At 45.0% G+C, this 70,301-nt stretch overlaps 2 protein-coding genes across 3 annotated transcripts; both read left to right on the forward strand.

Annotated features, from left to right (window-relative positions):
• Positions 1-14,995: 14,995 nt before the first annotated feature.
• Positions 14,996-35,497, forward strand: Akirin1 (akirin 1). The gene is made up of 5 exons (XM_042677907.1): positions 14,996-15,390; positions 22,705-22,845; positions 28,786-28,920; positions 33,106-33,177; positions 33,967-35,497. Exons 1-5 carry the CDS (start codon positions 15,174-15,176, stop codon positions 33,975-33,977), a joined length of 576 nt encoding a protein of 191 aa, XP_042533841.1. The 5' UTR covers positions 14,996-15,173; the 3' UTR covers positions 33,978-35,497.
• A 9,940-nt stretch (positions 35,498-45,437) lies between these two features.
• On the forward strand, positions 45,438-56,200 carry Ndufs5 (NADH:ubiquinone oxidoreductase subunit S5). Of its 2 annotated transcripts, none has more exons than XM_042678771.1 (3): positions 45,438-45,544; positions 50,376-50,593; positions 56,013-56,200. In XM_042678771.1, the coding sequence occupies exons 2-3, from the start codon at positions 50,378-50,380 to the stop codon at positions 56,115-56,117; spliced, it is 321 nt and encodes a 106-aa protein (XP_042534705.1). In that variant the 5' UTR covers positions 45,438-45,544; positions 50,376-50,377; the 3' UTR covers positions 56,118-56,200. The 2 variants fall into 2 exon arrangements, with proteins under 2 accessions (XP_042534705.1, XP_042534706.1); XM_042678772.1 differs by having other exon boundaries at positions 45,502-45,549.
• The last annotated feature ends 14,101 nt before the right edge of the window (positions 56,201-70,301 follow it).

Raw genomic sequence — 70,301 nt, forward strand, 5'->3', positions numbered from 1 at the left:
CCTCAGCACCACATAAGCAGAAAAAAGCTGGAAGTGGTGTTGTGGCTCAAGTGGTAGAGTGCTAGCCTTGAGCTGAAGAGCTGAGGGACAGCACCCAGGCCCAGGGTTCAACCCCCATGACCGACAAAAACAAAAACAAAAAACTGGCTTCTGGGTCTCATGATTGAATTCCCATATAACAGTTCCTCTGGGAGCTAGGAAGGTGGCTCAGTGGTAGAGCGCTTGCCTTGCAGGCATGAGGCCCGGGGTTCGATTCCTCAGCACCACATAAGCAGAAAAAGCTGGAAGTGGTGCTGTGGCTCAAGTGGTAGAGCACTAGCCTTGACCTGAAGAGCTGAGAGACAGCACCCAGGCTCAGAGTTCAGGTCCCATAACAGACAAAACAAAAAAAAAAAAACAAAAAAAACAGTTTTCTCTGAGTGTCCTGCTTGCCCCTTTTACTCCCACAAAGGTTCTATATAGATGAGTTGTTGTATCAGCCCTCCAGCTTCTAATTCAACATTGATTAAGATGATCATATCTTAACTGGTGGCATATGCCTGTAATCTTGTCTACTCAGGAACTGAAATCTGAGGATTGTAGTTCAAAGCCCAAGGAAGGAAAGCCCATGAGACTCTTATCCCCAATAAACCACTAGAAAACTGGATGTGGTGCTGTGGTTCAAGAGGTAGAGCACTTGCCTTGAACTTAAGAGCTCAGGGACAATGCCCAAGCCCCAGACTTCAAGCCTCATGACCAACCAACCAAAAAAAAAAAAAAAAAGATCATGTCTTTCTGGTCACCCAGTACTCTTGAGATTCTTGTTGCTATTTATTTTGCTAGTACCAGGGTTTGAATTCAGAGCCTTGTGTTTGCTCAGCTAGTGATCTCTTTTTAAAAACCTAACACTTATCACTAGAACCACACCTCTAGCCCAAATTTTTGTTGGTTATTTTGGAGGCAGAATCTGAATCTCAGTACTCTGAATCTCAGCCTCTAGAGTATCTAGGATTACTTGTATAAGCCACTCCAGTGGCCTTTGTAATGTTTTAAATTAGTTGCCATAGGGCTGGGAAGGTGGCTTGGTGGTAGAGTGTTTGCCTTGCATGCATGAGGCCCTATTTTCAATTCCTCAGCACATAAGCAGAAAAGGCTGAAGTGGCGCTGTGGCTCAAGTGGTAGAACACTAGCCTTGAGCTGAAGAGCTGAGGGACAGCGCCCAGGCCCAGAGTTCAGGCCCCACAATGGCAAAAAAAAAAAAAAAAAAAGAAAGAAAGAAAGAAAGAGAGAGAGAAAGAAAGAGAGAGAGAAAGAAAGAGAGAGAAGGAAAGAAAGAAAGAAAAAAGAAGGAAGGAAGGAAGGAAGAAAGGAAGGAAGGAAAGAGAAATGAAAAGTTAACCCAATAGCACATTAAAATTAAAAAGTATGCATAGCTTTTAGTTTACTCAGGAGGTTGAGATCTGAGGATTGTGGTTGAAGCCAGCCCAGGCAAGAAAGTTCTGGAGACTCTTACTACCAATGAACAATACCAAAAAGCCAGAAGTAGAGCTGTAGCTCAATTGATAGAGCAGTAGCTTTGAGCAAAAAAGCTCAAGAACTTCACCCAGTGCCTAGAGTTAAGACCTAAAAAAAAGTAAAATCAACTGGGGGTGGAGTGGGGAGAAAAGCTAATGGTGGTGGGGGGAGGGAAAGAATGTCAAGTTTTTCTGGGAAAGAGTGGGAATTTTCCAGGAATTCACATTCCACCTATTTTTGTTTCTTTAATTGATCTTTCAAATTGGCACCACCACAATTGTCAACTGTCTGACACTGAAGCGCGTGTCATTTAGCATGCCTGAGGCACTATAAAATAAGGTTTGGCTAGCTGTCTAACAGCCTTCCTAGATCCAACTCATTTTGGCCAGCCCATCTGAAGAAGTGCTTCTACCCTCAAAGATAAACAGGATTCAGGTAGGTAGAAATTCAGGCAGATCACTTAGGCAGTACTTTTTTTTTTTTTTTGCCAGTCCTAGGGCTGGAACTCAGGGCCTGGGCGCTGTCCCTGAGCTTCTTTTGCTCAAGGCTAGCACTCACTGTACCATTTGAGCCAAAGCGCCCCTTCCAGCTTTTTCTGTTTATGTGGTACTGAGGAATCAAACCCAGGGCTTCATGCATGCCAGGCAAGCACTCAACCACTAGGCACATTCCCAGCCCCTTAGGCAGTACTTTTGCCCATGTATGGCAGAACTTGGCTGTGAACCCAAGTATTCAGACACCAGATTTCAGCCTTTCCTTGGCAAGTGTTGGTCTAGGTTTTCGAGATTTTTTTTTTTTAGAAAGGTCTTTTTTGTTTTATTTGTTTTGTTCTTTGTTTTTGTTGGTCATGGGCCTGAACTCTGGGCCTGGGCACTGTCCCTCAGCTCTTCAGCTCAAGTCTAGCACTCTACTACTTGAGCCACAGCGCTACTTCCAGCTTTTTCTGCTTATGTGGTGCTGAGGAATCGAACCCAGGGCCTCATGCATGCAAGGCAAGCACTCTACCACTGAGCCACCTTCCCAGCCCTCCAATGCTTCTTATTTAAAACATCTGGAGGGCTGGGAAGGTGGCTCAGTGGTAGAATACTTGCCTCGCATGCATGAAGCCCTAGGTTCGATTCCTCAGTACCAGATAAACAGAAAGGGCAGGAAGTGACACTGTGGCTCAAGTGGTAGAGAGCTAGCCTTGAGCAAAAGAGGCTCAGGGACAGTGCTCAGGCTCTGAGTTCAAGCCCCAGGACTGGAAAAAAGAAAAGAAAACATGATTATTCTACTTCCATGCTTGAGTAGCTGAGATTACAGACATATAATATCACAGTTGAGCTACTAAATTCTATTTCACACACATACAGTCACACTTTTTTTTTTTTTTTGCCAGTCCTGGGACTAGAACTCAGGGCTTATGCACTGTCCCTGAGCTTCTTTTTGCTCAAGGCTAGGGCTCTACCACTTGAGCCATAACACCACTTCCAGCTTTTTCGTGTTTGTGGTACTGAGGAATGGACTTCATGCATGCAAGGAAAGCACTCTACCTACTGAGCCACATTCCCAGTATATCAGTCACACTTTTTATTGAATATATTACAAAGAGGTTTAGTCAAAAAGACAAAAGCCATCAGGCCCCAGTGGCTTATGCCTATGATCCTAGCTACTCCTGAGATCTGATAATCACACTTGGCACTTGGCTTTTTCACTCAAGTCTGGCTCTCTACCACTTGAGCCATATTTCCACTTCTGATTCTTTGCTGGTCAATTGAAAATAAGAGTCTCTTGGACTTGTCTGTATAGGCTAGCCTCAAACCAGGATCCTCAGATCTCAACCTTCTGAATAGTTAGGATTATAGGCATGAGTCACTGGCACCTGAACCAATTTAGAATACTAGAAGCCAGGCACAGTTGACTCACACCTATAATCCTAGCTACTCAAGAGGCTGAGATCTGAGGATCACGGTTCAAAGCCAGCCTGGGCAGGAAGTCTGTGAGACTCTTATCTCCAATAAACCATTAGAAGGCCAGAAGTGGTGCTGTGGCTTAGGAGGTAGAGTACTAACCTCGGGCTGAAGAGCTGAGGGACAGTACCCAGGCCCAGAGTCAAGACCCATGACCAATGAAAATAAATAAATAAAGTTAGAGAACATAGTGCAGTTGGATAATAAAGAGAAATCAGTCTTCGGTTTCAGAAAACCTTTTTATTTTTCTTTTGTTGTTTAAATAGTACAAACATATTGAAAATAACATATGAAATCCTACCTCAAATCCATTTCTCAAGTGTAACTATGGCTGGACACCAGAAGCTTCTACCTATAATCCTAGGTACTCATGTGGTTGAGACCTTGAAGCCTAGTAGAAAAATCTAGGATGCCTGCTCTTATTCCATAGGCTGGAGGTACTTCTAGAAGATCTGCATTTGAGATCTCTCTCACTCTATTTGTGTCTGGCTTCTTCTTTTTTTTTTTGGTCCGTTGTGGGGCTTGAACTCTGGGCCTGGGCGCTGTCTCTCAGCTCTTCAGCTTAAGGCTAGCACTCTACCACTTGAGCCACAGCCACCACTTCCAGTTTTCTGAGTGGTATATTGGAGATAAGAGTGTCAAGTCCTGGGCTGGGAAGGTGGCTCAGTGGTAGAGTGCTTGCCTTGCATGCCTGATGCCCTGGGTTCAATTCCTCAGCACCACATAAGCAAAAAGAAAAAAGCCGGAAGTGGCGCTGTGGCTCAAGTGGTAGAGCGCTAGCCTTGAGCTGAAGAGCTGAGGGACAGTGCCCAGGCCCAGAGTCCAGGCCCCACAACCGGACCCCCCCCCCCAAAAAAAAAGAGTGTCAAGTCCTTTCCTGCCCGGGCTGGCTTTGAACCACAGTCCTCAGATCTCAGCCTCTTGAGTAGCTAGGATTATAGGCATGAACCACCACACCCAGCTTGTCTCTGGCTCTTATTTAACTGGTCTTGTGTCCTTCATAATAAGATTAACTGTAAGCACATCATTTTACTTACTTTTGTTAGTTATTCTAGTGAATTACCAACCTGAGGAAGTTTTGGAACCCCCAAATTGATAACTAATAGATGGCCCCGGGATGCCTGAGTGTGACTGGAACCTGAGTAAGAACAATCTAGTTGGAACCAGGCCCTATAATTTGTGGACTTTGTGTTAACTTTGTGTTAACCAGGAGGCTGGTGCTAGAATTTTTATTACAGTATACCAGTTGGTGTCAGGATCAAAAGATGTAATTAAATTAAGGATGGGTTTCTTTGGGGGAGGAGTGTGTGTGTGTGGGCACGCATGCACTTGCATACACACACACACACACACACACACACACACACACACACACACACACACACACACACACACACACACACACACACACACCAGTCTTGAGGCTTTAACTCAGAGGCTAGGCACCATCCTTGAGCTTTTTTTTCTCAAGGCTAGCACTCTATCTTGGGGACATAGCTCCACTTTTGGCTTTTTTTGCTGGTTAATTAAACCTGTATCTCTCATACTTTTCTGCCAGCAATGGTGTCAAAATGGGATCCTCAGGTTTCAGCCTCCTGAGTGGCTAGGATTATAGGCATGAGCCACTGACATCTGACTGTTCTTGTTTTGTACCACTTCTGGTTTTCTAGTGGTTTTATTGGAGATAAGAGTCTCTCAGATTTTCCTGCCTGGGCTGGCTTTGAATTGTGATCCTCAGATCTTAGCCTCCTGAGTAGCTAGGATTACAGGCGTGAGCCACCAGCGCCCGGCTTGTTCTTGTGTTTTTGAGACAGAGTCTCAACTATGTGGCCAAGACTAGTCTGAAACTCAAAATCATCCTGCCTCAGCCTCCTGAGTACTGCAATTACTAGTATGTATACCACACCTGGCTGTAAGTTAAAGATGTTGAGATGAGATATTTACTCTTTTCTACTCAGGTGAGAGCTAAATATAATAACATGTGGGTTTTTATTTTTTGTTGGTGGTATAGCTAAGATTTTAGGTGTGAGCCACAAGTACCCAGTTACATATAGCATATTTTAATCTTCTTCATCCTTCAGTATCCTTTCCTGATTCCCCTAGGCAGTCTCTTCTTTTGTTGTTGTTGGTCGTGAGGCCTGAACTCTGGGTCTGGGTGCTGTCTGTCCCTTAGCTCTTCAGTTCAAGGCTAGCGCTCTACCACTTGAGCCACAGCACCACTTCTGGTTTTGTGATGGTTAATCAAGGATAAGAGTGTCATAGAGTTTCCTGCTGGGGCAGGCTTTGAACTGCAATCCTCAGATCTCAATCTCCCAAGTAGCTAGGATTACAGGTATGAGCCACCAATGCCTGGCATTAGACAGTCTCGTTTTAAATTTATTTCCCAGCATTATCATCACCATCATCATTTTAGGTCCAGATTTTTTTTTTTTTTGAGTCAAGTTGTGGGGCCTGAACTCTGGGCCTGGGCGCTGTCCTTCAGCTCTTCAGTTCAAGGCTAGCACTCTACCACTTGAGCCACAGCGCCACTTCTGACTTTTTTCTTTTTGCTTATGTGGTGCTGAGGAATTGAACCCATGGCCTCATGCATGCAAGGCAAGCGCTCTACCACTGAGCCACCTTCCCAGCCTCTAGGTCTAGATTTTATATATGATCAAAATTATTCCAGATTTGGTCTTTTGACTGACTTACCTCAGTCAACATGATGATCTCTATTTCCATCCATTTTCTTGCAAATGACAGAATTTCTTCTCCGTGGCTTCTCCATTGAGTAGATAGATAGATAGATAGATAGATAGATAGATAGATAGATAGATAGATAGATAGATAGATAGATATAGATATAGATCACATTTTCTTTATCCATTCATTAGTTGCTTAGCATCAGGTTAACCCATAGCTTGGGTGTTGAAAACACTACAGCAATAAAAATGGGTATGCAGGAACAAACTTTCCTTCCTTCCTTCCTTCCTTCCTTCCTTCCTTCCTTCCTTCCTTTCCTCGCTCCCTCCCTCCTTCCCTTTCTCCCTCCCTCTCTCGTTTCTTTCTTTCCTTTCTTCCTCCCTCCCTCCCTCTCTCTCTTTCTCTCTTTCTTTTTCTTTCTTTCCTTCCTTCCTTCCTTCCTCCCTTCCTTCCTTCCTTCCTTCCTTCCTTCCTTCCTTCCTTCCTTCCTTTCTTTCCTTCTTTCTTTCTTCCTTCCTTTCCTTCTTTCTTTCTTCCTTCCTTTCCTTCTTTCTTTCTTTCTTTCTTTCCCTGCCAATCCTGGGGATAGCCTAGGCGCTATCCTTGAGCTTCTTTTGCTTAAGGCTAGCACTCTACCACATAGCCACAGCTCTACTTTTGGCTTTTTGGTGGTTAAAGGAGACTTTACTGCCAGGGCTGGCTTCAAACTGTGATCTGCAAATCTCAGCCTTCTCAGTAGCTAGAATTACAGGCATGAGCCACCAGTGTCCAACTATAGGAACCTATCTGCAATAGGATCATAAAGTAGATCAGTTTTTAGGTTTTCCTTTTTTCTTTCTTTTTTTCCCCACCTTCCTGGGGCTTGAAGTCAGGGCCTAAGTTCTGCCCCTGCACCTCTCTGTGCTCTAGGCTAGTGCTTTACCACTCAAGCTACAGTGTTACTTCTGTTTTTTTCTGTTTATGTGGTACTGAAGAATCAAACCCAGGGCTTCCATGTATGTTAGGCAAACACTCTACCACTAAGCGACATTCCCAGCCCCTGTTTTTAGTTTTTTGAGGAACCTCCATACTTATTTCCTTAGGAGTTGCACTAGTTTCCATTCCTACCAACAGTATATGAGAATTCTTTTTGTTTTTTATTGTAAAAATACTGTACAGAGGGTTTACAATTACATGAATAGGTTAATGAGTACATTTCCTATAGAGCATTGTTATATCCTCCTTTGTTTTTCCCCTACCATCCCTTCCCTTACCACCTCCCCAACCCCTCCCTCCCCACTGTATGAGAATTCTTTAGCCTCCCACATCCTTGCCAGCATTTGTTGTTTTCTTGGTAATTGCCATTCTGACTGGGGCATGATGGAATCTCAGTATAGTGTAGATTCAATGTTTGCTAAGGATGTTGAACATTTCTTCATGCATTAATTAGATATTTTTGTTGTTGTTGTTGGTCATGGGGCTTGAGCTCTGGGCCTGGGTGCTGTCCCTGAACTCTTCAGCTCAAGGCCAGTGCTCTACCACTTGAGCCACTGTGCCACTTCCAGTTTTCTGTGGTTAATTGGAGGTGAGAGTCTCACGGACTTTCCTGCCTGTGCCAGCTTTGGACGGCGATCCTCAGATCTCAGCGTCCTGAGTAGCTAGGATTATCGGTGTAAGCCACTGGTGCCTGGCTCATTTATTAGATATTTGTAATTCTGGGAGTTTTCTGTTTATTTTTCCTTTAGTAACTGGATTTTTTTTTTTTTTTGGTCCGGTCGTGGGGCCTGAACTCTGGGCTTGGGTGCTGTCCTTTAGCTCTTCAGCTCTGGTTTTTTTCTTTTTTGCTTATGTGGTGCTGAGGAATCGAACCCAGGGCCTCATGCATGCAAGGCAAGCGCTCTTACCACTGAGCCACCTTCCCAGCCCTAGTAATTGGATTGTTTGTTCTTTTGCAGTTTATTTTCTTTTTTTCTATTTTTTTTTTTTTTGGTCAGTCAGGCAACTTGAATTCTGGACCTGGGTGCTGTCCCTCAGCTCTTTAGCTCAAGGCAAGTGTTCTATCACTTAAGCCACAGCACCACTTCCGGTTTTCTGGTGGTTAATTGGAGAGAAGAGTCGCCTGGACTTTCCTGCCTGGGCTGGCTTTGAACCATGATCCTCAGATCTCAGCCTCCTGAGTAGCTAGGATTAGAGGCATGAGCCACCAGTACCTGCCTTTGCAGTTTAATTTTTTTTTCTCCAGTCCTGGGGCCTGAACTCAGGGCTTGGGCACTGAGCCTCTCTGTGCTCAAGGCTAGCGCTCTACCACTTGAGCCACAGAGCCCCTTCTGGCTTTTTGTGTTATATGGTGCTGAGGAATCGAACCCAAGGCCTCATGCATGCAAGATAAAAACTCTACCACTGAGCCACCTTCCCAGCCCCGCAGTTTAATTTTTAAAATTCCTTCTACATCGTAGATATTAATCTTTTACCCATTGAATAGCTAGCAAAGATTTTCCTCTCAATCTGTCATCTCCTTTGTATGAAGAAGCTTTTTGATGAATATTAAAAAATAGTTGCATTAAATGTAACACAGAGGCTGGGAAAGTGGCTCAATGGCAGAGTGCTTGCCTTGCATGCACGAGGCCCTGAGTTCGATTCCTCAGCGCCACATAAGCAAAAAGAAAAAAGCCAGAAGTGGCACTGTGGCTCAAGTGGTAGAGCGCTAGCCTTGAGCTGAAGAGCTGAGGGACAGTACTCAGGCCCAGAGTTCAGGCCCCACGACCAGATCTCCCCCCCCAAAAAAAAAAAAAAATCTAACACAGGGCTGGGAAGGTGGCTCAGTGGTAGAGCACTTGCCTTGCATGCATGAGGCCATGGGTTCGATTCCTCAGCAGCACATAAGCAAAAAGAAAAAAGCCGGAAGTAGTGCTGTGGCTTAAGTGGTAGAATGCTAGCCTTGAAGTGAAGAGCTGAGGGACAGCGCCCAGGCCCAGAGTTCAGGCCCCATGACCGGACCCCCCCAAAAAACAAATATATATATAGGGGCTGGGAAGATGGCTCAGTGGTAGAGCGCTTGCCTTTCATGCCTGAGGCCCTGGGTTTGATTCCTCAGCACCACATAAGCAAAAAGAAAAAAGCTGGAAGTAGCACTGTGGCTCAAGTGGTAGAGCGCTAGCCTTGAGCTCAGAAGATCTGAGGGACAGCAGTCAGGCATAGAGTTCAGGCCCCATGACCGGACCCAAAAACAAAAAAGTAACACAATGTATTGGATTACTGCTTGAATTGTAAATATTCTCTTTAGTTTCAGTGTTCAACCACTATGAACAATGCCACAACAAATATTCTTGCAGCTATACTTCTGTACTTTTATTTATTTCTGCCATTGTAGAGCTTGAACTCAGGGCTTGGGGGCTGTACCTCAGCTCTTTTGCTCAAGGCTAACACTCTACCACTTTGAGCCACAGCACTACTTCTGGTTTTCTGGAAGTTAACTGGAGAGAAGAGCCTCATGGCCTTTCCTAACTGGGCTGGCTTTAAACCATGATCCTCACATCTAAGCCTCCTGAGTTGCTAGGATTACAGGCATGAGCCACTAGTGCCCAGCTCTTCTGTGCTTTTATAATATGCCTACAGTGAAGTGGGATTTTATTTTTAGATGAAAGGATATATATTATTTAGTTATTTATTTTTGCAAGTGCTACAGTTGGAAATCAAGACTTTATGCTTGCTAGTCAGGTGCTCTACCACCTGAGTCATGTCCCCAGCTCTATATTTTTAACATAACTTTCCAAAAGGCTGTTAGAAATCACAGAAATATGTAACAACTTCTCTTTTTCAGTAATATGTTTTTAAGCTTTTACAACCTGACAGGTGAAAGTAACATGGGATTGGTACTTCCTAACTTACTTCCTCATGCCCTTTGTCCATTTTTCTATTTAGTTGCTAGGCCAATATGTTGTCACTTTGGAAGAATTCCTTCTATGACAAATATTTGCTTTTTCTTTTATTGCATTTTCCCCTTACATTTGTTGCTTGTTTATAAACTTACATGAAAGCTTTAATGTTCTTTTTTTTTTCTTTTTCTATTTGTCACTTTTCCTTCCCTTCCCTTCTCCCTTCTCTTTTCTTTTTTTTTCCCTATAGTATCTAGGTTTGGATAGTATAGTCCTCTCCCCCCCCCCCCCCCCCCCCGGGCCCCCCCACCCACCCCCGCTTTCTCTTTTCCTCTTTCATGCCAGTTAGTTCTGGGGCTTGAACGCAGGGCCTGGGTGCTATCCCTGAGCTGTTTTGCTCAAGGTTAGTACTCTGCCACTTTAGCCAATATTCTTCCAGCTTTTTGGTGGTTAAGTGTAGATAAGAATCTCATGGACTTGGGGCTGGAAAGGTGGCTCAGTGGTAGAGTGCTTGCCTTGCATAGATGAGGTCCTGGGTTCGATACCTCAGCCCCACATAAGCAAAAAAAAAGCTGGAAGCGGCGCTGTGGCTCAAGTGGTAGAGCGCTAGCCTTGAGCTGAAGAGCTGAGGGACAGCACCCAAGCCCAGAGTTCAGGCCCCACAACTGGACCCCCCCAAAAAAATCTCATGGACTTTTCTTCTCAGGCTGGCTTTGACTGAGATCTACAGAACTCAGCCTCCATAGTAGCTAGGATTATAGCCATGAGCTATGGACACTGAACTTTGTATTATTAGACAAATTAATCACACAAAGAATCTATGAGTGCCTTTTCATTGTGATATACATACATATTTTCAGTTCTATGCTCTCATCAGATCCTGACCTTCCTAGCATTTGTTCCTAATAAAATATTTATGGTTGTGATTGATTCATGTCAGCCATTTCTAACATACTAGATGTCCTGGGAAGGCAGAAAGCAAGACTTCTTTTCTTTTCTTTTTTTTTTTTTTGGTCCGGTCGTGGAGCCTGAACTCTGGGCCTGGGCACTGTCCCTCAGCTCTTCAGCTCAAGGTTAGTGCTCTACCACTTGAGCCACAGCGCCACTTCCAGCTTTTTTCTTTTTGCTTATGTGGTGCTGAGGAATTGAACCCAGGGCCTTGAGCATGCAAGGCAAGTGCTCTACCACTGAGCCACCTTCCCAGCCCGCAAGACTTCTTTTCTACTGAAGTATCTTTAACTACAATACTATGATAATAATATAGGGCCTAGCTTATAAGGGGATCCTCAAGTTAATGCATGTGTGGGTGTGTACATATATGTATCAGCAAAGTAAATCCAGCCTGTAGTGACCTCATAAAGTGACATTACACAGAGTAGTCCTTTCAGGACAGCCCATTTGCCTCCCTCAAAACGCTCTCTGGTTAAGACACTGTCATCTCTAGCATATAATAGGTTATACTACCTACTTGTTTAGTTTCTGAATCATCTAAATCCACCCTCACTTGGCAATGTGGTCTGTCAGCTTTCAGCGATGGAGAGAACAATAATTGCCATTTATTCATTTGACCAATATTTATTCTGTGCCTATCCCAGCTGTATTCAAACACTGTGTTGGGGATGGGGAAACTCACATGAATAAGACCTGGTTATTATTCTCACGGGATGTATGTTTTGAAGCCCAGACTTATAAGCAAATTATACCTTCCTCTTTTAAAAGACTAATATCACAAGGCATGCTCAAAGTTTTAAAGAATCACAGTGACTTATCAAAGCATTTAGCAAAACTAGCTAAAAGAAGTACTATTTAGGCTGGGCACTGTGGCTCATACTTATAATCCTAGCTACTCAGGAAGCTGAAACCTGAGCATTGGTTCAAAGTCAGTCCAAGCAGAAAAGTCTGAGACTCTTATCTCCAATTAACACCCCCAAAAGCCTGAAGTAGAGGTGTGGTTGAAGTGGTAGAGCACCAAAGAAAAAGCTAAGGGACAGAAAAAGACCATCACTACATTGATTTTGATGTCCTGGGCTTTTATTAGACCAAAAAACTCCATATGAAGCTGGGTGTCAGTGACTCATGCCTGTAATCCTAGCTACTTAGGAGGTTGAGATCTGAGGATCCCGGTACAAAGGCAGTGAGGGAAGGAAAAGCTGTGAAACTCTTATCTCCAATAAATGACCAGAAAACTGGAAGTGGCACTGTGGCTTAAGTGGTAGAGCATTTGACTTGAGCTGAAAAACTGAGGGAGAGCACCCAGGCCCAGAGTTCAAGCCCATAACAGATTTAAAAAAAAAAAAAATCCATATGGGCCGGGTGCTGGTGGCTCACACCTGTAATCCTAGCTACTCAGGAGGCTGAGATCTGAGGATCACGGTTCAAAGCCAGCCTGGCAGGAAAGTCTGTGAGACTCTTATCTCCAATAAACCACTAGAAAACTGGAAGTGATGCTGTGGCTCAAGCGGTAGCGCACTAGCCTTGAGCTGAAGAGCTGAGGGATAGTGCCCAAGCCCAGAGTTCAAGCCCCAGGACTGACAAAAAAAAACCAAAAAATCCATATGAGTTTTATTTTAGTATTTGTTATACTGCATTCACTTTTTCCTAATAAATACAGAAAACAAAACTAGGTTCTGTTTCCTCTGCTGTTTACCTTCAGATGAATACCCTACTATTCAAGAAGGTAGAACTAAATTCCATATTCTGTTACACATATACTTAACTCCAGTATGAGTAGATAAATCTGTTTTCTCTGGCTCTAATGTTGCATTCCTTTTGTGTATGTGTTTTTAATTTATCCTATTGTCAGCCTCCTTTACTTTCTTATTAACAACCAATGGGCTAGAATAGCCATAACCTGGGTTTGAGATGTCGCTCAGTTATAGTTTATGCCTAGCATATCCAAGACCCTGGATTCACACCCAAGCACCACGAAATAAATAAATTGAACATTTAGTATATTCAGTCATCCTAGAATTATTTCTGCTATTGTAAAAAAAAAATACAAAAGGCTGGGAGAATAGCTCAGTAGTAGAGTGCTTATCTTGCATGCATGAGTCCCTGGGTTCGATTCCTTAGCACCACATAAACAGAAAAAAGCCGGAAGTGACACTGTGGCTCAAGTGGTAGAGTGCTAGCCTTGATATGAAGAGGCTCAGGGACAGTGCCCAGGCCCAGAGTTCAAGCTCCATGACCCACCAAAAAAAAAAAAAAAAAAAAAAATATATATATATATATACACCAATATATATATATATATATATACAGAGAGAGAGAGAGAGAGAGAGAAAGAAGTAAAAAAAAAAAAGCAAAAGTACATAACCTATGTCAGGAGGGTTGGAGACATGGCTTAAGCCTTAAAGCTCCTGTCCAGCAAGTTCAATATCTGAGTTCAAAGCACACCACCACCAAAAATAATTTTTTTTAAAAAAAGGAAGAATCTAAAGGCCCAGAACAAATTAACAGTGAGGAAACCAAGTAAAAAAAAATGGAGATAATGTGCCTCTATTTCCAAGTAAAATGTTGGGGCACATTTACTGTCATCCTGCCTAGTGGAGAGTATCTATAATCTGGACTGTCCTGGAAAGCCAATCATAGAGATTTATTGAAGACAAATCCTTTTTTCTTTTTCTTGTCGGTTGTGGGGCTTGAACTCTGGGCCTGGGCTCTGTCCTCAGCTCTTCAGCTCAAGGCTAGCGCTCTACCACTTAAGCTGCAGCACCACTTCCAGTTTTCTGGTAGTTTATTAGAGATAAGAGTTTCACAGACTTTCCTGCCTGGGCTGGCTTTGAACGGAGATCCTCAGATCTCAGCCTCCTGAGTAGCTAGGATTACAGGCATGAGCCACCGGTGTCCGGGCCAGATCCTTTTTCTTTTTCTTTGGTCGGTTGTGGGGCTTGAGCTCAGGGGCTGGGGAACTGACTCTTAAGCTGCTCTACCACTTTGAGCCACAGCACCACTTCGTTTTTGATAATTTATCGGAGATGAATTCTGATGGACTTTCCTGCCCGGGCTGGCTTGGAACCAGGGTCGGTCCTCAGATCTCACCCTTCTGAGTACATTTCTTTTTGTACAATATCACCCCTTCCCTCACTCCCGGTTTCTTTTTCTTTTTTTGCCAGTCCTGGGCTTGAACTCAGGCAGGACTTGGGCACTGTCCCTGAGCTTCTTTTGCTCAAGGCGAGCACTCTACCACTCTACTACTTGAGCTACAGCGCCACCCCCGGCTTTTTCTGTGTATGTGGTACTGAGGAATTGAACCCAGGGCTTCGTGCATGCTAGGCAAGCACTTCTACCCCTGAACCACATTCTCAGCCTTTTAAAAATAACTTTTGGTCCATAGGGCCATTTGATGTATTGCTTCATGTGTGTCATCTGGCCCCGAAACACATCCACAACCTCTACAAATTATTTTCAATGGGTTTGTGGACTTCTTAAAAATCGAGCCTGATTTTGCTCGACAAGAAATGTACTCATTACCTTCCTCGTGTAACTGTAACCGCTCTGTACAGCATCTTCACAATAAAATGGAATTTAAAAATACCTATCCTGATTTATATACTGACATATAAAAACAGTAAGGTTTGAGCGCAGATTTCTCCGGACTCAGCAGACCTTTCAGAATCACCTCCTCCCTGATCACAAGATCGAGGTAACCGGGAACCTCCCAGAAGGAGGTCACCAGGCCACCCGGAATTCCCAGCCCCCCTCCCCTCTCCGCCCCGCCTAGCCCCGTGATCTCTCACCCAACCACTCCAAACTCTCCCCTCCCCCCACACCCGGGCCGCGCAGGTGCGAAAACCTCAGGGGCCACCCCGGCGCGGCCGCCCTGGAGTGGGGGTTGGGGGAAGCTGACGGGGGAAATGGGACCCTGGGCTGGGCAGAGGCGAGAGTAGGGGCCTCTTCGGCGTTGCCTGGCGACCGCGCTCTCCTCCCAGATCGTTCCACTTCCTCGGCGGGGGCGCCGCAGGCCGGGCGCTAGCCGACATTCCTCCCGGAGCGTCCCTCTTCCGTCTTCTCTCCCCCCCCCACCCGTCGGGCGGTGGCGAGTTCCCGTGACGTCACAGGAGGCGGGGCCAGCGCCGCTGCCGGGTGCTGGAGGCGCCATTGGAGCCGGCTTGGCTTGTGAGCCCGGTGAGCAGCCGGAGCTCGGGCCACAGTTGCTGCCGCGTCCGCTCCTGGTCCCTGCCCCCTCAGCGGAATGGCGTGCGGGGCGACACTGAAACGGCCTATGGAGTTCGAGGCGGCGCTGCTGAGCCCCGGTTCCCCAAAGCGGCGGCGCTGCGCCCCTCTGCCCGGCCCCACACCGGGCCTGAGGCCCCCGGACGCCGAGCCGCCGCCGTTTCCGACTCAGACCCTGTCGCCGACTCTCCAGCAGCCAGCCTCGCCCGGCAGCGAGCGGCGCCTTCCAACTCCGGGTAACCTGCACCGCTGCGGGCTTGGCAGGGAGCCAGGCCCAGGCTGGGGGTGGCGGGCGGAGGGGGTCATGGACGCCGGGTGAATTCCCGCACGGACCCCTTCTTTGCTTTGAGAAAAGGGAACTGGGGTGCCGATGGGCCTGGTTGCTTCCGGGGACGCGAGACATCCGGGAGGGTAGTGGCCCCACCATGTCGACGTTCGGTTTTCTTGGAGGTAGAGATCTGGAGGGGTGGGAAACCCTTCTGGAAGGGGCCTCCGGGTCTCGAACCCCCTCCGGCGTCTGCTGCACAGATCCGCCCTGTAGACCCAGTGGGCCGTGGGAAATTGGATTCTGCTCACGAACTCGGCCTTGAGGGGGGTGGGGGGACGGGTCGAGGGGAAGAGTGAGAGTGTGCCACCCCAAGCCCGTGCTGTGGCTGGTACGGCACCCACCACACAGCTTCGTTTGCAGAGGTCTTTAGGACCCCAGGCCTCAGGAACCATGGGATTCGATTTCCACCTGACCATTTCTAAAAGACTGGCCCTGTTTTACTGTATGTCTATTGTCTTGTACCATATATGGCTTGAAATGGGTTATGGGTTATGCCGTTGGCCAGAACTTGAGAATCCTTTAACATACATTGGCCTGGTAGCAGGAATTCAACTGTAGCCCAGGGACTCTTCTTCAGTAAGGCATTCCACTTCAGCCAAGGAAAGGGAAGGATTCATGTGACGGTGAACGTACCTATCATATTGCAAGAGTAGAGGGAGGGGGTGCATTAGCATTAATATTCCGCACTTTAAAAGGGCTTCCAAAATGAAGGGTTCCCAAAAGTGAATGTTGGCAAGTCATTTCTTTGTTGTTGGTTGTTTTTTTCCTATTCTTAAACTAAGCAAAACCTTGAAGTCTTCTTTTAAAATTATTTTTTAATCACCTCTTTATTTACTGGTGTCTTTATATTTTATTTCCTTTTTACTGTGTATTAACTGCGCACATTTCAGGCCTTCTTACATCTTGCAGCCAATTTAGCTCTCCCAGACTTACATATTTTCTTTAAACCATGACTGCTCTTTACCCCAGACCTACTTTTTTTTTTCTTTCTGTTTGCTAATCCAAAGAGTCATTGACTCATTACCTAATCTATCACATAGGAACTCTTCTTTAAATTCCATGATTATTTAATGTTGTACTGCACATAATGAGGTAACATTTGGAAAAGTGTTTTTGTAATCAACGGAGGCGTGGGAGAAAGGAAGCTGGGCTGTAGTTCTGCTTACTGGGAAGACTGAGCGTTGCAATTGCTTGAGCCCAGGAGTTCCACACATGCCTGGGCAACAGAGAGCCCATTCCATCTCATAAGAAAGGGGGAGGGTCAGGGGCACAGGTGTCCACTTGCAGTGATGATACAGGTTTTGTGTCTTTGTTTCTTCAGTACTTTCTTCCTACACTAGTTTCTTTGTAGTTTACATGAGAAATTATTTGGAAGCCTAAATATGGCAATGCTATAATGAAGACATTGGGGGAGGAGGGAATGTTGGACATTGAACCTAAGGCCTCAAGTATGTGTTGGAGGAGCTAACCCCAAGCCCTCTTAGTTACATTTCTTAATTTTTATTTCTTTGTAGTGCTTGGGATAATACCCCAGGCCTCAAGCTTGCATTCACTTTACCACTGAACTATACCTCCAGGCCTATGTTTCTTAATGCTTACTGGAATTTGGTTCTGTCATGAAAGAAATATAATGCAATAAATAGTTCATTATTTGAACAATGCAGGGGTGGGGAGGGGACACATCAGTTGCTATACAGTTAAGAATAAAGTCAGAAAAATGAGTTTAACCATCTGGCTTCATTTAATTGTAACATCCCAGTGTTACCTTGAGGATTGTAAACTTCTTTCAGAAATAGTCAAGACATTTTTTTACTTCACTTTACAGAAAGTATCTGTGGTCTGGGAGATGTGACTCAAGTGGTAAAATGATTGCCTAGAAGTGCAAAGCCCTGGATTCAAATACCAGAACCATCACTGCCCCCCCCCCCCCCAAAAGATACATAATAAGAACAGCTTTTGGGAAACAGCCTATGAAATTAGCCATTTATTACTTAGGGGTTTTTTTTGTTGTTGTTGTTTTGTTTTTGTTTTGCCAGTCCTGGGGCTTTAACTCAGGGCCTGAGCACTGTCCCTGAGTTTCTTTTCTTTTCTTTCTTTTTTTTTTTTTTGTCTGTCATGGGGCTTAAACTCTGGGTCTGAATGCTGTCCCTCAGCTCTTCACCTCAAGGCTAGTGTTCTACCAATTAGCCACTGTGCCACTTCTGGTTTTCTGAGTGGTTTATTGGAGATAAGAATCTCATGGACGGGCTGGGAAGGTAGCTCAGTGGTAGAGCGCATGCCTTGCAAGCCTGAGGCCCTGGGTTCGATTCCACAGCACCACATAAGCAAAAAGAAAAATACCGGAAGTGGCGCTGTGGCTCAAGTGGTAGAGCGCTAGCCTTGAGCTGAAGAGCTGAGGGATAGCGCCCAGGCCCAGAGTTCAGGCCCCACTACCGGACCAAAAAAAAAAAAGAATCTCATGGACTTTGCTGCCCTCCCTGGGCTGGCTTTGAACTGTGATCCTCAGATCTCAGCCTCCTGAGTAGCTAGGATTATAGGCTACCAGTGAGCCTTGTGAGCCACCAGTGCTTGGCTTCTGAGTTTCTTTTTGCTCAAGGCTATCTTTGTATCACTTGAGCCACAGCACCACTTCTGGCTTTTTCTGTTCATGTGGTACTGAGGAATTGAACCCAGGGCTTCATGCCCCATTTTCAGCCCTAGACTTTTTTTTTTGGTCGGTTGTGGGGCTTGAACTTGGGGCCTGGGTGCTGTCCCTGAGTGTCTTTGTACTCAAGGCTAGTGCTTGACCACTTGAGCCACAGCTCCACTTCGTTTTTGAGTGGTTAATGAGAGATAAGAATCTTAGAGGGACTTTTCTGTCTGGGCTGCCTTTGAAAGGCAATCCTTAGATTTCAGCCTCCTAGTAGCTAGGATTACAGGTGTGAGCCACAGGCTCCTGACAGAGTTCTCCCTCCCTTCTTCCTTCCCTTCCTTTCTTTCTTTTTTGGTAGTGGGGATCAAACCCAGGATGTAGCACTTCACTAGGCAAACACTTGGTCACTGCATTCCAACTTGCACTTAGATTTTTAGTAAGTGGATACCCATCATGGAGGAGCTTGCCATCTCCAGAAATGGTTTTGTGAATATGGGGTGAGCCTAGATTTTAAAGTTAATTGATTATGGCTTTAGAGTTGGAGAATAGTTTTTTTTGGGGGGGGGGGGGAAGGAGGGACTAGTACCAGATAAGAGTCTTTTTTTTTTTTTTTGGTCGGTCGTGGGGCTTAGACTCTGGGCCTGGGCGCTGTCCCTCAGCTCTTCAGCTCAAGGCGAGCGCTCTACCACTTGAGCTACAGCGCCACTTCCGGTTTTCTGGTGGTTTATTGGAGATAGGAGTCTCACAGTCTTTCCTGCCCAGGCTGGCTTTGAACCACGATCCTCAGATCTCAGCCACCTGAGTAGCTAGGATTACAGGCGTGAGCCACCAGCGCCTGGCCAGATAAGAGTCTTTTAAGATCTTTGAAGCAACAAATACTCGACCTTGTAGGTACATCAAGGGTGAAGGAGTTTGTTGTGAATAAAACTGTTCCTTCTCTTTGGACTCCTTTATGTCATTGCACTTAATGATTGTAAAAGAAAAAACATCGTCCACTGCTAAAAAAGGAAAATTTTAAAGTGCTGTTTGCTGTCTTGTGTGGCTTTTGTTGGTGGTGGTGGGTGGTGGTGGTCGTGGGGCTTGAACTCAGGACTGGGTACTGTCCCTGAGCTTTTTCTGCTAGAGGCTTTACCACTTTGAGCGGCAATGCCACTTCTGGTGGTTAATTGGAGATAAGAGTCTAATGGACTCTGGGCTGGCTTCAAACCATGTCCTCATATCTCAGCCTCCTGAGTAGCTAGGAATATAGGCATGAGCCATTGGCACCCACTGTGTGACCTTTTTCAGAGGAAAATTACACCTCTTCCTTAATTCCTTGGATACAAGTTGGTAGTCCTTCTACTAGTCTCCTGGTTGTTTCTTCCCATTTGTTCATGGAATACCTGAGGCATTTAGGAGTTTATCAATGGCCTTCTGTTCTTAGGAGCATTGTCTGCATACTTGTCCTTTCTTGTTTCAAATCATTACAGTTCCTTACATCCTTGTATTGAGTCTGCCAAGTACATTTACTTGAAGAATATTAGTTTTTAAAAAGCCTTACAACTACAAGGATATAAAACATGAACTCTGTACAGCATTCTTTTTTTTTTTTTTGGGTCTGGTCGTGGGGCCTGAACTCTGGGCCTGGGCGCTGTCCCTCAGCTCTTCAGCTCAAGGCTAGCGCTCTACACTTGAGCCACAGTGCCACTTCCGGCTTTTTTCTTTTTGCTTATGTGGTGCTGAGGAATCGAACCCAGGGCCTCAGGCATGCAAGGCAAGCGCTCTACCACTGAGCCACCTTCCCAGCCCTGTACAGCATTCTTAATGGAAAGCATTGCTAACCTTATATTCTAGCATGGAGGATTGAGATGGAAGAAAAGTTACCTAGGTATGGAGGTACTTTGAGAATTCATGTTAGGTTCCTGAGCCACACAACCACTTGTTAATATTACTAGCAATATTATTAATATTTTTATTTTGATTCTTGCAACCTAATAAGTTAGGTATTTGATGTTTTTACTGAAGATTCTGAATGACTTCCCAGATTTAGTTACATAAAGGTTAGGGATTTAACTCAGTGGAAGAACATTTGCCTGGCAAGTGCAAGGCCTTAAGTTCAGTCCTCAGCCCTAGGAGTGGGGGGTGGGGGCAAGGGAGAGGCAGAGGCGTAGTTACATAACTAGTAGGAAATGATATTATTAATTCCTACCATTAGGGGCTGGGAAGGTGGCTCCGTGGTTAGCGCTTGCCTTGTATGCCTGAGGCCCTGGGTTTGATTCCTTAGCACCACATAAGCAAAAAGAAAAAAGCTGGCAGTGGCGCTGTGGCTCAAGTGGTAGAGTGCTAGCCTTGAGCTGAAGAGCTGAGAGACAGCACCCAAGCCCAGAGTTCAGGCCCCACGACCGGACCCAAAAAAAATAAAATAAAATAAATATTTCCTGCCATTAAATATACAATGTATACTAGAATAATTTGAGTAGAGGATAAAATTTTCTGGGTTTATTTTCATGTGTTTGCTTGTTTTTATTAAGAAAATATAATATTTATACTACAAAAGTAAATGACTTAAAAAAATCCTTCCAGATTTTTTGTTTTTGCTAGGAGTATACTTCAAGGTGGTTAGTAATTGGTGTTTCCTGGACTTTGTTTAATAGCATTACCAAATTTGGTTGATTACCTTGACTCAGAAAAATCTGAATCCTAACAAATATTAACTCTAATGGGATCTGAAAATTATTTTCTTTTTGTTGTTGTTGTTGTTGTTGTTGGGCCTGAACTCTGGGCCTGGTCCCTGAGCTCTTCAGCTCTAGGCTAGCGCTTTACCATTTGAGCCACAGCACCACTTCTGGCTTTTTCTGCTTATGTGGTGTTGAGGAATCAAACACAGAGGTTAACTCATGCAAGACAAGCACTCTACCACTGAGCCACCTTCCCAGCCCCCAGAAAATTATTTTCTAAGACTTGACCATCAATTCCAAACACTAAATCTCAGTTCTTCTTCTGCTCAGTGTCCAGACTGTGAACATAATGGTTTTTGTTGTTCGGTTAAGAGTCTTATGAGAAGTAAAAGCTTCATTTTAGAGAGCTTAGGTTAATAAGAAACTTACCTCTTAATACTGTAGTTTATGAAAATATAAAACTTACAGATCAGTGCTGAGCATAATCCTAGCTATAAGCCTGAGATCAAGGATTGGGGTTCTAAGCCAGGTTGGGCAGAGAAGTCTATGCGACTATCTAATAAACCAGCAAAAAGCCAGAAGTTGAGGTACAGCTCATGTGGTAGAGTACCAGTCTTGAGCAAAAAAGTCAAGTGAGAGTGCCTGAGTTTAAGCCACCAGTATTGGCATCTTTAAAAAAAAAAAAGGGGGCTGGGTGGCCTCTGCCTCTCCCTCGCCCCCACCTTCTACTCCTAGGGCTGAGGACTGAACTTAAGGCCTTGCACTTGCCAGGCAAATGTTCTTCCACTGAGTTAAATCCCTAACCTTTATGTAACTAAATCTGGGAAGTCATTCAGAATCTTCAGTAAAAACATCAAATACCTAACTTATTAGGTTGCAAGAATCAAAATAAAAATATTAATAATATTGCTAGTAATATTAACAAGTAGTTGTGTGGCTCAGGAACCTAACATGAATTCTCAAAGTACCTCCATACCTAGGTAACTTTTCTTCCATCTCAATCCTCCATGCTAGAATATAAGGTTAGCAATGCTTTCCATTAAGAATGCTGTACAGGGCTGGGAAGGTGGCTCAGTGGTAGAGTGCTTGCCTTGCATGCATGAGGCCCTGGGTTCAATTCCTTAGCACCACATAAGCAGAAAAGGCTGGAAGTGGTGCTGTGGCTCAAGTGGTAGGGCGCTGGCCTTGAGCTGAAGAGTTGAGGGACAGTGCTTAGGCCCAGAGTTCAGGTCCCACGACCAGCAAAAAAAAAAAAAAAGACTTTATAAACAAACCTTACAGATCAATAGAGTGTCTTTTTTTTTTTTTTTTTTTTTTTTGCCAGTCCTGAGCTTGAACTCAGGGTTTGGGCACTGTCCTTGAGCTTCTTTTGCTTAAGGCTAGCACTCCACCGCTTGAGCCACAGTGCCACTTCTGGCCTTCTCTGTTTATGTGGTACTGAGGAATTGAACCCAGGGCTTCATGCTAGGCAAGAACTCTACCACTGAGCCACATTCCCAGCCCCTAGAGTGGTTTCTTATACTGTAAATTGACAAATCTTCCTGCATACAGCAAATCTGTCATCTTATAGGAAGACAAGTGAAGAGAACTGTCCGAGTAGCTTATACCTACATACCTGCTATTTTATCCATTTTTGAAGTAGTGGCAATAAGAACACACCGTCTCAGTGGCTATACAAGGAATGTTGCATACAGTATAAACATTTACTTGTTAGTATTAATAACATGTAGGGGGAGATTGAGACCTGTATATAAAGGGATTAAAGTCTAGTAAACATACCCTCCTTCATTGATGATAAGCTCAATGGTAGAGGACATGCAGAGAAGCCCTGTCCCCAGCATCATGAAGAAGAAAGTGGTTTATTCCACCTTCTGAAGAAAGGCTGAAGAAATAACATAAAATAACTGCCTGATTTTTTTAAATTTATTATTAGAGCAAATTTTTCAGAACATAAAGCAAGAATATAGTCGTTTTCAGAAGTGGAGACATTTAGAAGTTGTTCTCAATCAAAGTGAAGCTTGTACTTCAGAAAGCCAACCTGTCTCTTCCACACTCACAGCACCTAGTTCTCCAGGTAAGTGTGCTTAAGTGTGTTTATAACTATACAGCTGTAATGTGTCCATTAGCTATTAAGTGAAAGTTAAGTAAAGTGAAGTATAAAAATTCATTTCTTAGATGCATAATTACCAATGAGGATGATGTTTGGTTTGGTTTTATTGTATGCCAGTCTTGGGGCTTGAACTCAAGCCCTGGGCTTTTCTGCTTTTAGCTCAAGGCTAGTTCTCTTTTTTTGGGGGGGGGGTCCAGTCGTGGATCCTGAACTCTGGGCCTGGGTGCTGTCCCTCAGCTCTTCAGCTCAAGGCTAGTTCTCTACCACTTGAGCCACAGCGCCACTTAACGGCTTTTTTCTTTTTTTTGCTTATGTGGCGCTAAGGAATCCAAACCAGGGCCTCAGGCCTGCAAGGCAAGTGCTCTACCACTGAGCCACCTTCCCAGCCCATCAAGGCTAGTTCTCTACCACTGGAGCCACAGCTCCACTTCTGTATTTTTGGTGGTAATTGGAGATGAGTTGCACAGATTTTACTGCTAGGGCTGGTTTCGAACAGTAGTGGTCAAATTTTAGTCTCCTAAGTAGCTAGGATTACAGGCATGCATGACTGTTGTATTGAGCATGCAAAACTGTAAGACATTTCCACATTGCAGAAAGTTCTATTAGACATTCTTGCTATGTTACATCATTGAGATGCTGGATGTGGAGGATATGTGCTCAAAAAATAAAATTTCAGCAGGGTGCTGGTGGCTCATGCCTATAATCCTACCTAGGCAAGAGGCTGAGATCTGAGGATGATGGTTTGAAGCCAGCCCAGGAAAAAAAAGTAATAAGTGAGAGGTATCTCCAGTTAGCTACCAAAAAAAGCCAAAAGAGAACTGTGGCTCAAATGGAAGAGTACCGGCCTTAAGCAAAAAAGCTCAGGGACAGTACCAAGGCTCAGAGTTCAAGCCCCAATACAGGCACATGTGCATGCACTCACATACATACACACATTTCCAAATTGGAAGGAGTTTTTGTGGCTACTTAGTGAACCAGCCTTGCCTTCCATACAAATATTAAATAGGTCAAGTGTTTTGAACTTATGTAGTGGTAATGGACTCTGTCTCCTTTATCAGGAGAGGAATTTGTTCCCTCAAAAATTATTCCACTTCAATGGTGGGCTGGTGGCTCACGCCTGTAATCCTAGCAACTCAGGAGGCTGAGATCACAGTTCAAAGCCAGCCGGGCAGGAAAGTCTGTAAAACTCTTATTTCCAATTAACCACCAGAAAACGGGAAGTGGCGCAGTGGCTCAAATGGTAGAGCACTATCCTTGAGCTTAAGAGCTATGGGACAGTGCTCAAGCCCAGAGTTCAAGCCCCACCTCTGTGTGTGTGTGAGTGTGTGTGTGTGTGTGTGTGTGTGTGTGTGTGTGTGTGTGTGTGTGCGCGCGCCACTTCTAAACAGCCAACCCTAAAGGTTAAAAATAATCTTGTTAAGGGGCTGGGAAAGTGGTTCAATGAAGAGTGCTTTGCCTTCATGCATGAGGCCCTGGGTTCGATTCCTCAGCACCACATAAACAGAGAAGGTTGGAAGAAGCACTATGGCTCAAGTAGTAGAGTGCTAGCCTTGAGCTGAAGAGCACAGGGACAGTGCCCAGGCCCAGAGTTCAAGCCCCACGACCGACAAAAACAAACAAACAAAACCTTGTTAAGAATTGACTCCAACAATGCTTGGTAAGAAATGTACGCATTATCCTGCCCATGTAATTGTAACCCCTCTGTACAGTATGTTCACAAATAAAATTAAAATAAAAAAAAAAAGAATTGACTCCAAGGTGAGCTTGACTATAGTACGTTATATGTGTGTATAGAAATGTCACAAGGAAACCTCCCCTGTACAGACTAATCATAGAAATGAGAAAAATCTAATAAAAAAAATTGTCTCTAAGCAGGCTGCTAATGGCTCAAACCTATAATCTTTGCTGGTCAGGAGATCTGAGGATCACAGTTTAAAGCTAGCCTAGGGAGGAAAGTCTGTGAGGCTACCACCAGAAAGCTGGAAGTAGAGCCGTGGCTCAAGTGGTAGAGCACTAACCTTGCAAAAAAGCTTAGGGAAAGTTGCCAGGCGCTGGTGGCTCATACTTGTAATCCTAGCTACTCAGGAGGCAGAGATCTGAGGATTTCAGTTTGAAGCCAGCCTGGGCAGAAAAGTCCCATGAGACTATCTCCAATAACCATTCAAATACTGAAAGTGGAGCTGTGGCTCAAGTGGTAGAGCACTAGCCTTGTGCTGAAGAGCTGAGGGACAGCGCCCAGGCCCTGAGTTCAAGTCCCAATAACCAACCAAAATTTTAAAAATTGTCTCAAGGGACATGGTGATATACACCTCTAATCCCAGCAGTCTTTTAGCATTTGGGACACAGAAGCAGAAGGTTCTCAAGTTCAATTTAAAAACAACCTGGAGTATAAAATAAAACAAGGGCTGGGAAGGTGGCTCAGTGGTAGAGCACTTGCCTTGCATGCTTGAGGCCCTGGGTTCAATTCCTCAGCACCACATAAGCAAAAAAGAAAAAAGCTGGAAGTGGCACTGTGACTCAAGTGGTAGAGCGCTAGCCTTGAGCTGAAGAGCTGAGGGACAGCGCCCAGGCCCCACGACTGGACCAAAATAACAAAACAAAACAAATAACAGCAGCAAAAATTCTGTCTTCCAGACACAGACTGGTGGTTGTCAGTAGCTGGAGGCTGGGGAGAAACTACTTAATGGATAGGTTTATTTTTTAGAGCGCTAGAAATGTTTTGAAGCTAGATGTAAGGGATTGTTGCACAACATTGTGACTATACTAAGTGCCATTGAATTGTTTTGAAATGGCTGATTCTGGGGCTGGGAAGATGGCTCAGTGGTAGAGCGCTTGCCTTGCATGCCTGAGGCCCTGGGTTCGATTCCTCAGCACCACATAAGCAAAAAGAAAAAAGCCAGAAGTGGTCATGTGGCTCAAGTGGTAGAGCGCTAGCCTTGAGCTGAAGAGCTGAGGGACAGCACCCAGGCCCAGAGTTCAGGCCCCACGACTGGACCCCCCAAAAAAAAAAAACAACAAAAAACAACGAAATGGCTGATTCTATGTTATATGTATTTCAGCTTAAAAAATTGTTATTTTCAGACCTGGGGATAGCAACCCAGAACCTTGTACAAGCTAAGTAGGTGCTATACTAAGTATCATTAGTATTATTATTTATTTTGAATGAGCCAATACTTAAAGACTTTTTTTCTGAGAGGTCATACTTTCAGGTATAGCCATAGCCCTTACATCTGAAATATTAGCCATCAGGGAGGTGAAAATGTAGTTCTGAATTTCATATATTCTACGATAAAGGGACAGGAGAGACATTAGAAAGAGGTTATACTAAATATGGAAGCAATGGATTTCATAGTGTTACCATAGAAAGAAGTTCTGGTTTAACTAATTAATTTATTTTTTAACCAGTCCTGGGGCTTGAATTCAAGGCCTTGGCACCATCCTTGAGCTTCTTTTGCTCAAGGCTACTCTACCACTTGAGCTACAGCAGCACTTCTGGCTTTTTCTGTTTATGTGATACTGAAGAATAGAACCCCGGGCTACATGCATGCTAGGCAAGCACTCTACCAGTATTCCAAATTTCCAACCCTGAACCTTTAATTCTTTCACCCTAGATTCAAAGGAGATGAAGAATGAGATATAGTGCTTAATTGTCTACTCACAAGTAAAAAAGGAATCCTTGTTTGAGCTTGTTGCTTGAACTCTGGGCCTGGGTGCTGTCCTTGAGCTCTTCGGCTCAAGGCTAGTGCACTACCACTTTGAGCCTCTGCACTACTTCCAGTTTTGTGGTGGTTAATTGGAGATCTGTCTCCCAGACTTTGAACTGCAATCCTCATATCTCGGCCTCCTGAGTACCTAGGATTACAGGCGTGAGCTACTAGGCCTGGCTATTAACATGTTTTGACTTAAACATTAATGACTGTTAATTGTGGACTTATATATGCCTATACTAAAGCTTAAAGCTTAAACTCGGGGCCTGGACACTGTCCTTTAGCTCTCTTTGTTGAAGAGTGGTGTTCTACCATTTGAGCCACAGCGCCACGTCCTGTTTTATTGTTTTTAATTGGAGATGAGAGACTTGTGAACTTACCTGCAGTCTGGCTTCAAGTCAGATCTCAGCCTCCTGAGTAGCTACGATTATGGGTTTGAAGCCATTTGTGCTCAGCAAATACATTGAGAATTCCCAGGGCCTTAAGCTTCCTAGAATCTTCCCGGAATAACCTATGAAGCTTAAAATAAAAGATGCCCAAGCTCTGCTGCAGAATTAAGTCATAAGTATATCTTTTTGTTGTTGTTGTTGTTGTTGTTGGTCATGGGGCTTGAACTCAGGACCTGGGCGTTGTCCTTGAACCTCTTTGTGCTCAAGGCTAGAGCTCTACCAGTTGAGCCACAGTGCCACTTCCAATTTTTGAGTAGTTAATTGGAGATAAGAGTCTCACTGTGACTGATCTCCGGTGGCTCACACCTGTAATCCTGACTATTCAGGAGGCTGAGATCTGAGGATTGTGGTTCAAGGCCAGTCTGGGCAGGCTAGCCCATGAGACTCTTACCTCCAGTTATCCACCAGAAAACTGGAAGTGGCACTGTGGCTTAAGAGGTAGATCACTTGCCTTGAGCTGAAGAGCTGAGAGACAGCACCCAGGCTGAGAGTTCAAGCCACACGACTGACCATGGGGGGTGGGAGTGGGAGTGGGAAGAATCTCACTGTGACTTTTCTGCCCAGGCTGAACTTTGAACTTTGAACTCCGATCCTCAGATAGATCTCAGCCTCCTGAGTAGCTAGGATTATAAGTGTATATCACCAGTGCCCGGCTTAGCTAATGTATCTTTTTGTTGGTCATTTTACAGATAATGTGTCCCCATAAAACCTAAAAAAGCAGGCCTAAATTATTTCCAAAGAGCTGATCTTCCTCATGCTCTTGAGTCTACTTTTCCTAATTCAGACTGGAGGTTTTATATCCTCTTTAAATTTTTTGTTCTTCTTTATGAAATAAGCATTAAGTATGGGCTCAGATTACTATGGCATCAAAACTGTTCTTTGGTAGCAGCAGGTCAGTTGACATACCTGTTGTTCTTTTGCCTCTGGCTTTGCTTTATAAAACAAGAATGGAGAGGTGAGTGAGGTGATTCACACCTGCAATTTCATGGTGGCACTCAGGAGGCCAAGATAGGAGAATCATAAGTGAGGCTAGCCTAGGTTATGTTAAGTAAGACCTGGTCTCAAAAAAACAAAGTCCTAAACTTTTGGGAAAGTATTCCAGGTAAGATAGTGACTTTTTTTTTTTTTTCCTGAACAGGTGTTTTTGTTCTGATTTTCTATTTTTGTGCTGGGTCCTGAGACTTGAACTCTCAGGGCCTGAGTGCTATTCCTGATCTATTTTTGCCCAAGGCTGGCACTCTACCACTTGAGCCATAACTCCGCTTCTGGCTTTTTGGTGGTTAATTGGAGATGAGGCTCATAGACTTTCCTTCCCAGTCTGGCTTTGAATTGTGATCCTCAGATCTCAGCCTCATTTTAGGATTAGAGCATAAACTACCAGTGCCCAACTCCTGAACAGTTTTTATATATTTTGAGAACTTTTTTTTTTTTTTTTTTTTTTGGTCTGTCATGGGGCTTAAACTCTAGGCCTGGGCACTGTCCCTGAACTCTAGCTCAAGGCTAGCGCTCTTACCACTTGAGCCACAGCACCACTTCCAGTTTTCTGGTGATTAATTGGAGGTAAGAGTCTCATGGACTTTCCTTCCTCGGCTGGCTTTGAACTGCGATCCTCAGACCTCAGCCTCCTGAGTAGCTCAGATTACAGACAGGCATGAGCCACCAGCTTGAGAACTGTTTTTTAAAAAGTTTCTATTTTGAATCATAGAACTGAAATATATTATGTAAGCTAAATTTTGTCTTCTGGTCAGGTTCTTCCTGGATGAAGAAGGACCAGCCTACTTTTACCCTTCGACAAGTTGGAATAATATGTGAGCGACTCTTAAAAGACTATGAAGAAAAAATTCGGGAGGAGTATGAACAAATCCTCAATACTAAATTAGCAGGTGAGCTGAGAGCAAGGACTGTGCTGTTGTTTTTAATAGGATCCACTATGAATGAACCCTCAGTTAAATAAAGAAAACAAGCACTTAGAAAGGGATAGCTATCCTATAAAGAGAGGTTACTGAATTATGAGTATTGAGGTTATTTATATTGAGGTTACATATTATATGGAAAGATTTCTGATTTGCATTTCTTTTTTTTTTTTTTTTTTGGGGTCCGGTCGTGGGGCCTGAACTCTGGGTCTGGGCGCTGTCCCTCAGCTCTTCAGCTCAAGGCTAGTGCTCTACCACTTGAGCCACAGTGCCACTTCTGGCTTTTTTTTTTCTTTTTGCTTATGTGGTGCTGAGGAATCGAACCCAGGGCCTCGAGCATGCAAGGCAAGCGCTCTACCACTGAGCCACCTTCCCAGCCCTCTGATTTGCATTTCTGATAAGTAAATGAAACTCTCCATATAATCTTCCATATGAATAAACCCAGGCATTGAGTAAGCCATTTGAGTTAGCCAGCTGGTAAAAAAATGGTGGGATATGGTACTAACTACTCAACAGGTGTTTGGAAAGAGTGCAGAATTGCCAACATACTCTAAAACTTCTGGTGGGAGTCTGTAGATGTGGGAAGTTGGGCATTCTGTGATTAGGAAGTTATAAAATAGACTAAAGCAAGGAGACTGTAGCTAAGACTAGAACAAAGATGGTGATTAGTGATGGCAAGAAGAGCTTTATGTGAAAGGAAGGATCTGAATAATGAATAGCAAGTAATGCACAAAATGTGCAGGCAGGTGCCAGCCAGGTGCTGGCAGCCTCAACTTGCAATCCTAGCTACTTGGGAGGCTGAGGTGATCGTGTTTGGAGGCTAGCCTCGGTGTGGCTGTGGCGCCTGTTATCTCAGCTGCCTGGGAGGCTGAGATTCCAGGCCAACTTGGCAGAAAATTTCTTGAGACTCCCACCCCATTGGGAGAAGCTGGGCATGGTGTCATGTGCCTGTCATCCCAGCAATGATAAGAACCTAATAAATTAGGCCGATTTTATTCCTAGGCATATACCTAGGTAGGAAGTGAGACCATGTCTCAAAAATAACCCGTGCTAAAGAGGGCTGAAGGTCTGACTCAGCAGTAGAGTGTCTTCCTAACAAGCACAGTGCCCTAAGTTTAAACCACATTACCACCAAGAGAAAACTACAAAAGTAATACAGGTTTAGTGAAAGAGGATAGTGTTGGGATTATAGAGATTTTAGGGAACATATTTTATACTTATCTGGTGACCCACGAAACATGGTTTATCAGAACCTATTCATAGATCTGCTTTAAACTGGGACCTGTTGGGTTAAGCACAGTTTAAATAGATTTACTTATAGGACTAACTAGATCCTTTATTATACTAATAAAATAGAAGACACTATAATTATTCCCTCTCCTACTCCTAACCCAGTATGTTCCTATCAGCTGACTTTTTTTTGGGGGGTGGGGGGGAGTGCTGGTCAGTAATAGGACTTGAACTCTGGGCCTGAATGCTGCCCCTCAGCTCTTCACCTCAAGGCTAGTACTCTACCACTTGAGCCACAGCACCACTTCTGGTATTCTGAGTGGTTTATTGGAGATAAGTGTCTCACAGACTTTCCTGCCCAGGCTGGCTTTGAACCACGATCCTCAGATCTCAGCCTCCTGAGTAGCAAGGATTACAGGCGAGAGCCACTGGCATCTGGCTTCTTCCTATCCGCTGACACTTTATATTTTTATTTTTTGGTCGGTAGTGGGGCTTGAACTCTGGGCCTGGGCACTGTCCCTGGGCTCTTCAGCTCAAGGCTAGGGCTCTACCACTGGAACCACAGCGCCACTTCCCGTTTTTGAGTGGTTTATTGGAGATAAGAGACTCAGGACTTTCTTTCCTGCCCGGGGCTGGCTTTGAACCGGGATCATCAGATCTGTCTCCTGAGTAGCTAGGTGTGAGCCACCAGCGCCCAGCTCAGCTGACTCTTAAGTCACTTCCTTGTTCACAGAAATCAGGATACCTTCTGTCTTTCTAATAGTTTCTTTCCTTAGAAGGTATATTTCTTCCAGATGTTGGTGCCTCACACCCGTAATCCTAGCTTCTGAGAAGGCTGAGATCTGAGAATCATGGTTCAAAGCCAACCCAGGCAGGAAAGTCCATGAAACTCTGATCTCCAGTTAACCACCAGAAAACCGAAAGTGGTGCTGTGGCTCAAGTGGTAGAGCGCTCGCCTTGAGCTGAAATGCTGAGGGACAGCGCCCAGGCCCAGAGTTCAAGCCCCACAACCGACAAAAAAAAAGTCCTTGTGTGAGACTCTTGCCTCCAATTAACTACTCAAATGTAAATGGAGCTATGGCTCAAAGTGGTAGAACACTATCCTTGAGCAAAAGAACTCAGGCACAGTACCCAGGCCCTGAACTTAAGTCCCACACCCAAAGAGGGGGGAAAAAAGGTATATTTCTGTGGAACTGTCTGCAGTAACCTAGTTACTACACAGTTACATACACATATCAAATTTTCTCTTAGTTTTATGGCCATCTTACTGCTTACACTCATCCTTTTCTGTTTATTTCTGTCTGTCCCTCTGTGCTAGGGATTAAATTCAGGGCCTTGTGAATATTAGGAAAGTGCTCTACTATATGACAACATTCACAGCCCATCCATTCATATTTCACAGTGTATGCACTGAAATTTTTAGCAAAGAAACATTTCAAACTTCATCATCTTTAGGAGATTTGTGAAGTTTGCTGGCTTATCGTCATAAGCACCAATCTGTGTTGAGACCATTAGTTTGTAAGAGTTACAGCATGAGAAAGGTCATTGTGGGAATTCGATGTTGCGTGCTTGTGCTTGCATGCTCCATCCTAGGGCTTGAACTGAAGGCCTGGGCACTTCCCTCCAGCTTTATTGCTCAAAGCTACCACTCCAACTTCCAGCTTTTTTTTTTTTTTTGTCAGTCGTGGGGCTTGAACTCTGGGCCTGGGTGCTGTCCCTCAGCTCTTCAGCTCAAGGCGAGCGCTCTACCACTTGAGCTACAGCGCCACTTCTGGTTTTCTGGCGGTTTATTGGAGATAGGAGTCTCACGATGTCTCCTGCCCGGGCTGGCTTTGAACCGCGATCCTTAGATCTCAGCCTCCTGAGTAGCTAGGATTACAGGCGTGAGCCACCAGCGCCCGGCCAGCTTTTTTTTTTTATTATTCTTTTTTGTCAGTCATGGCAGTTGAAGTCTGCAGCTCTTCAGCTCAAGGCCAGCTCTCTACTTGAGCCACAGCACCACTTCCAGTTTTCTGGTGGTTTATTGGAGATAAGAGTCTCACAGACTTTCCTGCTTGGGCTGGCTTTGAACCATGATCCTCAGATCTCCTGAGTAGCTAGGATTACAGGCATGAGCCATCTGCACGTGGCTGAACTTCCAGCTTTTTGCTGGTTAAGTGAAGATAAGAGTCTCACTGACTTTTCTGCCTGTGTTGGCTTTGAACCTCAATCCTCAGATCTCAGCCTCCTGAGTAGCTAGGATATAGATAATCAGTGAACAACAAATCTAGGAGTCAGAGATTTGGATCTAAAAGCAGCAAATCTCAGTGGCATGTCTGAGGAATATTTGAGAGGGTAGGATAGAGAAAAAGTAGGAAGATAGATGTCATCCTTGACACTTTGATTCTTGGAAAACTGCTAGAAGAATGAGGCTTGGAGATAAGTACATACTTTTGTGTGTGTGCAGCCAATACTGGGGCTTGAACTCAAGGCCTGGGTGTTGTCGCTTAGCTTTCTTCCTTCAAGGCTGGTGTTCTATCATTTGAGCCACAGCCCCATTCCAGCTTTTTGCTGGTTAAAGATTCTCTGGTCTGAGTGCTAGTGACTTAGTCCTGTAATCCTAGCTACTCGGGAGGCTGAGATCTGAGGATCACAGTTCAAAGCTAGCCTGGGCAGGAAAGTCCATGAAACTGATCTCCAGAAAACTGGAAGTGGCGCTGTGGATCAAGTGGTAGAGTGCTATCCTTGAGCTGAAGAGCTGAGGGACAGTGCCCAGGCCCAGAGTTCAAGCCCTGTGACTGACCAAAAAAAAAAAGATTCCCTGGGATCTATCTGCCTGATTTGGATTCAAACCTTGATCCTCAGATCTCAGCCTCCTGAGTAGCTAGGAGTGCCCAACTTAGTATATATTTGCTTTGATTTTTTCCCCCCTTTTTCCTATCACAGAACAATATGAGTCATTTGTGAAATTCACACATGATCAGATTATGCGGCGATATGGGACAAGGCCAACAAGCTGTGAGTATGCTGTTTTTCTTTGAAATGTTTTAAGTTCTAAGAATAAGATTTTCACATGGAATATCTTGTCTCCTGGTAGCAAAAATCCCCTATGAGGTAAAATAATACCTAAGAGTACTTAAGTGTCCACAAGCACTACTATTTGGTTTTTTTGTTTTGTTTTGTCTTTTGTTGGTCGTGGGCCTGGGCACTGTCCCTCAGCTCTTCAGCTCAAGGCTAGCACTGTACCACTTGAGCCACAGCGCCACTTCCAGCTTTTTCTGCTTATGTGGTTCTGAGGAATCAAACCCAGGGCCTCATGCTTTCGAGGCAAGCACTCTACCACTAAGCTATATTCACAGCCCTAGTAAGCCTTTTTAAGTCTTCACCAAATCTATTTTCTTATAGTGTAACCATGTGAGAAAGGAACTACTCCCATTTTGTATGTAAGGCTAGTGCTTAGATAAGTTATTTGCAGAAAGTGTTATCATCAGTGGTTCTGCCAGTATTTGAACCCTCTTCTCCAGAAAGATGGTTCCAGTTACTGTTCAGTTCTGTGAAGCTGATTCCTTAAACTAGCTTGTTAAGTATGTTGGCAGAATTCCTTAATTCTAATCATTCTGAAACTATAAGTTACTCAAAATGTCAATTATAAATAGTTTTAGTCTAACCTTGAGCCAAGTTTCTTAAATTCTTGAAGTTTAGTGCCTTTTAGTTGGTGACTCATGCTGTTTATCACATTTACTATTAGTGAATATAAAGAGAGTCATGACACTTCATATTTCAGTGGTCTTGTCCTCTTGTTTGCAGATGTATCCTGAAGCTCTTTTGCATATCTGGGTACCAGGTTTGACCTCAAGAGATGGCTGCTGTACACTTTTTGCAACTGGTTTGATATCACATTTCAGCTCCAACTTTGCATCCTGAGAACACTTCAATGTTTCTGCAGGTCCATTTTATACAACTTGAAAGACCTTAAAACTTTCTGGTTGCCACAAGCATATCTTTCTTTTCTGCTCATCCAATAAACAGCTGTGCCCTACTGTGATAGATTTTACAAACAAAAATACCTGGAGCAGCAGTTTAGCAAAATATGCCTTCAGTGGCAGTCAACAAATGGAGTTTCCCCAAGCACAGTTCTGTAAGGAGTGTGTGTGAGAGTGTGTGTATGTGTGTATGTGTGCTTTAAGTTATTATTTGTATTGTGCAGATTTTTTTTTTTTTTTTTGATCTTGGGGATTCTGGCTGTGAATTTGATGCACGACAATTATGGTTAAAAACATTTGCTTGGTCTACAAAAGAGCATTAATGTTTTGTGACCATATAAGTTGTAACAGTGGATTGTTTTATGTGTAGGTATTATTGTTAAAAACAGGGACTGTTTCCAGGCACAGAATATGAATCCTAAGTTAGTGTGGACATTAGATGTGATTATGATGATATAGCGAAGGTCTTCGGTCCTAGATCTACAAGTTCGTGGTGAGAAATTAGAACAAACTGGAGACAGGCCATGGACACATGGACTCTGGCTAGCCTTGTTAGAAAAATACTTTGACTCCAAGCCTTAAAATACCCTGTGGAGTCTGTGCTCACCTCATTCACAAAAGAGCTCCCTGGACACTGAACCTCTACAGAGATAAGGTCTCCCCTGGAGCAGGAGCATCAGAGTTTACTCGGGAACATAACATAGGTGAGCACTGGGCTGGGCCAGGCCCTTGGCAACACTGCTACTTGGGACAAGCCACTTCACCTTTCAGTTATTAAAAATAGAATTTGGATCCTTGCGTCAGGTTCTTCCAAACTTCTGAGGTGTCCATATTCAACTGCTTGAGCTTTGTTTTGGCAACCCCCTGCCTGAAGTTGCTTATAGACTGTTCTTCACCTTGTTTCCAAGGCTATGGAACAGAAAGTAGCCTCTGTTTTGAGGAGGTGGAAGTTAAGTATGCATTTATTTTTTACTGTGACTTGTTCAGGACCACATTTTACAAAATGCCTTGTTTCCTTTGCTATTGTTTCTGGAAAGGAAAGTTCTATTAAAATTGTTTTAGTTTGAATATAGAATAGTTTTTTTAAAATTACGGCTTATTTTGAAAAAAAATTCTTGAGTTTTAATTCAAATGTATGCCAATACCTTCCAAAGTAAGGTAATATTCAGAGACAGTTGTTCTGATCAGATGGCTTAGAGAAATTTCTGGGATGTTCACATTCAAAGATTCCTTATTGATGAATGTCTTTGACTTAAATCTAACCAAAAACTGCAACATTATTCTTTGTACATTTTCATTATATAGTGTTAACAAGCTTAGTTGCAAACAAATAAAATACTTAAGCTATTTGTTTACCTTGCTTTCTTAATACTGTGATAATGTTTATTCAGATAACTTAAGTGAAGCTGCTATAACTATTTTCTTTATTGCATTCAACCAGTTCAACATTGCATTGAAAATTTAGGTTTTTTTCAAAAGGCCAACATTAATTTTTTTTTTTTGTCAGTTGTGGGTCTTGAGCTCTTCAGCTCAAGGTGAGCACTCTACCGCTTGAGCCACAGAGCCCCTTCCGGTTTTCTGGTGGCTTATTGGAGATAAGAGTCTCATAGACTTTCTTGCCTGGGCTGGCTTTGAACTGTGATACTCAGATCTCAGCCTTCTGAGTAGTTATGATTACAGGCGTGAGCCACCAGCACCTGGCGCCAACATTAATTTTTAATAATTAAAGCAATGATTTTACTTCATGTTTGAAGAGCATTTTTCCCCCTAGGGTAGTTACTTGTTCCTGGAAGAGGTATATAGCAGTAGCTATAACACTATAGGCTCTAGTAGAAATAGTCACGCCAGAACAATGACAGGAGAGGATTCAAGATGGGCATCTCATGGGCCCTTTAAAAGTCTTGAAGGCTCATGCCTGTAATCCTAGCTACTCAGGAAGCTGAGATCTGAGAATCTCAGTTTAAAGCCAACCAGGGCAGGAAAATCCATGAGACTCTTCTCCAATTAACCAGCAGAAAACCTGAAGTGGTACTGTGGCTCAAGTGGTAGAGTGCTACCTTGAGTTGAAGAGCTCAGGGACAGGGCCCAGGCCTAGAGTTCAAGCCCCATGGCCAAAAAAAGAGTCTTGAAGCAGGGTTGGGAATGTGGCTTAGTGGTGGAGTGCTTGCCAGCATGCATGAAGCCCTGGGTTCAGTTCCTCCATACTACATAAACAGAAATAGCCAGAAGTGGCACTGTGGCTTAAGTAGTAGATCGCTAGCCTTAAGGGGAAAAAAAAGCTCAAGGACAGTGCTCAGGCCCTGAGTTCAAGCCCCAGGACTGGCAAGAAAAAAAAAGTCTTCATTGAAGACTTGGCTATACATTACTTTCTATTGTAGGTATCAACCCCCATTACTGTTGAGAAGTAAACTCTGGTTTCTTTGGGTTGTTCATTTATTATTTATTTATTGCACTTTTTTCTGATAACCAGTGTTTTAAGTCAGGGATTCAGATTGATTGGCTGGTGTGCTGCCATTTGAGTCATGTCTCCAGCCCAGGTTTTTTGATGATTATTGTGGAGATGGAGTTTCCCAAACTTTGTTGGTAGGGTATCTTTGAACCCTGTTCAGGTCTTGAGTAACTAGAATTATAGGCATGAGCCTCTGGCTCAAACTTTTTTTGTCTTTTTAGTGGTACTAGAGTTTGAACTCAGGACTTCATGCTTGCTTGACAGGTATTTTACTGTTTGAGCCATGCCTCCAGCCCTTTTTTTCTTTTTACTTTGCTTTAGTGAGCTTTCAGATAGGGTCTAGAGTTTTATTTGGGACTAGCCTCAGATGGTGATCCTCCTAGTTATGCCTATCATAGCTGGGATTTATAGCTACATAACCTCTATACTTGGCTATAGTGGGTTTCTTTTAAGAAAAAATTAAACCTTCTGTCATGCCACCCTCTTGCTTTATATATGAAATATTGTTGGTTTGTTGCACTATGAAAAGGTTGCCTCCTGAGGCCACAGGGTAAAATAACACTGGCTAGATTTGGACATCACGTATAAACTATACATTTATTTACTATTTACAATCCAGAGAAAAGCTGGAAAATGGGAGACCTGGTACGTAGTAGGTATCAGACTAGCAAAATAATTATTTTCCTCAATCTTAATTTCTAGGCTTTTATGATAAGGGCACTTCTCAGGTAAGGAAGTCTTTTGTCCTGTGGAGAATTCTGCAGAAGGAAGAAGAAAACCTGTTAGAAACAACAACAAAAACCCTATAATGATGGACTGGGCCTAGCCTTGAGATAGTTTTGCCTAGTGAGATAGTTAAAAAGCTTCTCTGGCTGACACTGGTGGCTCATGCCTGTAATCCTAGCTATTCAGGAGGCTGAGATCTGAAGATTGCAGTTCAAAGCCAGCCAAGCACGAAAGTCTGTGAGACTCTTATCTCCAATAAACCACCAGAAAACCGGAAGTGGTGCTGTGGTTCAAGTGATAGGGCACTAGCCTTGAGCTGAAGAGCTCAGGAATCAGGTCCAGAGTTCAAAACCTACAACTGACCAAAAAAAAAAAACTATTTAAGTTCGAGTTGCTAACCTTTTTTCAGTATTTTTCTTTTCTTTTTGTCAGTCTTGGAGCTTGAACTCTAGACCCTGGGCACTGTCCCTCAAGCTCTTCAGCTCAAGGCAAGCGTTTTACCACTTGAGTCACAGCGCCACTCCGGTTTTCTGGTGGTTTATTGGAGATAAGAATTTCACGGACTTTTCCTGCCCGGGCTGGCGTTGAACTGCGATCCTTGTGAGTAGCTAGGATTACAGGCTTGAGCCACCGGCACCCTTTTTTTTTTTTTTTTTTTTTTTTTGCCAATTCTGGGGCTTGAACTTTGAACTCTTGGCCTGGGCACTGTCCCCAAGCTGCTTTGCTCAAGGTGAGTACTCTACCATTTAAGCCACAGTTCCACTTCCAGCTTTTTTGGGTAGTTTATTGGAGATTAGAGTCTCATGTAGTTTGCTGCCTGGGTTGGCTTTGAACCAGGAACTTCAGATCTTGGCCTCCTGAGTAGCTAGGATTACAAGTGTCAGCCACTGACACTCAACTATCTTAAGTATAAAAGGAATAAAGTTGTTTATGCCTGGGTCAGAGGACAAAAGGGAAGTTCAAAGCTCCTGAGGCAGTAATGATTTCAAGAATTAGATTACGGGGTATAGCTAAGTAGTTGATACCTACAGTGAAAGTGCCTATGTTTTCTGATAACCTACCTCCCCACAAAAACAGGTAAGTAGGCTAGGAGCTGGTGCTTCATGTCTGCAATCCTAGCTGCTCAGGGACAGTGCCTAGGCCCAGAGTTCAAGCCCCATGACCAACCAGGAAAAAAAAAAAACGAACAGGTAAATAAAAGAACTTGTTGCTAGCTTACTCTTGTAATCTTAGCTACTCAGGAGGCTGAAATCTAAGGATTGCTGGTCGAAGCCAGCCCAGGCAGTAAAGTCTATGAGACTCATCTCCAATAAACTACCAGAAAAAGTCAGAAGTGGAGATAGCCTTGAGAAAAAGCTCTGTGACAGTTACCCAGACCTTGAGTTCAAGCCCCAGGACCAGCAAGAAAAAGAAGTTGGGCAAATCTTACGTGGTATGTGATTTTATCTGCCTAATATGAAGGGTTGGTGGACTAGTATTACTGTTAAAGGAATGGTCTTTAGATGTGTGTAGCTTTGAAGTTTTTATCGCAGCTATGTTGATAATTTGTTACTGTGAACCTGTAAAATGGGGCCTTTTGTTGATCATGGGGCTCCAATTTGTGGCCTGGACGCTGTCCTAAACTCTTTTGCTCAAAACTAACTCTCTACCACTTTGAGCTTCAGTGTCATTTCTGGGTTTATGGTGGTTAATTGGAAATGTGAGTCTCACTTTCCTGCCCGGACTAGCTTTGAACTATTCAGCCTCCTAAGTAGCTAGGATTACAAGTGTGGGCCACTGGCACCCTGCTAGCAGATTTCTTTATAATGGACTTCATTAGATCTGAAGATAGTTATTTTCAACTTTACAGTATTCCCCTCCCCCTGCCCGTCAACATCAAATCTCAAAAACTCAAGTTAGGTGTGATAGCTGAGGCAGGTGTATCACCAGTTAAGTCTTTTTTTTTTTTTTTTTGCTGGGTTCTGGAACTTGAACAGGGCTTGGGCACTGTCCCTGAGCTCTTCAGCTCAAGGCTAGGACTCTGCCCCTTGAGCCATAGTGCCACTTCTGGCTTTTTCTGCTTATGTGGTGCTGAGGAATCGAACCCAGGGCCTCATGCATGCAAGGCAAACACTCTTATCACTGAGCCACCTTCCCAGCCCCACCAGTTAAGTCTTAATAAGGAAACAGTAGATGAATCAATTCACTGTTCACTTTCAGTGGATCTCTTTATTACATGTTATATGCTGTCTACGTACAAAAGTCAATGAATTAAAGTTCTGTGGGAACTCCTACTTGAACATGTATAACGTAACTTCCTGGTGCTGGTGGCTCACGCCTATAATCCTAGCTACTAAGGAGGCTGAAATCTGGGGATCATAGTTCAAAGCCAGCCTGGACAGGAAAGTGCTTGAGACTCCTCTCCAATTAGCCACCAAAAATCCAGAAGTAGAGCTGTGGCTTAAATGGATGAGTGCCTGCCTTGAGTGAAATCAGTAAGGGACAACACCCAGGCTCTGAGTTCAAGCCACAACATAAAAAGAAATCACTGAACAAAGCAGATGAGGTCCCTGCTTTGTGTGCTTAAAATTCTTGTGAGACAAGATGGGAAAACTAGTAAACAATTTGTAACATCCAAGATTTGAATGTGAGAATAAAATGGCAATGCTGAATAGTAGCTAGGTGCCTGAATTAGATTATAACACTGGAGGCTGGCTCAAGTGTTAGCTGTGACCAAGAGCATGAGGTCCTGAGTTCATTCAAACCCCAGTGCTGGCACGCAAAAAATATGGGGCCGGGGCTGGGAAGGTGGCTCAGTGGTAGAGCGCTTGCCTTGCATGCCTGAGGCCCTGGGTTCTATTCCTTAGCACCACATAAGCAAAAAGAAAAAAAGCCGGAAGTGGCGCTGTGGCTCAAGTGGTAGAGCGCTAGCCTTGAGCTGAAGAGCTGAGGGACAGCCTCCAGGCCCAGAGTTCAGGCCCCATGACTGGACCCCCCCCCCCCCCCCAAAAAAAAAATGTGGCTGGTCTTTGTTCATTGTACTACCTTAAAAACTACTTTGGGATTTTTTTTTTTTTTTTTTTGTCGTCTGTCAAGGGTCTTAAACTTTGGGCTTGGGTGCTGTCCCTCAGCTCTTCAGCTCAAGGTAAGTGTTCTACCACTTGAGCCACAGTGCCACTTCTGGTTTTCTGGTAGTTAATTGGAGATAAGAGTCTCATGGACTTTCCTGCCCAGGCTAGCTTTGAACCATGATCCTCAGATCTCAGTCTCCTGAGTAGCTAGGATTACAGGCGTGAGTCACTGGCATCAGGCTTTTCAGATCATTTTAAACGCTCTTTAGAGAGGTCTACTCTTGGCAGACCAAGCTAAGCATGTTGGTCATTGCCCTAGAGAAGCTCAGTTTAGTGGACATAAGTGTAGTAAAACCTCTCTGATGTATTCTGTGCTTGTGGCAGCTGGTATTTCTTAGGCTGCTCCACTTCCCTAGTAGGTTTCCTTTATCATTTTTTTTTTTTTAGTCCGGTCGTGGGCTACTTCCGGATTTTTTTCCTTATGTGGGGCTGAGGAATCGAACCCAGAGCCTCATGCATGCAAGACAAGCGCTCTACCACTGAGCCACCTTCCCAGCCCCTCCTTTATCATTTAATCACTCTGATCTCAGGAATGCTGACTCACTAATAAAGCTATATTGGTTTATAAAATGCTCCACGGTATATTAACTTACCATGATGAGTATGTAAGGTGTAGGGAATTGCCCCTTTGACCTTGTCCCAGTGTGTTTTGTCATGTAATCATACCATTTGGGAAGCCTAATTAAAGTCAAGGCACCTCCATGAAGTGCTAGTGACAGAATGTTTGACTTCCTTATCCCTTGTTATGAGCTTGGCAGTTTTCCCTGTTCAGTGATGTTTTATTTATTCAATTCAATGTTTCCTCCATCCCCGAAATAGCACGTTCTTCTTAAGCTTAGATGGGCACTTGTTTCCATTCTATTCCAGTGAAACACATATACTTTAAATTTTCATTGCTTGGGCAGGGAATGTGGCTTAGTGGTAGAGTGCTTGCCTAGCATGCATGAAGTCCTGGGTTTGACTCCTCAGTACCACATAAACAGAAAAATAGCCGGAAGTGGCGCTGTGGCTCAAGTGGTAGGGTGCTAGCCTTGAGCAAAAGAAGCTCAGGGACAGTGCCCAGGTCCTGAGGTCAAGCCCCAGGACTGGCCTGCATGGCTGCCTGGTGAGGGAGGGGCGGTCCACAGGCTACCCAGTTATTCAAATCTGGCACAGCGGCATCAGATACAGACCTAAATAAAGTTCCCATTGTGTCCAGTTATAGACGGGTTATCTGTGTTGACTGCGAGGTATATGAACTTGGGGAAACCCTGCAGGGACGGCTCTGCCTGCAAACAGCCGCGGGTGATCACTCAACAGCTGGGCTTTGTTCAGGGGGTGGAACGAGGGGTCCTTGGCCCGCACGTGGAGCCCCATCAAGTCCCACTGGAGACTGAGCAAGGCCACGTGGGGAGCAGCCACGAACGAACTCCTCGCTGTGTTCCGAGGTTCCACGGCAACATGGGAGGCGATGAAGGCTCAGGCTTGTTCCTCTCATTCTCTTTGATTTCCAGCTGAGGACACGCAGAGCAAGGGAGCGAAGCAGCTAAGGAGGGCACGTGGGGGAGACAGCCCAGGCCTTCTCGGCTAGGGTTACATTCTCGCTACCGCCACGGCCACCCGGAGTGTGAGAGTCTCAGAAGTCCTCGGGTACCATAGCAACGGTGTCGGCCAGCTTTCCGCATGGGGTTCTGGGAGTTGTAGTTTTTCAACCTTGGTGTAAAAAAAGAGACGTGACCTCCTGCTGTCCTATGGAGGACCGCGCTGACCCCATGCCTTGCATGCCAAAGGCCCTGGGTTCGATTCCTCAGCACCACATAAGCAAAAAGAAAAAAGCCGGAGTGGCGCTGTGACTCAAGTGGTAGAGCGCTAGCCTTGAGCTGAAGAGCTGAGGGATAGCGCCCAGGCCCAGAGTTCAGGCCTCATGACCGGACCCAAAAAATAAAAAATAAAAAAACAATTGGGAGCTGGAGCTGAGTAGCTCCTGAGTCCTTTGGATAAAGCATACAGAGTTTTCAGTTTGTCCATTTTCTAGTAGTAGTTCTGTTTCTCAAACAGGCCAATTATCAGTTGTCATTTGTCATGTGTTTTATTTGATATTTCCTTTTAGTGAGCTCTCTTAGCAGTTGAATTGCACAACTTTGTACTCTTTTTTTTTTTTGCTGGGTTCTGGAACTTGAACAGGGCTTGGGCACTGTCCCTGAGCTCTTCAGCTCAAGGCTAGTGTTCTACCACTTGAGCCACAGAGTAACTTCCGTTTTTCTGGACTTTCCTGCCTGGGCTGGCTTTGAACATGATCCTCAGATCTCATCTTCCTGAGTAGCTAAGAATACAGGTGTGAGCCACCAGTGCCCGGCCAAGCCACTGGAGCCTAGCCTCTGAGCTTTGTTTTTGCTCAGTGTTTAGCACTCTTATCACTTAAGTCACAGATCCACTTCTGGCTTTCCTACCCAATGTGACTTCAAACCACTATCCTCAGATCCACTCCTCGGCCTCCTGAGGAGCTAGGGTTAAGGCATAAGCCACTGACACCCAACAACTTTGTGCTCTTCATGCATAATATTTCTTTTTTTCTTTGTTTGTTTGTCAGTCCTGGGGCTTGAACTCATGGCCTGGACACTATCCTTGAGCCTCTCTGTGCTCAAGGCGCTCTACTACTTGAGCCACAGCACCACTTCCGGCTTTTTCTATTTATGTGGTACTGAGGAATTGAACCCAGCACTTCATGCATGCTAGACAGGTACCCTAAGGCATGCTGGATATTCCTTTTACTTTTTTTTTTTTTTGAGTCCGGTCGTGGGGCCTGAACTCTGGGCCTGGGCGCTGTCCCTCAGCTCTTCAGCTCAAGGCTAGCGCTCTACCACTTGAGCCACAGCGCCACTTCCGGCTTTTTTTCTTTTTGCTTACGTGGTGCTGAGGAATCGAACCCAGGGCCTCAGGCATGCAAGGCAAGCGCTCTACCACTGAGCCATCTTCCCAGCCCCTCCTTTTACTTTGTGTGTGTGTGTGTGTGTGTGTGTGTGTGTGTGTGTGTGTGTGTGTGTGTGTGTGTGTGTGTGTGTGTGTGTGTGTGTGTGTGTGTGTGTGTGTGTGTGTGTGTGTGTGTGTGTGTGTGTGTTGTCCTGGGGCTTGAACTCTGAGCCTGGGCGTTGTTCCTGCGCTCTTCAGCTCAAGAAGAGTGCTCTATCACTTGAGCCCACAGCGCCACTTCCAGTTTTCTAGTGCTTTATTGGAGATAAAAGTCTCATGGAGGGCCTGGGAAGGTGGCTCAGTGGTAGAGCACATGCCTGAGGCCCTGGGTTCAATTCCTTAGCACCACATAAGCAAAAAGAAAAAAAGCCAGAAGTGGCGCTATGGCTCAAGTGGTAGAGCGCTAGACTTGAGCTGAAGAGCTGAGGGACAACGCCCAGGCCCAGAGTTCAGGCCCCATGACCGGACCCAAAAAAAAAAAAAAAGGTCTCATGGACTTTCCTGCAGGGCTGGCTTTGAACGAGATCCTCAGATCTCAGCCCCCTGAGTAGCTAGGATTACAGGCGTGAGCCACCGGTGCCCGGCTTCTTTTACTTTTTGAAACTTATTACCAGGCATGATACCACAGGAAGATCTTTAGTTCACATTCAGTCATCTTTGGGGTAAAGACGTGAACATTAGGTTTAAAGAATTAGTCACACGGGGCTGGGAAGGTGGCTCAGTTGTAGAGTGCTTGCCTTGTATGCATGAGGTCCTGGGTTCGATTCCTCAACACCACATAAGCAAAAAAGAAAAAAAATGGAAGTGGTGCTGTGGCTCAAGTGGTAGAGTGCTAGCATTGAGCTGAAGAGCTGAGGGACAGCGCCCAGGCCCAGAGTTCAGGCCCCACGAATGGACCACCCCCCCAAAAAAAAAGAATTAGTCACATGAGCATGTATGGTACTTCTGAGGAGTAATACAATGAAGTTTGCATTTAAGGGTGACTTGTCATGCAATAAAAATTGAAGAGCTGGAAACGTCGAAAGAATATTTGATACACAATGCCAAGGTTGTGTTAAGTGATCTGGAATATGTAGCACTAAAATCCAAGGTATCAGGGGATGCCAGGGGTATCGCGTGGTGATAGGAGTATTTGCCTTGTATATGAGACCCAGGGTTCCATCCCCAGCACTGCAGAAAACAAAAAGGAGGATGAGGAGAAGAAAAAGAAGGGGGTAAAAGGATAAGGGAGGAAGGAGAACCAGAGAAGGGTGATGATAATACTTTATCACTAGTACTTTCTGGGCAAGAGCCGTGATTTACCAATTCCATACACCCCATATACCACCAGTACTGAACATGCATTGAGTACTAATAAAACTACTTGAGTGGGCCCTGGAGAGAGTTGTAGATCTTAGGAATGATCTCCAGAATGAGTGATCCTTGGCTTTGGAGGCAATTAACCCATTTATGGAGAGAAATGTGATGGTGTATAGAATCATTCAGGCCAGGCCGGAATGCATAGCAGAGCTTGGGAGACAGGTGCCAGTGGTTCACGCCTCTAATCCTAGCTACTCAGGAAGCTGAGATCTGAGGATCGCAGTTCAAAGCCAGCCCAGGCAAGAAAATCTAAGATTCTCATCTCCAATTAACCATGCAAAAGCTGGAAGTGGATCTGTGGCTTAAGTGGTACAAGGCTAGCTTTGAGCAAAAAAGCTCAGGGACAGCCCCAGGCCCTGAGTTCAAGCCCCCAAACCAGCACCAATATACATAAATACATGTATGTATATTATATACATATATACATATACTATATATATGATTTATAAAGCTCTAGATAAAAATACATGTATATTCTATTTTCTTCCCACATTCCAGCGTATCGTTATTACTCACACTGATGTTTACTCTCAAGCACACGCAGCAGAGAATCGGATACAAAGGGATTCAAGACAGTCGTGGAAGATTAGGCTTCCTAGAGGTCAAAGACCTGTGACTATCCCCTGAGGACAAAGAGAGAGGTGCGCAGGCGCAGAGAGGTGGGGTTGGTTTCCACGGCAGGGGCGCGGCTCCCAGTGTCGCCCTGCAGACGTCGCGCTGCGGGCGTGCTTTGCGGCAGGCGGCTGCGTCGCCGGGCCAGTCGTTCTTCATCTGCGTCCCGGAAGAAGACAAGGGCACTGCAGCGGACGGTAGGGTCGGTTTCGTGTCTTCGCGGTGCGCGGTTCTTAGGGCCTTTCCATGTGAAGTTCTTAGGTTTTTGTTGGGGTTGCTTTGCTTTTGTAATTTATTGACAAGTTTTCTCCTGACAGAGCTTCGGTCGTGCTCGGCTTTCCTAGGCCCCTTGAGTCCCCGGAGTGACGCCGAGTCTGGAGAAGGCGCCGCGCCGCGCTCCCCGGCGCCGCGCTCCCCGGCGCCGCGCTCCCCGGCGCCGCGCTCCCCGGCGCCGCGCTCCCCGGCGCCGCGCTCCCCGGCGCCGCGCTCCCCGGCGCCGCGCTCCCCGGCGCCGCGCTCCCCGGCGCCGCGCTGCCCTCCCCGGCGCCGCGCTCCCCGGCGCCGCCCTCCCCGGCGCCGCGCTCCCCGGCGCCGCCCTCCCCGGCGCCGCGCTCCCCGGCGTCGCCCTCCCCGGCGCCGCGCTCCCCGGCGCCGCGCTGCCCTCCCCGGCGCCGCGCTCCCCGGCGCCGCCCTCCCCTCTGCGGGGTCGATGCTTTGGCTTCTCTTTGCTGACCTGGGATCTGAGGTTCTCATCCGGGCGCGCACTGTCCGTGCCGTGCGCGGTTTCTGTCCGCTCTTCCCCTCGAGCTTCGTCCCGTGTGCTCCGTGCCCTGTGAGGCCGCGGTGTCCGTAACTCAGGTGGCACCATTTTGGGAAGCTCGTCGCCGGGCTTCTCTTGGCATGCCATTAGCCCTTTTCGGAGAAAGGAGTCTCGTCTCGTGGGAGCTTCTTCCTTCTCCACACAGCTGTCACCCGCTCCGGCTCCTTCCAGTGGATTCTGAGTAGGCCTCTATCTTTTTCTTTTTCTTAACTTTTTTCTTTTCTTTTTTGTCCGTGGGGTTTGAACTCTGGGGTTGGGCGCTGACCCTCAGCTCTTCAGCTCAAGGATAGCGCTCTACCACTTGAGCCACAGCACCACTTCCAGTTTTCTGAATGGTTTATTAGAGATAAGAGTCTCTCAACCTTTCCTTCCCGGGCTGGCTTTGAACCGTGATCCTCAGATCTCAGCCTCCTGAGTAGCTAGGATTACAGGCGTGAGCCACCAGTGCCCAACTTCTAGGCCTCTATTTTTTAAAATACGTTTGTTATTGTGAAAATACTGTATGGAGGGGTTACAGTTACATCAGTAAGGTAATGAGTACATTTCTTAGAGCATTGTTACCTCCTATTTGTTTTTCCCCTACCATCCTTTCCCTCCCGACCCCCCCCCCTCCAAAGTTACAAAGTTCGTTTTCGACATAGTGTCTTGTACATCTCTTTGTTAAAATGGGTCAACGTGTATCCCTATTTAAGCATTTTGTTTTTTCCCTTCCTCTCCCCCAATTAGAAAAGTGTATATACAAGATGCAGAGCACTGCAATCAAATACAGTGAAAACAGGGGTTATACCGTGGAGAGGAACATACCAAAGAAACAAAAAAAAATCACATAGTACAATATAAGTACATTAAAAAAATAGCAAGAAAGAAAAAACCACTTGTGTCTCTGTCTCCCAAGACATCTCATTTTGCTTAACATCATCTTATATGGTCAATGTACATAGCTTTTGATCTTTTCTAGGACCTTTTCTGCTTGTCCTAGATATATACTAGTTATTGCAAATAAGGGAAACCATGGGACCTATGTTTCTTTGGGCCTGGCTTGCTTCACTTAATATAATTTTTTCCAGGTCTTTCCATTTCCTAACAATTGGGACAATGTCATTCTTTCTGATGGAGGTATAGAATTCCATTGTATATATACCACATTTTCTAACAGCTTTTTTTTTTTCTTCTGCTTATGTGGTGCTGAGGAATCGAACCCAGGGCCTCATTCATGCAAGGCAAGCACTCTACCACTGAGCCACCTTCCCAGCCCTATACAATTCTTTTATATATATTTTTTTGTTTTGTTTTGTTTTGTTTTTGGGTCCAGTCATGGGGCCTGAACTCTGGGCCTGGGCGCTGTCCCTCAGCTCTTCAGCTCAAGGTTAGCGCTCTACCACTTGAGCCACAGCACCACTTCTGGCTTTTTTCTTTTTGCTTATGTGGTGCTGAGGAATCGAACCCAGGGCCTCAGGCATGCAAGGCAAGCGCTCTACCACTGAGCCACCTTCCCAGCCCCAATATATATATATATTTTTTTGTGTGTGTGAAAATACTGTAAAGAGGGGTTACAATTACATGGGAAAGATAACGAGTACATTTCTTGTCAAGCATTGTTGCCTCCTCCTTTGTTTCCCCTTTCCATCCCATCCCATATCCCGCAATTTCTTGATTATAGCCATTCTAACTGGGGTGAAGTGGGATCTCAATGTTGTTTTGATTTGCATTTCTTTTATGGCTAGAGAAGTTGAGCATTTCTTTATGTGTCTATTGTAGGCCTCTATTTTTAGAAATAAAATTTACCAGGCTGGGAATGTGGCTTAGTGGTAGAGTGCTTGCCTAGCATGCATGAAGCCCTAGGTTTGATTCCTCAGTACCACATAAACAGAAAAACCCAGAAGTGGCGTTGAGCAAAAGCTCAGAGCCAGTGCCCCATGACAGACCAAAAAAAAAAAAAATTCACCAGCAAATCTGCAATGCACACACAATTATGTTGTTTTGTGTATGTTGTATTTTTGGCGCCCCCCCTCCCCACAATTCTGTTGAACACAGGACTTGATTTCAAATCATGCCACCAGCCCTATTTATTTATATTTTGTTTCTGAAGGAAGGTGTCACTAACTGCCCAGGAGGCTGCCCACGCGGTCCTGTTGTGCGCCACCATTTCCAACTCCTTTTTTGTTGATGTTGTTGGTCGTGGGGCTTGAACTCTGGGCCTGGGCACTGTCCCTCAGTTCTTCAGCTCAAAGCTAGCGCTCTACTACTTGAGTCACAGTGCCACTTCCAGTTTTTTGGTGGTTTATTGGAGAAAATATTCTCACGGACTTTCTTGCCTAGGCTGGCTTTGAACCATGATCCTCAGATCTCAGCCTCTTGAGTAGCTAAGATTACAGGCATGAGACACCAATGCCTGGCTCAACTCCCAATTTTTTTAATTTAAATTTTTATTGTAAAGGCGATGTACAGAGAGACTACAGTTACATAACTGGGGTAGTGAGTCCTTTTTTTTTTTTTTTTTTAACAGTGTCACCCCCCCTCCCTCATTTTCGCCCAGTTTTTTTCTCTCCCAATCCCCCCACCACCACCATTTTTGGGATTCTTGTAGCCTGTCTCTGCTCTCTCTTCTTTTTTCTTCCCTTCTCTCATACTCCCCACCTTTTATCTTAACATTACTATGTATTTATCATGTATCTTATTCTTTTTTCCCCCAGTATCTGCCAGATTCTACTGAGCACCAGAATCAATTATCTATTTCTTTGTTGTTCAACATTTAAAGTTTTTTTTGTTGTTGCTGTTGTTTTGTCTTTTTAGCAGTTGCTGAGCCTCTGCTTGGTCCCTGCTTCAAAGCAGTCATTACCCAATATGGGAACCATACAATTAAAATAGTCCATTTCAGTGATGTGCCATATACCATGATACAAGTTGAGAGTGTTGTGGGAACATAGAGGAAAGACCTCAGATTTGAGGTGCTTCTCAAGAGAAGAGTCACCGAAGTTAATAAGGAAAGAATGAGTAGAAAGGGCTATGAATGTGGCTCAGTGGTAGAGTGCTTGCCTATCATGCATGAAGCCCTGGGTTTGATTCTTCAGTACTACATAAACAGAAAAAGCCACAAGTGGTGCTACAGCTCAAGTGGTAGAGTGCTCCCCTTGAGCAAAAAAGAAGCTCAGGGACAGTGCTCAGGCCCTGAGTCCCCAGGACTGGCAAAAAAAAGAAAAAGAAAAAGAATGAGTAGAAAAATATAAAGAAATTCTTTGTGCTTTTCAGTTTTCTTGTCTTTTTTTTTTTTAAAGAATTAGGTTGTTTGAGTTAAAACATAGGGTTTGTTTTTGTGCTAGTAGTGGGGTTGAAGAGTCTGTTGGCTTTTTCATTCAAAGCTGGAGCTCTACCACTTGAGCCACAGCTCTATATCTGGCCTTTTGGGGGTGGGTTTATTGGAGCTAAAAGTGTCATGGACTTTCCTGCTTGAGCTGACTTCAGACCCTCATCCTGAGATCTCCACTTCCTGAGTAGCTTAAGTTACAGGCCTAAGTCACTGGTGCCCAGCAAAAGTGTCCTAGCTACTAATAAGGCTGAGATCTGAGGATGGCAGCTTGAAGCCAGCCAGGGGAGGAAAATTTGGAGATTATCTCCAATTAACCAGTAGAAAGCTAGAGGGGTAGCTCAAGTGGTAAAGGGCCGTCCTTGAGTGAAAAAGGCCAGCAAGAGCAAGAGGCTCTAAGTTCAAGTCCTAGCACTCACACACACACAAAGTACCATATCAGTATACAAAGAATTTCTGTGTATTCTTTAGTTCTGATTTTCTTTGCCTTCAGTTTTGTGTTTTGTTTTCTTTGGTCAGTTGTGGGGCTTCAACTCTGGGCCTGGGCGCTGTCCCTCGGCTCTTCATGTCAAGGCTAGTGCTCTACCACTTGAGCCACAGCATCACTTCTGACTTTTTCTGTTTATGTGGTATTGAGGAATTGAACCCAGGGCCTCATGTATGTGAGGCAAGCACTCTACCACTGAGCTACCTTCCTAGCCCCTCCTTCAGTTTTATGAAAACACAGAATTGCTCAATTGCCATAAACTTAGAAAAGCTATCAGTGAAAAGTTTGGTGAGATAAAATTGAGAGAATATCACTTTCTAGAAGGCTTATCATAATTAAATATCTTACTTTGTTCTTAGAAATGGTTCATTTGATTTCACTCTGTAGCATTGTTCTTATGTTTATCTTTTGTTACAGACATGCCTTTCTTTGACCTGCAGAAAAGGCTGGGCATTAGCCTAGATAGGCACTTGACAGTCCAGAGTGCTGAGCAGCCCTTCAAGATTGCTTCTCGATGCCATGCTTTTGAAAAAGAATGGATAGAATGTGCACATGGAATTGGTAATATCCGGGCACAGAAAGAGTGCAAGATAGAACTTGATGATTTCCATGAATGTTTGCTACGACTGAAAACGGTGAGGAAGTGATGGAGATGTGCACCGAATTAAGTCCTTGTCTTTTTTTTTTGGTCAGTGGTGGGGCTTGAACTCTGGGCCTGGGCGCTGTCCCTCAGCTCTTCTGCTTAAGGCGAGCGTTCTTCCACTTGAGCCACAGCGCTGTTTACAGTTTTCTGGTGGTTTATTGGAGACAAGAGTCTTACAGAGGGGCTGGGAAGGTGGCTCAGTGGTAGAGCGCTTGCCTTGCATGCTTGAGGCCCTGGGTTCAATTCCTCAGCATCACATAAGCAAAAATAAATAAATATATTTAAAAAAAAAAAAGAGTCTCACAGACTTTCCTACCTGGGCTGGCTTTGAACTTCAATCCTCAGATCTCAGCCTCCTGAGTAGCTAGAATTACAGGCCTTAGCCATTGGTGCTCAGCTCTTTTTTTTAATGTGTGTCTATGTCTGTGTGTGTGTACGTACATGCACATGCTTGTGCCAGTCCTGAACTCAGGATCTGGGTACTATCTCTGAGTGGTTTGTTTGTTTGTTTCTGATCTTGGGGCTTGAACTCAAGACCTGGGCACTATCTCTGAGCTTCCTTTTGTTCAAAGTTAGTGCTCTACCATTTGAGCAACAGTGCCACTTCTGGCTTTTTCTGAGTAGACTATTGGAGAGAAGAGTCTCCTGGGCTTTCCTGCCTGGGGTGGCTTCGAGCCATGATCTTGAGATTTCAGTCTCTTGAGTAGTTAGGATCCAGCTGAGTTTACTCTTTTTGAGGAGAATACTTGGATTTGAACTCAGGATCTGTGCTTGTTAGGCAGGTACTCACTCTGCTGCTGAACTCCAGCCTTTTTTTACTCCATCACTTGAGCCACAGTGCCACTTGCAGCTTTTTCTGTTTATGTGGTACTGAGGAATCAAACCCAGGGCTTCATTCATGCTAGCAAGCACTCTACCACCAAGCCATATTCCCAGCCTCTGTTCTGGTTATTTTTGAGGTAAGTCTTATTTCCTGCCTGAGTGCATTGTATACTCCTGAGTGGGCTCTGCCTATGTTATGTTTTCTTCTTGTGCCTAGGGCAATAGTGTGTGCCACTGAATTCAGTTCTCCATTGAAAAGGTGTTTCATGAACTTTACTGCCCAGGCTGTCTTTGAACTATTGTCCTCCTAATCTCGGGCTCTCTAGTCGCTAGGATTATAGGTGTGAGCCGCAAGCTCTTGGATGGGCTTTTATTAAGTGTTCTTAGTTGGTTATTGGACAGTAACTTGCCCAGTGTGAATTTGTAAAACTGTGGTCAGACACCGCTACTTAGGTACCATGACAAGGACATTAAGTGTTTTTAGGTCTGAGTAGGACCTTTTTTTTTTTTCTTTTTTTTTGGGGGGGGTCCGGTCATGGGGCCTGAACTCTGGGCTGGGCTCTGTCTCTCAGCTCTTCAGCTCAAGGCTAGCGCCCTGCCCCTTGAGCCACAGTGCCACTTCCAGGTTTTTCTTTTTTGCTTATGTGGTGCTGAGGAATCGAACCCAGGGCCTCATGCATGCAAGGCAAGCGCTCTACCACTGAGCCACCTTCCCAGCCCGAGGACCTATTTTTTCTCAAGTGTTTTTCCTCATACTTTTCCCAGATTTTTTTTTTTTTTTTTTTTGTAACTTTTTACCCTCCTGTACCCACCAGCTTCGAAATTGCATGTTGTGTTTGTCCATATTTTCCATAGGCAAAAACAGTCAACTAGCTTTGGGTGTGTGTTCTTGAAAATCTGTAGATGAAAATATTTTACATGGGCTGGGAAGGTGGCTCAGTGGTAGAGTGCTTGCCTGCATGCATGAGGACCAGGGTTTGATTCCTCAGCACCACATAAGCAGAAAAAGCCGGAAGTGGTATTATGGCTCAAGTGGTAGAGCTCTACCCTTGAGCTGAAGAGCTGAAGGACAGTGCCTAGGCCCAGAGTTCAGGCCCTAGGACCGACAAAAAAAAGAAAATATTTTACATTCATTAGACATTCTTTGGAGAAGAGGTTAAGCCCTATAGACTGATTACAGTGATTATATGATACAACAATCTAGTTTTTGTTTGTTTGTTTGTTTGTTTGCTAGTACTGGTGCTTGAACTAAGGCCCTCTTGCTCTCTTGACTTTTTTTTTTTTTCCTGTCAGTCGTAGGGCTTGAACTCTGGGCCTGGGCGATATCCCTCAACTCTTCAGCTCAAGGCAAGCGCTCTACCAATTGAGCCACAGCACCACTTCTGGTTTTCTGGTGGTTTATTGGAGATATGAGCCTCACAGAATTTCCTGCCCTGCCTGGGCTGGCTTTGAACCGTGATCCTCAGATCTCAGTCTCCTGAGTAGCTAGGATTATAGACATGAGCCACCAGTGCCGGCTTCTCTTGGCTTTTTCTACTCAAGGCTGGTACTGCCACTTGAGCTACAGCTCCACTTCCACGTTTCTGGTGATAGATTGGATTCTCATGGGCTTTCCTGCGCTGAGTGGCTTTGAGCCACAATTCTCACCCTCCTGAGTAGCTAGGATTATAGGTGTGAGCCACTAGCCCTCAGCTCAGTTTATTATTCTAAGAAAATGAAGGTGCTGGAACTGGGAAGGTGGCTCAGTGGTAGAGTGCTTGCCTTGCATGCATGAGGTCCTGAGTTTGATTCCTCAGCACCACATAAGCAGAAAAAGCCAGAAATGGTGCTGTGGCTCAAGTGGTAAAACACTAGCCTTGAGTTAAGCAGCTGAGAGACAGCACCCAGGCCCAGAGTTTAGGCCCCAGGGGAAGGAAGGAAGGAAAGAAGGAAGGGAGGGAGGGAGGGAGGGAGGGAAGGAGAGAAGGTGCTTATTAGAATGCTTTAGAAAAAGCTAATCAAAGAAGGATCTTAGTAACATGGTACCCATCTCTTCTACAATTGAGTAGAATTCAGTAGGGCCCTATTCTCCTTAAAAAAGAAGTCTTTGGGTTTAATCTGCCATTTTGCCTGTTCCTATGCTTCAGATATAACAAATAGAAATGTTTTTATTCTAACTTCATGGTGTTCAAGGACACAATCTAGGTTTTCAGTTAAATTTATAGTAGTTACCAGAATCGAAAATTTTTAAGTCTTTGTCTCATAACATTTGCTATTTACATTTAGATAAAGTGAAGCTAAAATTGGATAAGGGAGTGTCACGTAATATTTTATATTGATCTCTGCAGTGATAGTTATCATTATATAATTCATCTTTTAGTCTAACTGAGGGACAAGAGGTAAGTCATAGTTGGCCGTCTTCCAAATATTTAGTTCTCATCATGGCTAAACTATTATTTATTTCACCAATCAAGATTTTTACCTTATCTTGGAATATTTATAGCCAGAAGAGGCTATGTAAAGGCAGGAAAAATACTGGGGCTAGGAGTCAGGAGAGGCAGATTCTCGTGCCACTTCTGCTGCCACTAATTCTGTGACTTTGAACATATCACCACTCGTTCATCTTTATTTCCTTACCTGAGGAAATTAAATAGTTATTCTGAAGTCACCTCCTGATTCTGTGAGTTTATGAATAAAAGCAATTATAAAGGATAGTCTAAGGACTAGATTCTTTCTTATAGATGAAGAAGCTAGCAGGGCACCAGTGGCTCATGCCTATAATCCTAGCTACATAGGACGCTGAGATCTGAGAATCATGATTTAAAGCCAGCCTGGGCAGAAAAGTCTCTGTGAGACACTTATCTCCAATTAACCACTCAAAAACTAGAAGTGGTACTGTGGCTTAATTGGTAGAGCTCTATCCTTGAGCACAGAGAGGCTCAGAGACAGCACCCTAGCCTCGAGTTCAAGCCCTACACCTGATAAAAACAAAGCAAAAAAGAAGCTAGTCAGAGTATTTATTTCTTAAAACATACCTGTTGGATGAGTTGCTATTATTTTCATTATGTAACTAGAACTTTGAAAGGGATTGGGAGTAACTATATAGCTTGTGGTGGTGTGGCTGCCTGGCAGGCAAAAAGTTAAGCTTTTTTTTTTTTTTTTTTTTTTGTCGGTCGTGGGGCCCGAACTCGGCCTGGGTGCTGTCCCTCAGCTCTTCAGCTCAAGGCTAGTACTCTACCACTTGAGTGTCAGCCCCACTTCCAGCTTTTTCTGCTTATGTGGTACTAAGGAATCGAACCCAGGGCCTCATGCATGCAAGGCAAGCACTCTACCACTGAGCCACCTTCCCAGCCCCTAAGCTTAATTTTTTAATTCTAAAAGATGTCAGCATAAACATATCTCTTAATTGCCTTGTAAATACCTTTTCTTCATATAGGTAGGAGGCAGGTAAGTATGCAGGTATGCATATATAGATAGAATTTTTTGTGTGTGTATGTGCAAGTACTGGGGCTTGAACTCGGACCTCTTGCTCTTGCTTGATTTTTTTTTGCCCAAGGCTGGCACTGTACAACTTGAACCACACCTTCACTTCCAGCTTTTGTGGGGTTTTTTTGTGTTTTTTTTTTTTTTTTGTTTACCAGTCCTAGGGTTTGAACTCTGGGCCTGAGTACTGTCCCTGAACTTCTTTTGCTCAATGCTAGCGCTCTACCAACCACCACCTTCTGCTTTTTCTGTTTATGTGGTACTGAGGAATCAACCCCAGGGCTTCAGCACTCTACCACTAAGCCACATTCCCATCCTCCACTTCCAGCTTTTTTGTGGTTAATTGGAATTAGAGTTTCAGACTGCCTGGGTTGGTTTTGTACCTAAGTCCTCAGATCTCAGCCTCCTGAGTAGCCAGGATTATAGGCATGAGTTGCCAGCGCCCAACCTATAGAACATTTTAATTACTAGTGTTTAAGAAGGAATTATAGCCTGGCACTGGTGGCTCATACCTGAAATCCTAGCTACTCAGGAGGCTGAGATCTGAAGATCACAGTTCAAAGCCAGCCTGAGCAGGAAAGTCCCTGAAACTCTTATCTCCAATAAGCCACTCAGAAAACCGGAAGTGGCGCTGTGGTTCAAGAGGTAGAGCACTAGCCTTGAGCTAAAGAACTGAGGGACAGTACCCAGGCCCAGAGTTCAAGCCCCACCCCCACCCCCATAAAAAGAAGAAGAAGAAGAAGAAGGAATTACATATACCAGAAGTTAACTTGTTTAAAACAAAACTTTGGAAGAGGAGTCTCTTAAGCACCCAACCTCTGCATTGCCAGCAAGGGGCTTTTCCTTTCTCCTTTATCCTAGTTTGCTAAATAATTATTGCTAAACTTCAGAAACAAGAAGCCTGGGAAGTGATTTCATGTTCTTTAAAGATGGACTTCAGGTCTTAGAGCATAGTTAAGTGTCACACATACAAAAGAAGAAAAAGACAGACTTTATTTCAGAGGCTCTCTTGAATGAAAAGCCTTCCTCCAAAGTTTAAAGATGAGACCACAATCTTGTTTCTCTTGTCCTTTCTGGAATACATTTCTTTCTATTTTAATGTTTGTTTGTTTGTTTTCTTTTGACAGATAAAGCGCCTGAAACTCATCCAGAAGCAGCGGGCTAAGCTAATAGAGGAAGGGAAGTATACTCCTCCACCTTACCACCAGGGTCAGGAGGAGATCAGGCCCTGAGCAGGTTCTCTGTATTCCTCTGGGAAGATGGCTTGCTGGAAATCTGTTTCTCACAGTATAAAATAAAGGATTGCTCCACTTTATTTCTTTTATTTTCTCATGTATAATACTCTTCTTTTTTGTCAGTCATATGGGGCTTGAACTCTGGGCCTGGGTGCTGCTCCTCAGCTCTTCAGCTCAAAGTGAGCACTCTACTACTTGAGCCACAGCACCACTTCTGGTTTTCTGGTAGTTTATTGGAGATAAGAGTATCACGGTCTTTTCTGCCCGAGCTGGCTTTGAATTGTGTTCCTCAGATTTCAGCATCCTGAGTAGCTAGAATTACAGGTATAAGCCACTGGTGCCCGGCTTTCTGTGAGACTCTTATCTCCAATAAACCACTCATAAAACTGGAAGTGGCACAGTGGCTCAAGTAGTAGAGCATTCGCTTTGAGCTTAAGAGCTGAGGGACAGTGCCATGACTGACAAAAAAAAAAAAAAAAGAGGGGCTGGGAAGGTGGCTCAGTGGTAGAGCACTTGCCTTGCATGCATGAGGCCCTGGGTTCGATTCCTCAGCACCACATAAGCAAAAAGAAAAAAAGCTGGAAGTGGTGCTGTGGCTCAAGTGGTAGAGCGCTAGCCTTGAGCTGAAGAGCTGAGGGACAGCGCCCAGGCCCAGAGTTGAGGCCCACAACTGGACCTCCCACACACACACACACCAAAAAAAAAAAAAAAGATGACATGGCTTACCTGGTATCAAACAGTGGAAGCACTAGAACCAGAATGTGAATCTAGGTCTGGATTTACCTTCTGATTCTGATTGTGTAAAGGCCTTGAGATGTCTGGACAATGCCACTGTGCTTTTTCACAGGACTTACAAAAACGGTATATGCAAGAAAACCTTGGCAAACTGAATTCCAGAGAGAATTCAAAGGTGAACAGGAAGTTTGATCAACTTCTAATATCACCAAAAATTAAAAATCATATGGGAGGAGAAGGGACAAGAGCAGGCAGAAAAATGAATTTGTATATGTGTTGTATGCTGATCCTAAGGCTTGAACTCAGGTCACGGGCAAGGTCCCTGAGCTGTTTTTGCTCAAGGCTAGTGCTCTACCACTTGAGCCATACTGTTTACCCTTCCTCCCTTCCCTGAAAGGGATTCTTTAAGTCTGTGTATAAAGTCCTAGGCAAACATTAGGCAAACTCTTGATTGACTCATGTGTTAAACTGAATAGAATTAACATAGCAGAATTAACAGAGCTGAATTACATGGCAGAATACCATGCAGGTTTTCAGATTTATCTCTGGTAGCGCATAAATGAAGCAGACCAGAATAGCACTGCAAGCATTTTGAAAAGGAAATTGTCTTTGCAATGACAAGCCTACATAATTAAACCAGGACTGGAATTAAACTAAACCATGCCAGCTAAAATAGAAAGTAGGATGCAAAGTCTCATACCATGCAAAATGTCCAAGTTTCAATACAAAAGTTATGATTGAGTGAGAAAATACAATCAAGCTGGGTACCCATGGCTTACGCCTGTAATCCTAGCTACTCAGGAGGCTGAGATCTGAGGATCACGATTCAAAGCCAGCCAGGGCAGGAAAGTCCAGGAGACTCTTTTTTTTTTTTTTTTTGGTCGGTTGTGGGGCCTGAACTCTGGGCATGGGTGCTGTCCCCCAGCTCTTCAGCTGTACACCAGTGCTCTACCACCTGTGCCTCAGCCCCACTTCCCACTTTTTCTGCTTATGTGGTGCTGAGGAATCGAACCAAAGGCCTCATGCATGCAAGGCAAGCACTCTACCACTGAGCCACCTTCCCAGCCCCCGGGAGACTCTTACCTCAAATTAACCACCAGAAAACCGGAAGTGGCACTGTGGCTCAAATGGTAAAGCTCTCACCTTGAACTGAAGATCAGAGTAACAGTGCCCAGGCCCAGAGTTCAAGCCCCAGACCAACAAGGAAAAGAGAAAAAGGAAATACAATCAACAGGCCAATGCAAAGATAATTCAGGTGTTGGATTATCTGTCAGCTGGGTTTTTTTTTGGTTGGTTGTGGGGCTTGAACTCTGTCCCTGAGTTCTTTTTGCTTTAGGCTAACTTCTACTACTTCTGGTCTTCTGGTGGTTAATTGGAGATTACAGTCCTGCAGACTTCTCTGTACAGGCTGGCTTTGAACCACAATCCTCAGGTCTCAGCCTCTTGAGTCACTAGTATTACAAGCATGAGCCACCAGCACCTGGCCTGCCAAAGATATTAAAGCAAAGCAAGGCATCAGTGGTTCATGCCTGTAATCCGAGCGATTCAAGAGGCTAAGAGCTCAAGATTTGAAGCCAGCCTGGGCAGGAAAGTCCGTATCTCCGATTAAGCAACAAAACAGATGGAAGTAGAGCTGTGGCTCAAGTGGTAGAGCACTAGTCTTGAGCAAAAAAACTCAGGGACAGCAGCTAGGCAGAGTTCAAGCTTCAGGACCAGCAGACAAAAAAAAAAAGAAAAAGCAAACATAAAAATGTTTCACTGACTGGCTGGGAAGGTGTCTCAGTGGTAGAGTGCTTGCCTTGCATGCCTGAGGCCCTGGGTTCAATTCCTTAGCACCACATAAGCAGAAAAAGCTGGAAGTGGCGCTGTGGCTCAAGTAGTAGAGCACTAGCCTTGTGCTGAAGAGCTGAGGGACAGTGCCCAGGCCCCAAGACCGGACCCCCCAAAAAAAAAAAATGTTTCACTGAGGGCTGGGAAGGTGGCTCAGTGGTAGAGCGCTTGCCTTGCATGCCTGAGGCCCTGGGTTTGATTCCTCAGCACCACATAAGCAAAAAGAAAGAAGCCAGAAGTGGTGCTGTGGCTCAAGTGGTAGAGCGCTAACCTTGAGCTGAAGAGCTGAGGGACAGCACCCAGGCCCAGAGTTCAGGCGGCTAAGTGGTAGAGCACTTGCCTTGCATGCTCGAGGCCCTGGGTTCGATTCCTCAGCACCACATAAGAAAAAAGCCGGAAGTGGTGCTGTGGCTCAAGTGGTAGAGTGCTAGCCTTGAGCTCAAGAGCTGAGGGACAGTGCCCATGCCTAGAGTTCAGGCCCCATGACCGGACCCAAAAAAAAAGTTTCACTGAGTAATTACAAGTTCTTTTGAAACAAATTCATTTTTTAAAATATCAATAAATAGAAAATATAAAAGTAGAAACTATTAAAATTTTTCAGCTAGGGGCTGGGAATTTGGCTTAGTGGTAGAGTACTTGCCTAGCATACATGAAGGCCTGGGTTCGATTCCTCAGTACCACATAAACAGAAAAATCCAGATGTGGCTCCATGGCTCAAGTGGTAGAGTGCTAGTTTTGAGCAAAAGAAGCTCAAAGACAGTGCCCAGGCTCTTGAGTTCAAGCCCCAGTACGGGGAGGGGGGGGGGGGGGGGGCGGGGCGGAAATTCAGCTTAGTGCCAGTGGCTCACACCTATAATCCTAGCTACTCAGTAGGCTGAGATTTGAGGATCACAGTTTGAAGCCAGCCCAAGCAGGAAAGTTTATGAGACTTATCTCTAATTAACCAGCAAAAAGCTGAAAGTGGAATTGTGGCTCAAGTGATAGCCAGCCTTGAGCAAAAAAGCTTAGGGATCATTATCCCTGCGTTCAAGCCCCAGGACCACAAAGATTCAAGCTGGGGGCTTGGCTCAAGTGGTAGAGCACTTTCGCAGTATGCACAATGCCCTAGGTTCAGTCTTCTCTATCAGCAATACAAAAGTCAGTCTGAGCTGGGAAGGTGGCTCAGTGGTGGAGCGCTTGCCTCACATGCATGAGGCCTGGGTTCGATTGCTCAGCACCACATAAGCAGAAAAAGCCAGAAGTGGCGCTGTGGCTAAGTAGTAGGATGCTAGCCTTGAGCTGAAGAGCTGGGGGACAGCACCCAAGCCCAGAGTTCAGGCCCCATGACCGACAAAAAAAAAGTCTGAAATTAATCAAAATGAAAAATGCAGTAACCAGAATTTAAAAGTCAGTGTGAAAATGAACAAAAAGAGTCCATGAACTTGAAGACCGATCAACAATGCTACCAAATGGGCCAATCTGCCTGTTGTGCAATAGTCCAAAAGTTACTGAAACAAGTTTTATAAAAGAGTTTATTCACAAGGCAGCCAAGTATGTGGAGATGAGAGCAAATGTGCCTCCTCAGTAGATAATGCGGTTAAAGCCCAATGGGTTAAAGTCCCCAAGCATGGCACTATTGAAATGGAGGAAGCTAGGTAATTGGGATTGTGCAATGAAGGTCACAGATTTTTCCGCCCAGCTGGTTTCAGACTGTAATCCTCAGATCTCAGCTGAGTAGCTAGAATTACAGACATGAGCCATTGGTACCTGGCTTTTGCAAATTTATTTTTGTAGTTGTAAAATTACAAAATAAATGGGCAGCCAAGTTTTTTTTTTTTTTTTTTTTTTGTGGTCGTGGGGCTTGAACTCTGGGCCTGGGCGCTGTCCCTCAGCTCTTCAGCTCAAGGCGAGCGCTCTACCACTTGAGCTACAGCGCCACTTCCGGTTTTCTGGTGGTTTATTGGAGATAGGAGTCTCACGGTCTCTCCTGCCCGGGCTGGCTTTGAACCGCGATCCTCAGATCTCAGCCTCCTGAGTAGCTAGGATTACAGGCGTGAGCCACCAGCGCCCGGCTCAGCCAAGTTATTTCTAAGTAGCAAAAATCAAATAGATTTTTCCATTCTTGGCACTGTAAAACGATGAAAGATACTAGCTGAGATACTCGTGAAGCAACACACATGGGTGATAGGAGGAGGCAGCTTTGGATGTGTGGCCCAGCATTCCTAGGGGAGGCCTGTGTCAGGTCCCTGCCTGGAATCAGTCCTTTCCCCATCACCCAGGTGGACACATGGAGGACTCTTTCAATTCCAGTGACCACTCAAATTCCTGGAGTTGGTATCCGTCACTTGAAAGCCAGAGATTCAAGCATAAATGACCTAGGTCAGGATTACTGACTTTTAATCTGCATTGTCATTTGGAGGCACTTACCTGCCAACTCTGGCTGAAGACCATAGCCACTTTCCGCTGTCATGGCTTCTGCTGCCCAGACAGTAACTCCAGACAGGAAAGGGACACAAAGGCCCGATGCTGGTGACTCACAGCTATATCCTAGCTAATCAGGAGGCTGAGATTTAAGGATCCGCAGTTTGAAGCCAGCTGAGGCAGGAAGGTCCATGAGACTTTGGTCTCCAATTAACCACCAAAAAACGGAAATGGAGCTGTGGCTCAAAGTGGTAGAATGCTAGCCTTGATCCCAAAAGCTCAGAGATAGCACAACTGAAGCAAGGAAGCAAGGAAGGAAGGAAAAAGAAAACTACAAAGTTTTACAAACCTTATTTGGAGCCGGGCGCTGGTGGCTCACGCCTGTAATCCTAGCTACTCAGGAGGCTGAGATCTGAGGATTGCGGTTCAAAGCCAGCCCGGGCAGGAGAGACCGTGAGACTCCTATCTCCAATAAACCACCAGAAAACCAGAAGTGGCGCTGTAGCTCAAGTGGTAGAGCGCTCGCCTTGAGCTGAAGAGCTGAGGGACGCGCCCAGGCCCAGAGTTCAAGTCCCACGGCCGACAAAAAAAAAACAAACCTTATTTGGAACCACAAATTCAGTAGACGTGTCACTTGCATCATGATATCAAGCCTCCCAGATAGGTTTGGGCTCACCATGGGATCTCCCTTGCCCAGCATCCATTCTAAAAGCAAGACCCAAACAAAGTTCCCTGCCAGCCCAGGAATTAGAGTGTGGTGGTAGCAGCTGCAGGGGGAGTAGCTCCTAGCTGCTTCTGCCAGAATGAAGTGGTTGGTGGCAAGGACACTAATCATTATGTTCCCTAGTGTCGGTCAGAGTAAGACCTGGTCAGCATTCTCAGTGAGTAATGGGCTGGCCTGAAAATCTAGCCAGGCAGAATATCATCAGCTGTCCCGGAAGAGTCCCAATAGTGAGCAGATGGTACATTCAATTCAGGGTGATTTGGAGAGAGTTTAGGAAAGGGAATGTTTGCAGGGGTGAGGTAGAGAATCCACAAGGAGGATGCAGTATCATGGGGCCTGAAGAGATGGGGCAGGGAAGCAGTCACAGAAGAGACCAGCTGAGAGATGATGGCCTGCGCATGGACCAGCCTGCAGAGAGGAAGCTGAGGGAGTTAAGTACCCAGGCTTTGTGTTCCACCTACTTGGACTCCATCAACCAAACAGAACCAGAAATGGAGGACCAGGGAGCCCACTGACATCATCTTATCAGTCTCCTAGGGTACAGGATCTGGTGAAGAATAGTGAGGAGGGCTGGGAAGGTGGCTCAGTGGTAGAGCACTTGCCTTGCATGCTCGAGGCCCTGGGTTCGATTCCTCAGCACCACATAAGAAAAAAGCCGGAAGTGGCGCTGTGGCTCAAGTGGTAGAGTGCTAGCCTTGAGCTGAAGAGCTGAGGGACAGCGCCCAGGCCCAGAGTTCAGGCCCCACGACCGGACCCAAAAAAAAAAAAAAAGAATAGTGAGGAGCCAGACTGGAGGAACCAATGGAACACTGCCAGCACAAGGCAGAGAGATCTGGATTCAAAGCCATTCTGTCTCTATAGTTCTGTGATCTTCAGCAAGTCACATACCCTCTCTGAGCTATAATGTCCTCAACTGTAAAGTACAGATCATTCTGATTATATCACAGAATTTCTCTGATAATTAACCAAACAAACACAGGTACACACACATGCACATGTGCATGCGCGCGTGCACATACACACACAGAATAAGCATTTTGTAAATAATAGTTTCAGCTGCTTCTCTTTAGTTATTTATTTATTTTTGCCGATTGTGGGGCCTGAACTCTGGGCCTGGGCTCTGTCCCTGAGCTCTTCAGCTCAAGGCTAGCGCTCTACCACTTGAGCCACAGCGCCACTTCTGGCTTTTTCTGCTTATGTGGTGCTGAGGAATCAAACCTAGTGCCTCATGTATACAAGGCAAGCTCTCTAACACTGAGCCACCTTCCCAGCCCATCTTCTCTTTATTTTCTTGTCTCCTGCTTGTTACTATATTATATATAACCAGAACCTCTCAAAGGGTCTCTTGGAAATGGGTTTCCTCCTGTCTGACCAGTGCCCTTGTCTCCTCATGGTGCAGAAGATAAGGACTGTGGCATTGTGGCCAACACATCTTACAAGATACGTTAAGCTAGGGTCCTATTGACAGATCAAATCATGCTGTGTTTGGTTTTCCAGGGACTGAATGTCTCAGAGATGCATGGGCTGGGCAGGGACAGAGGCCCAGCTTGCTATACACTACTATGCTTTTTGTCAAAACAGCAAAGAGCAGTGTGCTGCTCCTGGGCCCAGAATACTAGAGGTGGTGAGCTGGAACAGGGAGTGGTTTGGATTGGGTCTCTGGGAAATACCATGAGTATGCTGGAGCAGAGGGACTAGGTGGATCACAAGGTCTCATATCCCCCAAAGAGATCAAGGAAACTGAGGTTTGAAAACACCTGCCTTGAGATGGATTCTGCTGCTCCTCTGTGCAGACAGGTTTCAGAGTTGCCGTGGCAGAGCTGGTTAGGTGAGCAAAACGTTAGAATCTATGAGGAGAGAGAGAAAGAGAGAAAGAGGGAGGGGGGAACAACAACGGCTATAGTCTGGATCTTGAATATCCCCTAAAAACTCATTTGTTAAAGGTTTTGTGGTCAAACTGTGGCACTGTTGGGAGATGATAGAACACTTTGGAGATTGGGCCTAGCGGGAGGAGGTCACTGAAGGGATGTCCTTGAAATGGGTATTGGGACCCTGCACTCTCTGTCTCTCAGTAGCTTTCTGTCTCTGTCCCTCTCTCTCCCCGCCCCCCTTGTTTCCTGGCTACTATGACGTGAATACTGTGCCATACCACAGGCCCAAAGCCACAGAGACAAGTGACCATGGACTGAAACCTCTGGAATTGTGAGCCAGAATGAGCCTCTCTTTGTAAGTTGATTATTCCAGTGTCAGGAGTAGTGTACATCTGAGAACACAGCACTCAGGAGGCAGAAGTAGGAGGGCTGAACTACATAATGAGACCCTGTCTCAAAACAAAACAGTACCCAAAAATCATACACCCACAGGCACACAACAGGGATTTTTTTTGTTTTTGTTTTTGTTTTTTGTCGGTTGAGGTGCTTGAACTCTGGGCCTGCGCGCTGTCCCTCAGCTCTTCAGCTCAAGGCTACCACTCTACCTCTTGAGCTACAGCGCCACTTCTGGTTTTTTTGTTTTGCCTTGTTTTGTTTTTTTTTGGGTCCAGCCATGGGGCATGAACTCTGGGCCTGGGCGCTGTCCTTCAGCTCAAGGCTAGCGCTCTACCACTTGACCCATAGCACCACTTCCGATTTTCTAGTGGTTTATTGGAGAAAGGAGTCTCACAGTCTTTCCTGCCAGGACTGGCTTTGAACTGTGATCCTCAGATCTCAGCCTCCTGAGTAGCTAGGATTACAGGCGTGAGCCAATCTTGCCCGTCTTACACAACAGTTTTTTCCAGGTATTTTTTCATGGTGGTAGAAAGCTATCAGAAAGAAGCCTGGATTTAGCATCTTGGTCTCTCTACTGAAGCTTCCACATTACTGGGATCTGTCTAGAGCCACCCATACAGTATCTTTGGCTGTTTCAGAGCAGAGCGCCTCCCCTTGGGGCGTCTATGTAGGCAGAGTCCAAGCCTTCTGCTTATTTCCCTGGGTCTGTGAGCCTCTGGCTGGCTCTGCAGTGTTTCTGCAGAAAGAGGCCAGCAGCCTCAGTCATGATGAGGGGTTTCTCAGGAAGAGAAATAAGCAGGATTAAGGTCTGTCTGTCTGTCTGTATGTATGTGTGTGTGTGTGTGTGTGTGTGTGTGTATGTATGTGTGTGTATGATCCTAGGGCTTGAACTCATGGCCTAAGTCTGGTCCCTGAGTTCTTTTGCTCAAGGCTAGAGTTCTACCACTTGAGCCATAGCTCTACTTCTGGCTTTTGATGGTTAAGTGTAGATAAGAGTCTCCCAGACTTCCTGCCTAGGCTGCCTTCAAACTACAGTCATTAGTTATCAGCCTCTGGAGTAGCTAGGATTATAGGCATTAGCCACCAGCATCTGGCTGGGTTGTCTTTTTAAATTGTGACTGCTCATGCTTCAAAGCAGTTTTTATGCGGGGAAAGAGAACATTTTTGCAGTGATGTAGCAGAATCCTTTAAGAATCCTGCCAATGACTTGCTTTCACTTGTCCCATCCAAGTTTGCTGTGGCCAGAACTTCCTGGAGATGACACAGGCTGTGATCAGAGGTGACAAGTTTAAACCCCCTGGCTGTATAAGGATAAATGAAGCAGGTCTGAAAGTTAGTACAAAGTATATCTCCCATGCTAAACAGGACTCAAGAAACAAAGGATCTCCATTCAATTCATTGTATCATTTCTAAATGACTCCATGTTCTTTTTTTGGTCAGTCATGGGGCCTGAACTCTGGACCTGGCACACTCCCTCAGCTCTTCAGCTCAAGGCTAGCACTCTACCACTTGAGCCACAGTGCCACTTCCAGTGCCACTTTTCTGCTTATGTGGTTCTGAGGAATCGAACCCAGGGCCTCATGCATGCAAGGCAAGACTCTACCACTGAGCCACCTTCCCCAGCCCTGAAACATTTGATTTTTAAATGTTGGTTTTATTTTTTTGTTTGGTCATTTTTTCTGTTTTATGACAAGGTCTTGCTATGTAGCCCAGGTTGGCTTGGAACCCACAATCTTCCTGCTACCATCTCCTGTGAACTGGGATTGCAGGGGTGAACTATCACACGCAATTTAGTATTTTAAAGTATGTGAAGCAACTTCTGCCTCTGGCAAGACAAAGAAGATATCTTTCCTCTAGTCCTGCTCACTAAACACAACTAAAAACCCTGGACACAGTCTAAAAGAAACAGGAAGGGGGCTGGGAAGGTGGCTCAGTGGTAGAGTGCTTGCCTTGCATGCCTGAGGCCCTGGGTTCCATTCCTCAGCACCACATAAGAAAAAAGCCGGAAGTGGCGCTGTGGCTCAAGTGGTAGAGCGCTAGCCTTGAGCTGAAGAGCTGAGGGACAGCGCCCAGGCCCAGAGTTCAGGCACCACGACCGGACCCAAAAAAAAAAAAAAAAAAAAAGAAACAGGAAGATGTAAACAAGAAGACAGCCCATGATGGGTATCTTGAGATCAAAGAATGACTCAGCCCTGAGTTATCTGAGTGTTCTTTTTGCTTCCCATCTGTCAGAATGAATACTGGAGACCAGAGCAACCCAAGCAGTAAACAAAGGCAGACACAGGGAACTCCTATGGCCATCAGTAACAAGGCCTCTCCTCCCACAACAGCAGTGGAGACAACATGGGGGGAGAGAAGACAACTCTAAGTGTACTCCTGCCCTGGACATCTCCACTGCAGCAAGATGGGGAGTGGAGGGGGCTGGGAAGTTGGCTCAGTGGTAGAGCGCTTGCCTTGCATGCATGAGGCCCTGGGTTCGATTCCTCAGCACCACTTAAGCAAAAAGAAAAAAGCCGGAAGTGGCGCTAGGGCTCAAGTGGTAGAGTGCTAGCCTTGAGCTGAAGAGCTGAGGGACAGCGCCCAGGCCCAGAGTTCAGACTCCATGACCGGACCCAAAAAAAAAAAAAAAGATGGGGAGGGGAAAGCAGTGATGTGCATGACCCTCAGCCCAGCCCTGGCAGCCCAGCCTTGGTGTGTGTTTGGGTCTTAGTTATTAAGACAACTTTCTTTCTTTCTTAGTCATGGGGCTTGAACTCTGGGCCTGGGCACTGTCCTTCAGCTCAAGACTTGCGCTCTACCACTTGGGCCACAGCACCACTTCTGTCTTTTTCTGCTTATGTGGTGCTGAGGAATCAAACCCAGGGCCTCATGCATGCAAGGCAAGCACTTTTCCACTGAGCTACCTTCCCAGCCCCCCTTCCTTCCTTCCTTCCTTCCTTCCTTCCTTCCTTCCTTCCTTCCTTCCTTCCTTCCTTCCTTCCTTCCTTCCTTCCTTCCTTCCTTTCTTTTCTTCCTTTCCTTTCCCTTTCCTTCCTTCCTTCCTTCCTTCTTTCCTTCTTTCCTTCCTCCCTTCCTCACTTACTCCCTTCCTTTTCTTTTGTGCTCTGGGCCTGGGTGATGCCCCTGAGCAATTTTTTCCCTCGTGGATAACACTCTACCACTTGAATCACAGCTCAATTTCCAGCTTTTTGTTAAGTTTTTGGAGATAGAGTCTCATAGACTTTCCAATTCAGGATGGTTTTTTATTTATTTATTTATTATTTTTTATTTTTTGGTCAGTTGTGGGGCTTGAACTCTGGGCCTGAGCACTGTCCCTGAGCTCTTTAGTTCAAGACTAGCACTCTGTGTTTTAAGCTAATACAAGTCAAAAAAGTTTTCAAAATTAGGGCTGGGAAGGTGGCACTCAGTGGTAGAGTGCTTTCATCGCATGTGTGAGGACCTGGGTTCGATTCCTCAGCACCACATAAACAGAAAAGGCTGGAAGTGGTGCTGTGGTTCAAGTGTAGAGTGCTAGTCTTGAGCTGAAGAGCTCAGGGACAGTGCCTAGGCCCAGAGTTCAAGCCCCATGACTGACCAAAAAAAAAAAAAGTTTTCAAAACTAAGTTTATAAGTTTATAAATCAAAGAAGTTAGAGAGCTGGCCTCAAACTTTATATTCTCCTGCCTCTGTCTCCTGAGTGGTTGCCTAGCATGCATAAATTCTGGGTTCATGATCCAGAATTGTCAAAACAAAACAAACTACTCAGGAGGTTAAAATCTGATGATTGCAATTCAATTCCTGTCTGGGCAAGAAAGTCCATGAGACTCTTATCTCCAATTAACCACCAAAACCCTGGAAGAGGAGGTGTGGCTCAAGTGGTAGTGTCAACTTTGAGCAAAACAGCTAAGGAACCATACCCTGGCCTTCAGTTCAAACCTCAGGACTGGCATACACTGCCACCCCCCCCCACCCCCCACCTCCCCACACACACACACAAAGAAAGAAAGAAAAAGAACAATAATCTGTCAACTTGAAATTCTGTATTTGCTGAAACAGGGGAAGTGAAGACATTTTTTTTTGTTTAATTTTTTTTTTTTTGGTCCGGTCGTGGGGCCTGAACTGTGGGCCTGGGTGCTGTCCCTCAGCTCTTCAGCTCAAGGCTAGCGCTCTACCACTTGAGCCACGGCGCCACTTCCAGCTTTTTTCTTTTTGCTTATGTGGTGCTGAGGAATGGAACCCAGGGCCTCAGGCATGCAAGGCAAGCGCTCTACCACTGAGCCACCTTCCCAGCCCCGAAGACATTTCTTGACAGGTGGAAAACTAAGGGAATTTGTCACCAGCAGACTTACCCTATAGGGATTCCTGAAGGCAGTCCTCCAGACAGGAAGGAAATGGCAACAAAAGGATTCTTACAGCATCAAGTAGAATAAAAGGAACAACAGAGAATCATCCTAGTTTGAGAATTTCAAGCTGTTTTATGAGAGAGATAGCACTGATGTGGCTTTGAATATTTGTAGATGAAATATTTCAGACAATTACATTATCAGTAGAATGGGCAAAGGATAAAAGTAAGGTGTCTAGGGGCTGGGAAGGTGGCTCAGTGGTAGAGCTCTTGCCTTGCATGCATGAGGCCCTGGGTTCGATTCCTCAGCACCACATAAGAAAAAAGCTGGAAGTGGTGCTGTGGCTCAAGTGGTAGAGTGCTAGCCTTGAGCTGAAGAGCTGAGGGACAGCGCCCAGGCCCAGAGTTCAGGCCCCACGACCAGACCCCCCCCCCCAAAAAAAAAAAAAAAGTAAGGTGTCTACATTTCATTTCGGTTGTTAAAGTATCAATGCAAGTAGATTATACAAAAATATGTGTATAAAATGTAATAGCAATCACTGAATTATATAAGGAGATGCACTCAAAATGTTATAGAAAATCAAAATGCAATGAGCAAAAGTTCACCTGGCACTGATGGCTCACATTTGTAATCCTTGGTTTAAAAACCAGCTCTGGGAGGGAAGTCTGTGAGACTTTTATCTCTAATCAACCCTAAGCTGGAAGTGAAGGTATGGTTCAAATTGTTCCATGCTAGCTTTGAGTGGAAAAAGCTAAGGGACATTGTCCAAGCCCTGAGTTCAAGCCCCAGTACAAGCACAGATAGATACATAGATAGTTAGATAGATAGATAGATAGATAGATAGCATGATCCAATCGGCCAGGCACTGGTGGATCACTCATATAGTCCTACTTACTCTGAAGATCTGAGAATCCCAGTTTGAACCCAGTTCAGGGAGACAAATTTTCATTTAACTCAGCAAAATGCCTGAAGTAGAAGTGTGGTTCAAATGGCAGAACATTATCCTTAAACAAGAAAGCTGAGCCAGAGAAAAGAGGCCCCTGGTTCAAGCCCCAGTATTGGCACTAAAGATTGAAAACAAAAAAGATTGAACAGGTATGAAAACCTTAATCACAGAAAGAGAAATAAGAATGGCTCTAAGGTGAGGTAAGTGTAAACAGACTTTAGAATAAAGAAAGTTACGAGGGCAAGTAAAAGACATTGCAACCAGGCCCTGCTGGCTCAATCAGAGGCTCAGATCTGAGGATGGAGGTTCAAAGCCAGCCTGAGCAGGAACATCCTTGAGACTCATCTCCAATAAACCACCAGAAAACCGGAATTATCACTGTGGCTTAATTGGGAGAGCGCTAGCCTTGAGCTGAAGAGCTGAGGGACAGCGCCCAGGCCCAGAGTTCAAGCCCCACAACCAAAACAAAAACAAAAACAAAAAACATTGAATAAGAAAGAAGAGACAACCAGTGAAAAGTACATGGCAAATGTAAATGTGTACATATCAAACAACACAGATGCAAAATAACTGAAAGGAGAAATAGGCAAATTCATGATTACAGTTCAACTTTAACACTCCTGATTCATAAATTGATGAAACTACTAACAAGCCAAAAAGACTCTAGGGCTCAAGCCCTGTAGAATATTTCATTCAGGGGCTGGGAAGGTGGCTCAGTGGTAGAGCACTTGCCTTACATGCATGAGACCCTGGGTTCGATTCCTCAGCACCACATAAGCAAAAAGAAAAAAGCCGAAAGTGGTGCTGTGGCTCAAGTGGTAGAGTGCTAGCCTTGAGCTGAAGAGCTGAGGGACAGCGCCCAGGCCCAGAGTTCAGGCCCCACGACCGGACCCAAAAAAAAAAAAAAAAAGCTGGGAGTAGAGCTATGGCTCAAATGATAGAGCACTAAGGTTGAGG

The sequence above is a fragment of the Dipodomys spectabilis genome, unplaced genomic scaffold (assembly GCF_019054845.1).
Source record: "Dipodomys spectabilis isolate Male_0828 unplaced genomic scaffold, ASM1905484v1 ptg000002l, whole genome shotgun sequence".
Taxonomy (NCBI): Eukaryota; Metazoa; Chordata; class Mammalia; order Rodentia; family Heteromyidae; genus Dipodomys; species Dipodomys spectabilis.

Excerpts from the sequence above, each read along its gene's own strand:
- Akirin1 (XM_042677907.1), top strand. The coding sequence starts at position 15,174 with ATGGCGTGCGGGGCGACACTGAAACGGCCTATGGAGTTCGAGGCGGCG. Across the intron at positions 22,846-28,785 it reads CACAGCACCTAGTTCTCCAG|GTTCTTCCTGGATGAAGAAG; the intron begins GTAAGTGTGCTT and ends TCTTCTGGTCAG. Across the intron at positions 28,921-33,105 it reads CCTCAATACTAAATTAGCAG|AACAATATGAGTCATTTGTG; the intron begins GTGAGCTGAGAG and ends TTCCTATCACAG.
- Ndufs5 (XM_042678771.1), top strand. The coding sequence starts at position 50,378 with ATGCCTTTCTTTGACCTGCAGAAAAGGCTGGGCATTAGCCTAGATAGG. Across the intron at positions 50,594-56,012 it reads GTTTGCTACGACTGAAAACG|ATAAAGCGCCTGAAACTCAT; the intron begins GTGAGGAAGTGA and ends TTCTTTTGACAG.